At 34.1% G+C, this 72,089-nt stretch overlaps 1 non-coding gene across 1 annotated transcript; it reads left to right on the top strand.

Moving 5' to 3' along the window:
• The first annotated feature begins 28,089 nt into the window (after nt 1–28,089).
• On the top strand, nt 28,090–28,196 carry LOC139869484 (small nucleolar RNA R71). The gene has a single exon (XR_011766091.1). It is a non-coding gene; the product is annotated as a small nucleolar RNA R71 (small nucleolar RNA).
• Nucleotides 28,197–72,089: the final 43,893 nt, after the last annotated feature.

Genomic DNA, 72,089 nt, shown 5'->3' with positions numbered 1-72,089 from the left:
TTCGAACTTCTACATTTTTGGTCCAAAGCTTAAATTTGTTACTTTGATACGTCGGGTAATCTCTCCAACTTCTATCAATCCTTAAATTGGGATGCAACTGTTCTTCATGAATTGTTGGGTGTTCTATTATATGGTGAACAGGAAATACTATGTAGGCAATAAAAAATTGTGGGTCTGGTTCATATTATGGTACGTGTTGATCATAATGTTGTTGTTGTTCAGGTTGGTGTTCCGGTTCGTGATATTGCATCTCCGGCTGTGGTTTCGGAGCAGGTTGCCTAGATGATGATGATGCACCATCAGTATCGGTATTTCTCTGCAAAACACATTAAACACAAAATTTGTGCATTCAAATATGCATTAGTGTTAGCAAAATACAAATTAAAACAATTACAATAACATGTTTAATCCATATTAAACTTATACTCATTTTCATATTTTTATCAATTCTACACTTTTTCAAATAAGCATATATGAAAATGTTTACAAAGTTCATAAGCATTCAACTCAAATAACATGTTAAAATAACCATTACTAGCAATTAAACAAGTTTCAAATGGCATTTACATCAATTTAATCAATTTCATGAATTTTAGACTTAAAAAGTCCACTTTAATTCTCAAAAATCATGTTTAGGATCAATGTTTGGATCATTTAGCTACCTAAACATGTTACACTACTTAATTTAGCAATAATTCATGACAAAAATTGGCCATAACCTGTTTATATCAAAAAGTCCCAAATTGCTCAAGAACACAAACCCTAGATTTCTAAATTTTTTGAAGTTTTTGGCTTTAAATCATGACAAATAGCATCAATCTAGGTTGTACATGCATAATATACTAACAATTTAACTCTAATTACACTAGAAATTTACAAAATCAAATTAGGTAAAATTTAGCTCAAGAACACTAAAATTCAATTTTAAAGAGTTTTAGGGCTGTAATTGTTACCTTCTTGCTTCCCCATCTGAGAAAAGACATGATTATAGCGGATTATTGTGAGAAAATTGGTGAATTTTGGTGAAAAATGTTAATTTTAGGGGTGTTTTTGTGAGTTTGTTCGTGTATGTTTGTGTTGAAAGTGGAGACAGAGAACAGCTCGCTGGGACTTTGTAATCTGACCAGTTTTTCCTCCCATGCGATCGCATGGCCATACAGCATAAACCCCATGCGATCGCATGAGGTCTGATCCCTTTTTTTTTTTATATAAAAACCTTTGACTAATAAAACAAAAATTAAATTAATTAAAATTTTGTTTCTTTTAAGAATGAGGGCGTTTCGGTACGTCGACCTAGTTCGTCTCTCGACAAAATTTTAAAATTTGTCATTTTAAAGCGCTGTTTTAAAGGCAATGATTTTTGGGCTTTTTAATGTTTTTGCATACTTTAGATCAATGAGATTAAAAATAATGATAATAAAATTTCCCGTCCCTCCCTTGGGTAAAGCAATTTCGGTTCAACGACCTAGTCTTCAACTCACGATGAATTTTTAGAAATCACATTTTTAACTTAATGAAATAAAGTACATTTTTGTTTTTAAATTCACACTAAACTTAAATTTAAAATGCATAAAATTAAAAATTCATATTAATATAATTAATATTTTATACATTAATTTTACAAACTTATATTGAAAATATTAATTTTTTTTTAAAATATTTAAAAACTTAAATATATTGGTTTTTAAAAATTTACAATAATAATTTAATATTTAATATTAATTTAAAAACAAGGTAAAAATTAAAATTAAAAATCTTTTTGGTCTTTTATCCCACTTTAATCAATCAAATATTATCAAAAATATACGCCCCTCTTTTGGGTAAAGTAATTTCGGCTATTTTACCTATTTTTACTCCTGACGAATTTCTGAAATATTTTAGGTTGATTGATTAAAGATATTTATACATTAAGAATAAACGGTAAATTTTGCAGTGATGTAATAAATTTTTGTATGATACCAATAATTTCGGTTTCGCATACCTATTTTTATTGAATATCAATTTAATACTTTATAGCGAACGATTCAGCGTTTATTATCAAAAGGTTAAAAGCAATAAATAAAATAAAAACTGTACATACTTACCTGTGAGAAAGAATTCTCAGAGACCCGCTTTAGCCGACTCATAGGAGATTCGTGTGATTTGGTTTTCCATAGCTACATAAGTGTAACCTCGATTCTTCAATAACTTTTCTTCTAAACATATGAACGGTCCTTCTCTGCATAGAGTAACAAATTCGGTATTTGAATATGTTTGATTGTTCGAACATTTACCTTCATGTGACCATTTTTCACATTTATGACATCTTTCAAGATGTCGTGCTCTTCTTTTTGTTGCGGATTTTGATTTTCCTTTACCAAAATGTGTCTTATGATGATCTTTCCAGAGTTCTTTCCTTACTTCGTCCATTTTTCCTCTTATAAATGATACCAGTTCACTCGGGAAGATGTTATTATTAAGTTTAGTAATCATAGCGTGTAGTAGTAGACCATGGTTCAGATCAAAGGAATTCTTCATCTCGTAAAACCTAAAAAAAATAAAAATTCAGAATCGAGGGAGAAGACTAGTTCTTTAGGGTCTGCTAGGAAAAGACCATTAGGATTCCATTCTCGGAAACTACACGAGAACAGAATATCTAACTCTAAAAGAAATACATATTAACCTAAAAAGATTCGAATCTTCCCACACTTAGTTAGTTGTGGTGTCGAAATTGTGATTAACTTCATCTTCAACTTCCATTGGATTATCTATGTAATTTTTAACTCTGTGACCATTAACCTTAAATTCAATCCCATTTGAATTTATCAACTCTATTGCTCCATATGGGAAAAATCTTTTGACTATGAATGGTCCAGACCATCTTGATTTCAATTTTTCAGGAAATAGCTTGAATCGTGAATTGAAAAGAAGGACTCTGTCTCCTTCTTTAAATTCTTTTGAACTTCTGATTCTTTTATCTTGCCATTTCTTTGTTCTTTCCTTATAGATCAACGAATTTTCGTATGCTTCATGTCTCAATTCTTCTAATTCGTTTAATTGAATTAATCGTAGACGTCCAGCTTCATGTAAATCAAGATTACATGTCTTCAAAGCCCAAAATGCTTTGTGCTCAATTTCTACTGGAAGGTGACATGCTTTTTGTGACGATCGCTCCAAATCCATATGGACGAACACGTCATTCATCAATTTCATTGCGAGGTATTTGACCTCTATATGATATGTTTTGTAAACATTGCATTCTTTTGAAAAGGCACACCATAAATGAATATTTAAATCAAAGGTTTTCGACATTTGATGATTTCTACATATAGACAATCACCGTAAATAATAGTTTAAAATAGTACTTCCATTGACAATGCAGTCAAAATAAGATACACGGTGATGATTTGGTGAATGCAACGTTTCCTTGATAAACATGTCATGTAAGACTCCATGCACATAGCTTGTCTAACATATAAGCAAACAGCGGAAGACTCCTAGGGAACCTGAGAATAAACATGCTAACAAGTGTCAACACAAAGGTTGGTGAGTTCATAGTTTTAATGTTTTGCATAATCTGTACATAAAGATGGATCACAAGATTTCAGTTATTTCATCCAGAAACGTTTATCAGAATATTCTACAAGATTGAGCACCCTGGTAACTAAACTTTAACGTTATAATAAGTACCCCTGTTTTAACATACATGCAACCAACATGTACAATACACGCAAACTAACGTGTACTAAACTCAAATAGCATACGTCTGTTTTATAGTTCAGGCTAGGGTTTCTATACCTGGAACAGACGGGGATGTCAAGCCCTATGGATCCATATATAACTACTCGCGCCCACCAGTTCTTATAACCGGCAGTTACTAGTTACCAAAGCTAAGGGATTTTCGGTTCAAACTCGGTGTAGAATTTAGTATGTACTTGTATCCATTGCATTTAAAATAAATTGCATGTATTCTCAGCCCAAAAATATTTAAAGTATTTAAAAAGGGAGCAAATGAAACTCACCTTAGCAGTACATAAGGTCATTCACCAAAATGAAACTCGAATTACCAAATAACCGTAGATCTCAACCTAGAGAACATATGTTGGTCAATAAATGTTTATCAAGCTAGGTCAGGTCATAGTGTATCACAATCCTAATGCTCGAGATCGACATACAAAAGTTATCCAAAGTCGTTTCAAAAAGTCAATTTTGACAATAGTTCAACAAAACGAGACATACCTTATATAAGGATTCATTTACTCGGTTGGTAATATTCAAAAATACAATTTATCAATCTTGCAAACAAGTTGTTTTAAATATTAATTGTAGATTCAAAAGCAATTCCAATTAACGTCAATCATAATTCAGTTGATCGTATCTTTTAATCCGTTCATCGAAACTATTCGATATCTAAATGAAAAGTTATTGATTTTTCGCCAGCTTTCCAAAAACATGTATATCATATACCTTTTACCAGTAATATATGTATTTAATTCGTGAATCATTATAAACTGTTTAGCGACAAAATTTAGCATACAAGCATGTATAAATATATATACTCGAGCACTAGATATGGATACACAATTAATATATAAAAGATAAAATATGAGTGCTTACGTACCAATATTGAGATTTAATGTTGTAGGAAATTACGTAGATGCAACAGAAATGATAAACACTAGGTTTGATTCACAAATATACCCCCGAATATTACCCATAACCTCTTTGACAATAACCCATAATTTCCTTAGCTCTAGCTTGCTCGAAAACCCGTTTCGAAATCATTTGGACATCCCTCCATCGTGATATTATATATATATTATTATTTTTGTATCGTAAAAATAATAATACTAATACTATTAATAATAAGATTAATAATAATAATCTTAATATTAATAATAATAATAATAATAATAATAATTATTATTATTATTATTATTATTATTATAATTATAATAATTATAAATAATAAATTAAATAAATAACATAAGTAATACGTAGTAATATAAAGTGTGAGAAAACTGAACCAGAATCGTGCAATTTATAGAACTTTTTCTGAAAAAGCACCCCATGCGATCGCATGGGATTTGTGCTTCAAGGCCATGCGATCCAGCTCACAAACTTTTGTTTTCTTGTTTGTCGACATATTATTTAAATATATATAATATATTTAATTTATATAATTAATTATATATTATATTAAATTCATGTGCATAGTTGACCTGTAATTTTCGTTCCGATGACTCGTACGTTGTTACTCAACTTATGTCCCGGTTTCGGTTTCTCAAATGCATTTTCGTACACTTAGAAAACTTGAATTTTACGTTTCGTGACACGTACCTTTGTCAAAATATAGCCTTAAATTATCCATAAACTATATCACTCAAAGTATATCTTAATCTTTCGAGTGTTTTGGTCATTTACTTCTATAAATCATTGTCTCGTTATTTATTAATATAATAGTATTTATCAAACGTTTCATAACCAAGTTAATATCTATTCTCAATATTTTTAAACACGTTTTAAAATATACGTCGCTAGTTATTCATACAATTAATATTCCAACTTATCATATATATTCAAATAAATATTTAAACCAATAAGTTTAATGTACGGTATTAAACAATTAATACATTGTTACGTTTTCGAGTTATAGTATATATATATATGTATCTATATACATATAATTGTTCGCGAATTGTCAAGAACAACCGAAAGGTATTTGAATATATGAAAGTAGTTCAAAAATTTTGAGATTCAGTTTACAGACTTTGCTTATCGTGTCGGAAATGTTAATCATACAAAGATTAAGTTTAAATTTGGTCAGAAATTTCCGGGTCATCACAGTACCTACCCGTTAAAGAAATTTCGTCCCGAAATTTGAGTGAGGTCATCATGACTAACAATAAAAATGTTTTCATGCCGTATATGAGTCGATAAATAGAGTTTTATCACTGTTTGAATAATATGGATAAAACAATCTAATTACTCGAAGCGTATGAGAGAAGTTATCATAATAGAGTGAAATAGAGATTCGTCTTATCTTTTGACGTAGTAACGATTGGTTTCCGAAATTTAAGGAATAGAAAATCTTCATAATAAGATTTGATTCTTCGAAATTTAAGGAAATTATGATTTCCTTTGATTAAATGCGTAATCTGCCTCGATTGTTATGTCTGATATTTTGCTATAAATTAACTACTTCCGTTTCATTATTTTCACCACTCCTACATCTTCTTCCTCATTTCATACTTCAAAAGATTGTGAAATGCTTCATCCAGTTCTGATTCTTGATATACTTTTAACTTTCATATATGTCATTCTTCTTTTTCATCTACCACCAAAGGAAGTTATTTTCTTCTACTATTACCTTGGGGTTATAGTGTTTTTCATTCTCTCGTGTCTTTATATTGCTATACGCATTGATATACACGGTTTGTAATTTCGGGTTGTTATCGGGCTTTATATTCTCCATTATATTTTGGAGCTTCATGCTTTCGTTTTCTCTTCCCGACCTTAAGTCAAGCGGATAATGGTCCAGAATTCGTAGGTATGAAGTTTCAGATGAACATAACTAATGTTCTAAGAAAGAAATGGTAATAGCACAATCTGACTTGTCAAATTACCAGAATACCTCAAAAAAAAAAACCGAATCATTAAGAAAATATTTTCTTGATATTTTTAGAGATTATATAGAATGAAAGAGTTATGTAACATGGTTCATGATGAGGGTATGATATGTGAACCTTTATCACATTCCATTAGAAACTCAGCATGACTTACTGTAATATAATCACGTTGATCAAGTGTCATTATATTATATTAACTCATGCTTCAATTCCCAACATTACTTCAAAACATTTATATTTTAAACGTGAAAGTTTCAGAATTTAGAAACTATAATAGTTTCTTTTATGGTGTAACACAGATATCGTAAAGAGAAAATTGATTTTCGATAAGAATGATTATGAAATTATCTCCAGAAATATGGAGGATATTTATAATGAAAGATACGATGATATCTTAGAATTTCTAATATCAGAGGATGATGAAGAATATTGTCCGCAAGGGTTTAGATTCGAAAGCAAGGTATTCGTTAATGGCTTCAACAGATACTGAATCATTTGGATTCTTTGAAGACAGGTTTCGTCCTTGTGATTTATCCACAGCCTCTTTCATACTTTGATCAATCCGTTTTCCAGTTCCAAACTTTCTCTTTTTCTCAGCTTTACCACCATACTATTCTTTATCATCAAACTTTTGACTGTTAAGGTCGTTTACAGTTTTTGCTGCTTCATCAACATTTTTCCAAAATTCGGAGAACTAGTTTCGTAGTTTGGGGTGTTTTTCGAAAACTTCACATTCGAAGTATGTAAGTCCAAGAGGTAGACGTTATATGTACACATATAACTGTTGGCGTAGACGTGCTACAAGATTTCAAAATACTGATTGCTAATTCCTGATAGTTGGTATGGCAATTGCCGTTACAAGATGTGGATGAGTACATGATACGATTTCAATGAGTATAAGGATTTTTCGGAAGGTCAAAGATCAATGAATTTGTTGGTAAATTTACTGCTAATGTGGTGGAACATGAAAGGTTCCCCAGTAACAAAAACGTATATGCCAAAGTTACAAGTCTGAAAGGTCGTCGTTGACTGGTTGAACGGTTGATAATACTGGATACTTTTGGAAAGGAATTGCAAGGTTATTTTCAGTAATGACAATGCTAAAGGATCTTTCACATTTTTGAAGTCAAAGTATAGCTTTGAAAGATGTAGAGATCTAAGAATGATGTCACCCGTTAAATCTTTACTTGGATTCTGATCCTTCAATATCAGAATATGTAATTGAATTTGTATGGAAACGATTGTATATCGCTGTGAGTATAGTTAATAATTTTTGAATCAAAGTTGAAGAATGTACAGTGTAACATATTAATTGTGAACTTAAATATTTTCCGGGAATTACCTACCCGTTAAAGATTTCACAAGTAATATTTTGTACAAAAGAATTTTTATTACCGTCTTTATGAAAATATATGTATGTATATTTCTTCAGATGTAATACAGATTTGATGAGTTAATATCATATTAAGCTCATTTGATTTTTGACTTGAATTAGAAATGAATAAAACATTAAAGATTTAATAATCTTTACGGAGTATTTCACTAATGTAATCAATACTCAGTTTTATTGATATTTTCTCAGTGAATCATGTTGGTGCTCATGGAACTCTTGCTAACTTCGCAATGTACGAATGATGTTTTCTAGAAAGTTTCGAATACATCGAAGATGAAAGTATAAAATCAACCATATAATTGAATAATATACTTAGTTTATTATGAAATGGAATTCATTGAGTTGGAAACAGAGATTGTAGTTAACGATGGTTAAGTCATTAACGAAGTATGTACATCATAGCATATTAGTAATATGAATTAACCTAGTAGTACCTACCAGTTAAGATTCACACGTAATAACTTGGTATGAAAAGATTTATTTTGATTTCAAAATTCATATATATTAAATATACATAAAATTTCTTCAGGGGAAATGAGTTAATACTTCATCGGTTATTGTTGCTGGTATTTCTTGGTAACTACGGTGCGTATGACGTTGATGCTCGTGGAACAGATTGTGAAGTTGAGGTTTGCGATGCGGATGTTGTTAGTGGTGGTAATGGTACTGTTGGTGTTGTTGTCGGTGGTACTGTTGATGCCGGTGATGCTGCTGGTGCTTGTAACCTTTGCACCATATTCTCCAAAGCCACTACCCGAGCGCGAAGCTCGTTGACTTCTTCTACTACACCGGGATGATTGGCGGTTCAGACGAGCGGATGAATAAGATCCAGAATTTGAGAGAGTATATGATCATGACGAGATATTCTGGAGATGAGAGAGAAAATGGTATTACGAACAGGTTCGCCGGTAAGTGCTTCAGGTTCTTCGCCAAGAGGGCAATGTGGTGGATGGAAGGGATCGCCTTCTTCTTGTCTCCAATAATTAAGTAGGCTACGAACCCATCCCCAATTCATCCAGAATAGATGATGGCTAATTGGTTGATCCATTCCAGTTACACTTTCTTCAGAGTTCAGGAGAATATCCATATCGGAATAGCTGTCGGAATTTAAGGAATTTGAACTAGATACGGGATCCATCTTGTATAATTAGATAGATGATTTTTGATATGAAATATATTATAGAATTTAGTTTGGTATTCTTCAATACATAATTTACATATGTATATATAATACCAAATTCCATAAATCACGGAGAAATTTTCGAAAGATGTCAGGAAAAGTTTACAGTAACAGATACGCTAAGATATGAATTTTTGTCTATACACTATTTATGCAATCAATGCAGTAAAACGTGTCTAGACTTAAGAATGATAAGCATGTAATTTTCGACAAGAAATGATAAGCAAAACTTTTAACATGCAGACACGGTCGAAGTCCAGACTTACTAATGCATCTTAACAACTATCAGTTAGACACATTCATGCAAGACCTGGTTCGCCAGGACCAACGTTCTGATACCAACTGTGACGATCGCTCCAAATCCATATGGACGAACACGTCATTCATCGATTTCATTGCGAGGTATTTGACCTCTATATGATATGTTTTGTAAACATTGCATTCTTTTGAAAAGGCACACCATAAATGAATATTTAAATCAAAGGTTTTCGACATTTGATGATTTCTACATATAGACAATCACCGTAAATAATAGTTTACAATAGTACTTCCATTGACAATGCAGTCAAAATAAGATACACGGTGATGATTTGGTGAATGCAACGTTTCCTTGATAAACATGTCATGTAAGACTCCATGCACATAGCTTGTCTAACATATAAGCAAACAGCGGAAGACTCCTAGGGAACCTGAGAATAAACATGCTAACAAGTGTCAACACAAAGGTTGGAGAGTTCATAGTTTTAATGTTTTGCATAATCTGTACATAAATATGGATCACAAGATTTCAGTTGTTTCATCCAGAAACGTTTATCAAAATATTCTACAAGATTGAGCACCCTGGTAACTAAACTTTAACGTTATAATAAGTACCCCTGTTTTAACATACATGCAACCAACATGTACAATACACGCAAACCAACGTGTACTAAACTCAAATAGCATACGTCTGTTTTATAGTTCAGGCTAGGGTTTCTATACCTGGAACAGACGGGGATGTCAAGCCCTATGGATCCATATATAACTACTCGCGCCCACCAGTTCTTATAACCGGCAGTTACTAGTTACCAAAGCTAAGGGATTTTCGGTTCAAACTCGGTGTAGAATTTAGTATGTACTTGTATCCATTGCGTTTAAAATAAATTGCATGTATTCTCAGCCCAAAAATATTTAAAGTATTTAAAAAGGGAGCAAATGAAACTCACCTTAGCAGTACATAAGGTCATTCACCAAAATGAAACTCGGATTACCAAATAACCGTAGATCTCAACCTAGAGAACATATGTTGGTCAATAAATGTTTATCAAGCTAGGTCAGGTCATAGTGTATCACAATCCTAATGCTCGAGATCGACATACAAAAGTTATCCAAAGTCGTTTCAAAAAGTCAATTTTGACAATAGTTCAACAAAACGAGACATACCTTATATAAGGATTCATTTACTCGGTTGGTAATATTCAAAAATCCAATTTATCAATCTTGCAAACAAGTTGTTTTAAATATTAATTGCAGATTCAAAAGCAATTCCAATTAAAGTCAATCATAATTCAGTTGATCGTATCTTTTAATCCGTTCATCGAAACTATTCGATATCTAAATGAAAAGTTATTGATTTTTCGCCAGCTTTCCAAAAACATGTATATCATATACCTTTTACCAGTAATATATGTATTTAATTCATGAATCATTATAAACTGTTTAGCGACGAAATTTAGCATACAAGCATGTATAAATATATATACTCGAGCACTAGATATGGATACACAATTAATATATAAAAGATAAAATATGAGTGTTTACGTTCCAATATTGAGATTTAATATTGTAGGAAATTACGTAGATGCAACAGAGATGATAAACACTAGGTTTGATTTACAAATATACCCCGAATATTACCCATAACCTCTTTGACAATAACCCATAATTTCCTTAGCTCTAGCTTGCTCGAAAACCCATTTCGAAATCATTTGGACATCCCTCCATCATGATATTATATATATATTATTATTTTTGTATCATAAAAATAATAATACTAATACTATTAATAATAAGATTAATAATAATAATCTTAATATTAATAATAATAATAATTATTATTATTATTATTATTATTATAATTATAATAATTATAAATAATAAATTAAATAAATAACATAAGTAATACGGAGTAATATAAAATGTGAGAAAACTGAACCAGAATCGTGCAATTTATAGAACTTTTTCTGAAAAAGCACCCCATGCGATCGCATGGGATTTGTGCTTCAAGGCCATGCGATCGCATGGCCCTCTGATCAAGCTCACAAACTTTTGTTTTCTTGTTTGTCGACATATTATTTAAATATATATAATATATTTAATTTATATAATTAATTATATATTATATTAAATTCATGTGCATAGTTGACCTGTAATTTTCATTCCGATGACTCGTACGTTGTTACTCAACTTATGTCCCGGTTTCGGTTTCTCAAATGCATTTTCGTACACTTAGAAAACTTGCATTTTACGTTTCGTGACACGTACCTTTGTCAAAATATAGCCTTAAATTATCCATAAACTATATCACTCAAAGTATATCTTAATCTTTCGAGTGTTTTGGTCATTTACTTCTATAAATCATTGTCTCGTTATTTATTAATATAATAGTATTTATCAAACGTTTCATAACCAAGTTAATATCTATTCTCAATATTTTTAAACACGTTTTAAAATATACGTCGCAAGTTATTCATACAATTAATATTTCAATTTATCATATATATTCAAATAAATATTTAAACCAATAAGTTTAATGTACGGTATTAAACAATTAATAAATTGTTACGTTTTCGAGTTATAGTATATATATATATATATGTATCTATATACATATAATTGTTCGCGAATTGTCAAGAACAACCGAAAGGTATTTGAATATATGAAAGTAGTTCAAAAATTTTGAGATTCAGTTTACAGACTTTGCTTATCGTGTCCGAAATGTTAATCATACAAAGATTAAGTTTAAATTTGGTCAGAAATTTCAGGGTCATCACATTTTTCCATAAACGAGTTTAAAAGGTGTGGTTCCAATTGGAGTTTTGTAGGCTGTTCTAAAAGCTCAAAGTGCATCCTCCAATTTCATGGACCATTCCTTTGGATTTGATCCTATGGTTTTCTCTAGAATACGTTTTAAAGCTCGGTTGGTATTTTCAACTTGTCCACTTGTTTGTGGATGATAAGCGGTTGAGATTTTATGAGTTACTCCATATCTTTTGAGAACTTTCTCAAGTTGATTATTACAAAAATGAGTACCCCGATCACTTATTAAAGCTTTCGGTGTTCCGAACCTAGCAAAAAGACGTTTTAAGAAATTGACTACAACTCGTACATCGTTAGTTGGGAGAGCTTGTGCTTCCGCCCATTTAGATACATAATCAATGGCAACGAGAATGTAGAGATTATTATGAGATTTTGGAAATGGACCCATAAAGTCAATACCCCAAACGTCAAATACTTCACATACTTGAATGACATTTTGTGGCAGTTCATCACGTTGACTTATTTTTCCGGCCCTTTGACAAGCATCACAGGATTTACAGAGAAGGTGTATGTAACGACCCTACTTTTTCCGTTATCTTTTGCCGTTAATTATTTAACGACCGTTAATTATTTTTCGTGCCACGTCATTTCTATGACCTATATTATTATTTTTGTAATAATATATTAATTATTATGTGTTATATGAATATTTGTATTCATATTTTAAATTATACGTTCCTACGAGTCGCGGATTTCTATCCGGCGAATCTTTTCGGTTTTCAAACCAACGGTCGAACTTTTGGAATTTTTAAGTCCTAATTATTTTAAATATGATATTTTGATGTCATATGATTATATATAGTGTTTATATATTTTATTCGTCGCGTACTTATTATCTCTTCGAAAAATCAATCGCGTAGCGGCGTTTTCGCGTTTCGGGTTTCGTTCGGGCGTTTGGGCCACTAGGATTTTGTCATTTATCAAATTGGGCCACTATGGGGCCCACCCCATTCAGTTTTTGGCCGAAAATCCCTTAAGGAGGGGAGTATTTTGTCAAACTTGCAAACTAGTGACCATTACTCTAAACTTCACTACTTACTCTCATCTCTAACCTAATCATCTTATTTTTTTTCACCTCCTTCCTCCCTCTCCTCCCATGAACGTCCCCTTTCATCATCATCATCACCATTTCATCATCAAATCAAGGTTAAGAATTAGGGCTTTCAACATAAACGGATTCCTCTCATCGTTCTCTACGCGTCTATATCACTTGATTATTGATTAGGGTATAAACCCTAACCCTAGATTTTTAATTTTTCTTTATTTATCTGTATTTTGATTATATTTTATTAGTATGATGACTATTAGTTGTTGTAATGTTGATTGTATTCGTAGAATTACTCGATTGCATAATTTTCGGTTTGATAAAATTGGAACAGCAGCTTTTTCGTGTGTTTCTGATATTGTAACTGATGTTGATCATAAAATAAAGTATATAAATGAGTTCCTCTCATCAAGACATTAATTTTAGACTCCGGATTCATGTCGTTTCAATTCCCGGAGCCCTAGATACGAGCAAAGTGGTATTTTGTTAAGATTGAAATGTGATTTTGGTATGAACCAGGTTTGGTCCGACTTTGTGACCATATTTGGTGACTTTAGGGTGTGTTAGTGTGTTAGGACTGATGGTGGGGCGAACTTTCATGTTCGGGTCATCTCAATCCGAGCCACGAATCACCCGTTACGTCTAAAACACGTTTTTGATTGAATTGAAGTTCCAAGTAGTGTATTGGCTGTATATCATGACTTGTGGGCTGTTCATGGTGTGTTCTTGAGTGTACCAAAGTGTCGGGTGGTTTGCTTAGGCGGAGATATATGTGAGGCTCGCCGAAAACCGACACCCGGGGCTCAGGATACGACCCGATGAACTTTTGATTTAAAACTTGGGATTTATTATTAAACTTATGATATAAATAATGGATTTCATTATCATTTAATTACTTATGATATAAAAAGTAATTATTATTATTATTTAAGACTTATGATATATATTTATCATTTAATTAATACTTATTATTTAATTAACATTTTAATTAAACTTGTGATTAATAATACTTTCATTATTAATGGAAAATACTTATGATAAGTATTAAACTTATATTATGAGATTATTATAATAAGACTTATAATAAGGATTAATTAATTATTTAATTATTATAAGGCTTAGTTATTATTTAATTATAATTTAATTATTAAATACTTATGATTTAATGATTATAATTAGAAACTTATGATATGATTAATAATTCATTATTAATTAATAATACTTATGATATAATTTAAAATTTATTATTAATGAATAATACTTATATTATGACTAATATTTAATTAATTAATTAAATACTTATGTTATATTAATTATATCATTTAAACTTATATTAACTTTAATAATTCATTTTAATTTAATTAAACTTATGTTATGACATAATTAGACATATTTAACTTTAATAAACGTTATAACTTACATTATTATTATAACTTACACTTTTAAAATTAATGTTGACTATGTTTGACCAAGGTTGACTTTTGAGTTGACTTTCGGTTGACTTTGACTTTCAGTTGACTTCTGTTGACTTTCTAAATAAGGAAACTTTCCTAACTTAAAACTTTCTAAAAATAGAAACTTTCCAAAAATAGAAACTTTCCAAAAATAGAAACTTTCCAAAAATAGAAACTTTCCAAAAATAGAAACTTTCCTAAAATAGAAACTTTCCAAAAATGGAAACCTGCTAAAAATAGAAACTTTCTAAAAATAGAAAGTGTGTGTCCGTACGCTGTTCCGATCAAACCGATGCATGTTGAGTATTGTTCTATGTCTACTTGCAACATGTACAATAGCTATCATACTAAGACTTGACCTAAGTTAGTTATTTATATCGACCTGCTTTATTTATAGGTCGGCGTTGTGATCATTCATGATCACTTTACTTCATTTGCTGTTCGCATAATTGTGTGGTTACTTCGTTTGCTAATAAGGTGAGTTATAGTCCCATTTTCTATTTTAAATCTTTTGGGATGAGAATACATGCAATTTATTTTATATTTTGGACACAAGTGGAAGTTGGTTTAAATTATTCATTGTGAGTTGAACAAAAATATTCCCTAGTCTGGTAACTGTAATCACTGGTTTCTACTAGTGAACGCGAATCCTACGGATAGATCTATCGGGTTTGACAACCCCATTTCGAGCTAGTCGCGCTAGCAATTTATAATCGGAATGTTTAGTACTTCGTATTTTGTTGTAGATACACTTGTTCGGTGTATATTTTTTATTGTGTTTGGCAAGGGTAAATAAATGGTTAAGTGGTTACCAGGTGGCTCACGGAAAATGGAATAATGTTTTATTATATGTTTTCTAGCATATAATTTGGTGGTTCAAAAAGGAGTTTTTATGTTTTCAAACTTAAATTTTTATTGTTTAAATTAAATATTGTTTGCAATATTAAACCTATAATTCACTCAACATTTTTGTTGACAGTTACTCGCATGTTTTATTCTCAGGTTCATGATTGATTGCTTCCGCTGTGCTTAGAGAGTCTGCATATTTATGATGGCAGCTTTTGTTAAACATTAACTTGCATTCTATTTTGTTACATTAAAAAGTGGTTGTTTGTTGACTTTATTTGGGTCAACTTTTGGTTAAAGTATTATTGTATAGTTTTTCTAAACTTATACATTTTAGTAGATTTCCTTTATAGGAAATCATTTTTAAATAAAGAATGCAAGGTTGTTTTATTAAATTCATATAGAGTTTCGATCAAGCTGTGGGACCAAGTGACGGAGCCGTTAAGTGTTTTGGCGGAGTCGTCACAGTTGGTATCAGAGCTCTGGTTGTAGGGAATTAGGCTGCATTGATGTCGTTACCCGAGTCAATAGGGTGCATTAGTGAGTCTAGTCTACAGCCCGGCCTATTATATATTACTATATGTGATTATTTGTATCGTATTGGTATGTATATTGTTGTCATACATACATTTCTATTATGTTCTGAATCCGGGAGGAACTCCCATTCCGATTTAAACGTATTCTACGACTCATGCGAGTTCATCTTTTAAAGAAACACCTCGGTTAGTGAAACCGAGGGGGTGTCATTCTTGACTTCTGGAATTCTCGACATTTCTATGTCATAATTAGTGTTTATTGATATAACGTTTAAGTTACATTACGTGTTCTAGAATTCTCGGCATTTCTATGTCATCTATTATGGTTATGTATATAACGTTTGAGTTATATTACGCGAGATGTCATTCTTGACTTCTAAATGCTCGGCATTTCAATGTCAGCTATTATGTTTAGGTATATAACATTTTTGTTATATTACGTGCATTTGTGCCGTTGTGCCTATGTGCTTTGGTTGTTGAAACGGAAAACGTCATTCTTACTTTTAGAGATTCTTGGTACTTTGAAGACATTTTTATGTCATCGTTACTCCTATTCATTACTTTCGATGTCTTTGTCTCTTGTGCTATCTTTAGCACATTGTTAAGAAATTGTTTTAGGGAAATTGTGTTGAAATTCAAGGTTGACCACGTGTCCTGACCTTATGTAGTGATATTGGAATGGAACTATGAGTTAGTGAAATATAATGGCGTCAGGCCAACGTGATTATATTACTTTAATTCATAAAAAGTCCCAATATTGTGACATGAGGAATAGAAAGCGAGTCAAAGAAAATTTGTACACCACTCATTCGGAAATTCTAACGTTATTACATGAGTAAGGAAGATACTCATTATCTTATTTGTTGATATGCGAGAGACTCATCTTAACCGAACTACCTACCCCATGTTTTATCATTTATAACTCGCTTGTTAGTGACAGCTTCGCACGTGAATAGTTTTGACCCAAGGACTTGTGTTCTGATAAAAGTCAAGACATTATTTAACTCATTGGTTTTCATGACCTCGTAGCATTTATTGAAGAGATGTCGCAAGACAATTCAAGTCCATCACCCGAGCTTTAACGATCTTACTTCAACTCGTAACCTCTGTAATGCGGATACCCTGCTTTTCATTAAAATTTTTACACATTTGTGCAATTGGGCGGTTCTCACGAGATTTATGGGCGAATAGAAGTAATGAAATATTTTGTCATGTATACTATTTATAAAATCATATATGTACGTATGAATTCAAATGGACTAATTTACCCTTACCTATTTTGGCTATTATACACTAAATTATACCTTCAAAATTATTTTAAAAACCACTCTTGTTGAGTTGTTTAGTTAACTCAAATTGATTTACGTAAAATGGTACACGTTGTACATACTTCTAAATTTACTAAGAGCTTCGTTCCATTTATGGGGTTACATTAGACGTTTAAAGCTTTTTCAAAACTTCTTTGATTGATTACATTAGAATTTTCGCATTACTCTACAGAGTGTTTGGATCACATTTCTTCTCATCCTCCGTTTAAGGATGAAAATTTACCATTAAGTCCATTGATAGAAATTCTTACACCAGTTTGGATGCCGGTTTTATAAAATTTGTTGGAAAGTCTTTGCGCTCATAGAATTTTCCCTCTTATGGTTGGACATGGCCGAAACGCAGACCGATAAATCAAGTTTCTGGGGTACACTGGATGGTCACCTTATTGTAGAAAAGGCGCTAGGTGGGTTTCTACCCCAACTGTTGTTATAATGGGTATCATGGATATATATTACTCTAGACCGTTTGAGGAGTTTCTACTCTCAATTTTCGCTGTCAACCGCAACACCCTCGTAAACATCAATCCTAGGATTCGATACTTTAGGGTGCACGAAATTATTTTTGGAGATTCATCTCACCTGGAGTCGGCCATTCTTTATAACCCATGATTCGCGTTCTTTTCATCCGCACATAAATTTAAGAATATGGATGAATCCTAGACTTCCTCGCTCATTGTACAAGGAAGTTCACTCTCGTTGAATTATCACACCTTTCATACGTCTTCCTTTCGGAAATATAATGAAAATTTACTTTGGAGTCCATGATCCTCGTTAACTCCTTTGAGAGAATTGCCTTAAATATCTATGCCACCGATGTGACTACTCCATATTTATTTCTTCCTTCATTATTGCAACTTTATTTCATCCGTCCCAGTTCGTCCCCTTGGGGAGCTCCCGTTTTGTTCGTTGAGAAGAAAGATGGTTCATTTTGTTTGTGTATTGATTATCGTGAATTGAACGAGCTTACTGTTAAAAACCGTTACCCTCTTCCGAGAATTGATGATCTGTTCGATCAACTTCAAGGTTCGTCCGTTTATTATAAGATTGATCTTCGTTCCGGTTATCACCAATTACGCGCTAAAGAAACTGATATTCTGAAAACCGCTTTCTGTACCCGTTATAGTCACTTTGAATTTCTTGTTATGCCGTTCAGATTGACAAATGCACCTGTTGTGTTCATGGACCTCATGAACCGTGTGTGTAGACCCTATCTGGACAAATTCGTTACTGTTTTCATCGACCACATCCTTATTTATTCTAAGAGTGATGAAGGGCGAAGAACATTTGAAGTTAGTGCTTGATCTGTTGAGGAAAGAAGAGTTGTACGCTAAGTTCTCTAAGTGTGCTTTCTGGTTAAGAGAAGTTCAATTTCCTCGGACATATTGTTAGTAAATAGGGAATACAAGTTGATTCTGCTAAGATTGAGGCGATTGAAAAGTGGGAAGTTTCGAAAACTCCTACTCAGATTCGCCAGTTTCTAGGATTAGCAGGCTATTATAGAAGGTTCATTCAAGATTTTTCACGAGTAGCGAAACCTCTGACTGCTTTAACGCATAAGGGGAAGAAGTACGAGTGGAAGAGTGAACAAGAGTCTGCTTTCCAAACTCTGAAGAAGAAGTTAACTTCTGCACTGATATTATCACTACCTGAGGGTAATGATGATTTTGTTATCTATTGAGATGCTTCGTGTCAAGACTTTGGTTGTGTTTTGATGCAACGAAAGAAAGTTATTGCGTACGCGTCACGTCAGTTGAAGATTCACGAGCAGAATTACGTAACCCATGATTTAGAGTTGAGAGCTGTTGTGTTTGCGCTTAAGATTTGCAGACATTATCTATATGGGGTCAAAGGTACATTGTACACTGATCACAAAAGTCTTCAACATATTCTTGATCAGAAACAGTTAAATATGAGGCAACGAAGATGGGTTGAGACGTTAAATGATTATGATTGCGAACTTTTATATCATCCGGGAAAGGCCAATGATGTGGCTGATGCATTAAGTCGTAAAGAAAGGGCTGAACCTCGCAGGTTTAGGGCCTTGAATATGACAATTCAAACAAACCTCGCTAGGTAGATCCTTGAGGCACAATAAGAAGCCTTGAAGGAGGAAAACTTTGTAACGGGAAGGTCCGAGGCTTGAGTAAACAGTTAGAGGTACAAACCTATGGTACTCGGTATTTTGCGGGATGCCTTTGGGTTCCGAAGTTTGGTGATCTACGAAAACTTGTTTTAGATGAGGCTCATAAGTCTAGGTACTCTATTCATCCTGGTTCAGGAAAGATGTATCATGATCTTAAGGAGCTGTATTGGTGGCCTAATTTGAAAGCTGATGTGGCTACGTATGTGGCTAAGTGTTTGACCTGCGCTAAGGTTAAAGCTGAACATCAAAAACCGTCTGGACTTCTGGTGCAACCTGAAATTCCCGAGTGGAAGTGGGAAGGTATTAAGATGGACTTTATTACGAAGTTACCGGGAGTTGTGGGTGGTTATGATACCATTTGGGTGATTGTTACCGACTCGCTAAGTCAACTCTTTTCTTGCCAATTAAGGAAACATATTCAATGAAGAAGTTTACTCATTTGTATTTGAAGGAGATTATTTCGAGACATGGTGTTCCCGTATCGATTATGTTGGACTGAGGCAGTCCTAACAAGGTGCTCTAGGAACTAAATTGGATATGAGCACCGCTTATCATCCACAGACGGATGGTCAGAGTGAAAGGACCATTCAAACGTAGAAAACATGTTAAGAGCGTGTGTTATTGATTTTGGAAATGGGTGGGATAAATATTTGCCGCTGGATGAGTTTCTTATAACAGCAGTTATCATGCAAGTATTAAAGCCGCACCATTTGAAGCTCTGTATGGTAGAAAGTGTAGGTCTCCTGTCTGTTGGAATGAGGTTGGGGATGCTCAACTCACATGACCAGAGATCATTCACGAGACTACCGAGAAGATTGCACAGATTAAGGAAAGATTGAGAACTGCCAGGAGTAGGCAAAAGAGTTATGCTGATAAGAGAAGGAACGATATCGACTTTCAGGTCGGTGATCGTGTTATGTTGAAAGTTTCACCTTGGAAGGGTGTGGTACGTTTTGGTAAAAGGGGAAAGTTGAATCCTCGATTTATTGGACCTTTTGGGATTATTGAGAGAGTTGGACCAGTGGCTTATCGTTTGAAATTGCCACAAGAACTCAGTGCTATTCGTGGCGTTTTTCATGTATCGAATTTAAAGAAGTGTTTGGCCGAGGCCAATGAAACTATTCTTTTTGATGAACTTCATGTTGATAAGCAACTTTATTTTATTGAAGAACCTGTTGAAATTATGGACCGAGAGGTAAAGACTCTTAAGCAGAGTAAAATTCCTATTGTTCGAGTTAGATGGAACACCGGACGCGGTCCCGAGTTCACTTGGGAGCGTGAAGGTCAGATGAAGCAGAAGTAACCGCATTTGTTCCCAGATGCCGAGGAAACCCCTGCACCTGCTTAAATTTCGGGACGAAATTTCCGTAACGGGAAGGTACTGTAACGACCCTACTTTTTCCGTTATCTTTTGCCGTTAATTATTTAACGACCGTTAATTATTTTTCGTGCCACGTCATTTCTATGACCTATATTATTATTTTTGTAATAATATATTAATTATTATGTGTTATATGAATATTTGTATTCATATTTTAAATTATACGTTCCTACGAGTCGCGGATTTCTATCCGGCGAATCTTTTCGGTTTTCAAACCAACGGTCGAACTTTTGGAATTTTTAAGTCCTAATTATTTTAAATATGATATTTTGATGTCATATGATTATATATAGTGTTTATATATTTTATTCGTCGCGTACTTATTATCTCTTCGAAAAATCAATCGCGTAGCGGCGTTTTCGCGTTTCGGGTTTCGTTCGGGCGTTTGGGCCACTAGGATTTTGTCATTTATCAAATTGGGCCACTATGGGGCCCACCCCATTCATTTTTTGGCCGAAAATCCCTTAAGGAGGGGAGTATTTTGTCAAACTTGCAAACTAGTGACCATTACTCTAAACTTCACTACTTACTCTCATCTCTAACCTAATCATCTTATTTTTTTTCACCTCCTTCCTCCCTCTCCTCCCATGAACGTCCCCTTTCATCATCATCATCACCATTTCATCATCAAATCAAGGTTAAGAATTAGGGCTTTCAACATAAACGGATTCCTCTCATCGTTCTCTACGCGTCTATATCACTTGATTATTGATTAGGGTATAAACCCTAACCCTAGATTTTTAATTTTTCTTTATTTATCTGTATTTTGATTATATTTTATTAGTATGATGACTATTAGTTGTTGTAATGTTGATTGTATTCGTAGAATTACTCGATTGCATAATTTTCGGTTTGATAAAATTGGAACAGCAGCTTTTTCGTGTGTTTCTGATATTGTAACTGATGTTGATCATAAAATAAAGTATATAAATGAGTTCCTCTCATCAAGACATTAATTTTAGACTCCGGATTCATGTCGTTTCAATTCCCGGAGCCCTAGATACGAGCAAAGTGGTATTTTGTTAAGATTGAAATGTGATTTTGGTATGAACCAGGTTTGGTCCGACTTTGTGACCATATTTGGTGACTTTAGGGTGTGTTAGTGTGTTAGGACTGATGGTGGGGCGAACTTTCATGTTCGGGTCATCTCAATCCGAGCCACGAATCACCCGTTACGTCTAAAACACGTTTTTGATTGAATTGAAGTTCCAAGTAGTGTATTGGCTGTATATCACGACTTGTGGGCTGTTCATGGTGTGTTCTTGAGTGTACCAAAGTGTCGGGTGGTTTGCTTAGGCGGAGATATATGTGAGGCTCGCCGAAAACCGACACCCGGGGCTCAGGATACGACCCGATGAACTTTTGATTTAAAACTTGGGATTTATTATTAAACTTATGATATAAATAATGGATTTCATTATCATTTAATTACTTATGATATAAAAAGTAATTATTATTATTATTTAAGACTTATGATATATATTTATCATTTAATTAATACTTATGATTTAATTAACATTTTAATTAAACTTGTGATTAATAATACTTTCATTATTAATGGAAAATACTTATGATAAGTATTAAACTTATATTATGAGATTATTATAATAAGACTTATAATAAGGATTAATTAATTATTTAATTATTATAAGGCTTAGTTATTATTTAATTATAATTTAATTATTAAATACTTATGATTTAATGATTATAATTAGAAACTTATGATATGATTAATAATTCATTATTAATTAATAATACTTATGATATAATTTAAAATTTATTATTAATGAATAATACTTATATTATGACTAATATTTAATTAATTAATTAAATACTTATGTTATATTAATTATATCATTTAAACTTATATTAACTTTAATAATTCATTTTAATTTAATTAAACTTATGTTATGACATAATTAGACATATTTAACTTTAATAAACGTTATAACTTACATTATTATTATAACTTACACTTTTAAAATTAATGTTGACTATGTTTGACCAAGGTTGACTTTTGAGTTGACTTTCGGTTGACTTTGACTTTCAGTTGACTTCTGTTGACTTTCTAAATAAGGAAACTTTCCTAACTTAAAACTTTCTAAAAATAGAAACTTTCCAAAAATAGAAACTTTCCAAAAATAGAAACTTTCCAAAAATAGAAACTTTCCAAAAATAGAAACTTTCCTAAAATAGAAACTTTCCAAAAATGGAAACCTGCTAAAAATAGAAACTTTCTAAAAATAGAAAGTGTGTGTCCGTACGCTGTTCCGATCAAACCGATGCATGTTGAGTATTGTTCTATGTCTACTTGCAACATGTACAATAGCTATCATACTAAGACTTGACCTAAGTTAGTTATTTATATCGACCTGCTTTATTTATAGGTCGGCGTTGTGATCATTCATGATCACTTTACTTCATTTGCTGTTCGCATAATTGTGTGGTTACTTCGTTTGCTAATAAGGTGAGTTATAGTCCCATTTTCTATTTTAAATCTTTTGGGATGAGAATACATGCAATTTATTTTATATTTTGGACACAAGTGGAAGTTGGTTTAAATTATTCATTGTGAGTTGAACAAAAATATTCCCTAGTCTGGTAACTGTAATCACTGGTTTCTACTAGTGAACGCGAATCCTACGGATAGATCTATCGGGTTTGACAACCCCATTTCGAGCTAGTCGCGCTAGCAATTTATAATCGGAATGTTTAGTACTTCGTATTTTGTTGTAGATACACTTGTTCGGTGTATATTTTTTATTGTGTTTGGCAAGGGTAAATAAATGGTTAAGTGGTTACCAGGTGGCTCACGGAAAATGGAATAATGTTTTATTATATGTTTTCTAGCATATAATTTGGTGGTTCAAAAAGGAGTTTTTATGTTTTCAAACTTAAATTTTTATTGTTTAAATTAAATATTGTTTGCAATATTAAACCTATAATTCACTCAACATTTTTGTTGACAGTTACTCGCATGTTTTATTCTCAGGTTCATGATTGATTGCTTCCGCTGTGCTTAGAGAGTCTGCATATTTATGATGGCAGCTTTTGTTAAACATTAACTTGCATTCTATTTTGTTACATTAAAAAGTGGTTGTTTGTTGACTTTATTTGGGTCAACTTTTGGTTAAAGTATTATTGTATAGTTTTTCTAAACTTATACATTTTAGTAGATTTCCTTTATAGGAAATCATTTTTAAATAAAGAATGCAAGGTTGTTTTATTAAATTCATATAGAGTTTCGATCAAGCTGTGGGACCAAGTGACGGAGCCGTTAAGTGTTTTGGCGGAGTCGTCACAGTGTACATCTTTGAAAATTGTAGGCCAATAGAATCCAGCGTCGTAGACTTTTCTTGCTGTGAGTTTAGGCCCATTATGCCCTTCTGTTGGTCCTGTGTGACAATGGTTTAAGATTTGACTAGCTTCATCCCCGAATACGCATCGGCGTATTATTCCATCGGGACAACTTTTGAATAAATGTGGATCTTTCCAGAAATTGTGTTTTATATCACTAAAGAATTTCTTTCATTTTTGGTACGACAACCCTTTTTCAAGGAATCCACATACTAAATAGTTTGCATAGTCTGCAAACCATGGAATTTCATTATAATCGATCTTCAATATATATTCATCAATAAAGTTATCTTGTATGGCCGATTCATTTAGAACTTCTAATTCGGGATTTTCAAGACGAGAAAGATGATCAGCGGCGAGATTTTCTGCTCCCTTTTTGTCTCGGATTTCAATATCGAACTCTTGTAAGAGTAAGGTCCAATGGATTAATCGTGGTTTAGCATCTTGTTTTGAAAATAGGTATCTAAGAGCAGAATGGTCAGTATAGACCACCATTTTAGCTAAAACGAGATGTGAACGAAATTTGTCACAAGCAAAGACAATAGCAAGGAGTTTTTTTTCCAGTAGTTGTGTAACTCATTTGTGCTCCTTGTAATGTCTTACTAGCGTAATAAATATGTTGAAATCGTTTTTCAATCCTTTGTCCTAAAACGGCTCCCATTGCAAAATTATTTGCATCACACATGAGTTCAAATGGTAGATTCCAATTTGGAGTTATCATGATCGGCGCATTAGTGAGTTTTTCTTTAAGAATATTAAAAGATTTGATGCATTCATCTGAAAAGATAAATGGAGCATCCTTTTCTAGGAGTTTATTCATAGGAGTAGCAATTTTAGAAAAATCTTTTATGAAACATCGGTAAAAATCGGCATGCCCTAGAAAACTCCTAACTCCTCTAACATTGGTGGGATGTGGAAGTTTAGCAATTACATCTACTTTAGCTCTATCCACTTCAATTCCTTCCTTTGAAATTTTATGACCAAGAACGATGCCTTCTTTAACCATGAAATGGCATTTCTCCCAATTAAGTACTAGATTTGATTGTTCGCATCTAATAAGCATTTGTTCAAGATTAACTAGACATAATTCAAAAGTATCACCGAAGACTGAAAAGTCATCCATGAAAACTTCCATGCATTCTTCTATCATGTCGTGAAAAATCGCCATCATACACCTTTGAAAGGTTGCAGGGGCGTTGCAAAGTCCAAATGGCATGCGTTTATAAGCAAAAGTACCATAAGGTCACGTGATCGTGGTTATCTCTTGGTCCTCGGGTGCTATTGAAATTTGAAAGTATTCTGAGAAACCGTCAAGAAAATAATAGTAACTGTTTCCAGCTAACCTTTCCAACATTTGATCAATGAAAGGTAAGGGAAAGTGATCTTTTTTGGTGGCGTCATTTAATTTTCTATAATCAATACAAACACGCCATCCTGTTACAGTCCTAGTAGGAATAAGCTCATTTTTTTCATTTGTGATGACAGTCATGCCACCCTTCTTAGGTACGCATTGAACTGGGCTTACCCATGGTATCAGAGATTGGATAAATTAAACCCGCATCTAGCTGTTTAATAATTTCTTTCTTAACAACATCTTGCATATTTGGATTTAGTCTTCGTTGGCGTTGCACATACGTTTTATGACCTTCTTCTATAAGGATTTTATTTGTGCAATACGAAGGACTTATGCCTTTAATGTCATGAATCTTCCATGCAATAGCTGGTTTATGAGCTTTTAGCACAGAAATGAGTTGAGATTTTTCATTTTCCGTAAGAGGAGACAATATTATTACAGGTAATTCAGATTCACCATGTAAATAAGCGTATTCCAAATGGTTTGAAAGTGGCTTTAACTCTAAAATTGGTGGTTCTTCTATCGATGATTTGTATCGATATCTGTCTTCCTCTTTTAGCATTTGAAGTTCTTCTGTTGTTGGTTCATATTCATTAGCTATGAGTGCGGCTAACATTTCAGCTTCATCAATTAGTTCAGTTCCTTCTCCTAAAGAACATTCTCCTGTTCCTTGTAATTCTGGAAATTCTTCTAACAATTCTGCATGTGATTCTATAGTTTGAATATAATAACATGTATCATCTGCAGATTGCGGTTGTTGCATGGCTCTATCAACAGAAAAGGTAACACTCTCGTCCTCTATACTTAGGGTCAATTTCTTACCAAACACATCTATTATTGCTTTAGCTGTGTTTAAGAATGGTCTTCCTAATATGAGAGGAACTCGAGAATCTTCTTCCATGTCCAGAATAACAATGTCTACTGGAAATACTAAAGTACCAACTTTAACTAGCATGTTTTTTATTATCTCTCTAGGATATTTTACTGATCGATCGGCTAGTTGTATACTTATTCGTGTTGGTTTCAATTCTCCAAGGTCTAGTTTAGCGTATAGTGAATACGGCATTAAATTTATACTAGCACCTAAGTCTACCAATGCTTCTATTGAACTAAGACTACCCAGAAAATATGGAATTGTGAAACTTCCTGGATCTGATAGTTTTTCTGGTATCTTATTCAACAGCACTGCAGAACAATTACCATTCATAGTAACAACCGAAAGTTCTTCCATTTTCTTTCTATTTGTGATTAGATCTTTCAGAAATTTAGCATATCTTGGCATTCCTGATATCACATCAATGAAAGGAAGATTGACATTTATTTGTTTAAACATATCCAAGAATTTGGATTGCTCGGCTTCAAGTCTTTCTTTTCTCATTTTACTTGGGTAAGGAAGCGGTGGTTGGTATGGTTTAACATAAGATTTAGCCTTAACTGTGTTATCTTCATTAACCTTTTCAACTACTGGTTCTGTTTCCTTATCTTGCTCAGATTGTGGTTCTTGTGGAGTAGGAATAGAGTCATCAGAAATTACCGGTATTTCAGGTGGTTTAAGTGTAATACCACTTCTTTTGGTAATGGCTTTAGCTGTTTCATTCCGGGGGTTAGCTTTGTATCGCTAGGTAGACTCCCCAGTTTTCTTTCACCTATTAACCTTGCTAGGTTACTTACTTCTTGTTCCAAATTTTGAATAGAAGCTTGTTTATTTCTAAATGCTTGAGCATTTTATTCATTGGTTTGTTTCTGAGATGTGAAAAACTGCGTTTGAGATTCAACTAGCTTTGACATCATGTCTTCTAAATATGGCTTTTTATCATCGGTTTGTGATGGTTTAATTAGAAAAATAGGTCTTTGCTGATTGTAAGTATTGTTGGATACTTGCTGATTGCTAGGACCTTGTTGGTTATTGTATGAAACATTTCGGTTATAATTCTGATTTTGATTGTAGTTTGGTCTTAGCGGTTGATAATTACCTTGGTAATTATTTCCAGGCCTTTGGTTTATGTATGAAACATTCTCTCTTTGTTCCATTGTTTGTTCAATACTGAGACAATCTTTTGTCAAATGTGGTCCTCCACACTGCTCACAACTAATTCATATTGAGTGTATATCCTTAGTCATCTTTTCCATTCGTTTCTCGAAAGCGTTTATCTTTGCAGACATGGAATCAAAGTCATGGCTAGAATCGGCTCTAGCCGCTTTAGATGATCTAACCATATCTTTTTCTTGGTGCCACTCATGTGAGTGGGAAGCAGTGTTATCAATAATTTTGTAAGCTTCAGTTACGGTTTTCTTCATAATGGAACCATCAGCTGCTATATCGATGTCTTTTCTTGTAGTGATGTCGCATCCTTGATAGAATATTTGTACTATTTGATAAGTGTCTAAACCATGTTGAGGACATCCTCTTAACAACTTTTCAAATCTTGTCCACGCCTCATATAGAGTTTCATTTGGCTTTTGTGTGAATGTAACTATTTCTCCTTGAAGTCTCACGGCTTTAGATGCCGGAAAGAATTGTTTAAGAAATTTTTCAACTAAAACATCCCATGTATCAGTCGCCCCTTCAGGTAACGATTCTAACCAATCTTTGGCTTCCCCCTTTAATATCCAGGAAAATAATATGAGATATATTTGTTCATCCTCAACTTCTCAGATCTTAAATAGAGTACAAATCCTATTAAAGGTGTGAAGATGTTCGTTTGGATCCTCCTTCGGTGCACCACTAAATTGGCATTGATTTGTTACCATGTGTAGGATTTGTCCTTTGATTTCATAATCTGGCGCATTAATGTCTGGTTGAGTAATTGCATGACCTTGGCCAGTGCGTTTAGCTCTCATTCGGTCTTCCATACTTAGAGGTTCCAGATTTTCCATGATTAAATTTGTTGAATCTGAATCACTAGAGGATTCTGACTTAATGGTTTCTTCCTCGACAATCTCTGGATGAGTAATTTGTTGTTCAGGAGGAATGATTAGTGGTTCAGGATCTCTGAATTGTCCCTGAATATCCTTCGAATTCTCAATTGTGAGGTTGGGTTCAATAAATGGATTATCGGAAATTTGAATTGGAGTAATTTGTCGACTAAATGACGATTCTAAAGAAAAATCAACGGCGACAATGTTGGCTAAAGTCTTGACCGAGTTATAGGTGGTGAACATATGAAAGGTGGTGAACGTTTTGCTCGGTGCATTCATTGAATATCCTATTAGTTATAAAAGATAAAAATTATATAAGCTATCAAATTAATAGACTTTTCTGATTTTGCCCACATTTCGAATAGCCAATAGATGCAGCAGGTAGCCAGGACCCTTTAAATTAGAAGTCCACAACTGTCATAACCCGACCTTAACCATAAGGACGAATACAATAACATATGATTTCATCGCGAGGTATTGAACTCTATATGCGACATTTTTCAAAAACTGCATTCGTTTTTACAATACAAACCATAGCTTTTATTACAAATACAAGGTTTAAACAACTTAATAATGATTATCGTTTAGCGATAATCTTAGACTTACAAACTTTTCATGTGATAATAACAATACGAACTCCAACATATTTTACATTACAAATCCTCCGATATGCAGTTTTATTTTTGACACAAATATGCATACTCAAGATCTTGCTTAAATTCAACATGTTGCAGCGGAAGCTTTTAGTTATCACCTGAGAATAAACATGCTTAAAACGTCAACATAAAGTTGGTGAGATATAGGTTTAATGCTGGCAGCGTTATAAATATAGACCACAAGATTTCATATATAAACATTTTAATAAAAATATTCTAAGTTGTTGAGCACTTGATAACCATACTTAACATTTAATCAACGTCGCCTATTCCCTTTATTATGAAATCTTACTACACCGTACCAAGTGTAGTTACCGAAACGAAGTACTGTACAACCGTTGAATACTGGTCGTCCAGTCCGGTTGGGGTTGTCAGGCCCGATAGATCTATCAACAGGATTCGCGTTTACAATACCTCATGTAAATAATAGTTACCAAGTTACAGGGAAGTATGCCAGTGGTACAACTCAACGTAGAATATATATTTTTAATCACTTGTGTCCATAACGTAAATCATAAAATGCATGTATTCTCATCCCGAAATATTTAGAGTTTAAAAGTGGGACTATATACTCACCTTTTCCTTGAAGGTATTTAACTCGACTTGGTCTCCGATAGATATCACGAACCTAACCATATATATAATATATCAACATATTTTCTTTTCAAGTAATCGTTACATATATATATATATATATATATATATATATACACTTATAATACTTTTAATATTTTCTTAGTCCGTAGTTAGCAGTCTGTTGTTAATGGTCCACAATTAGTTGCTCAATAAAATAAATAAAGACCCCATCGTATTCGTATTGATCAGAATTAATCTCAACCCATGGTACCATGTTGTCAAATGACGTGTTGCGTACATAAAGTACCGTGTTGTCAGATGACGTGTTGCGTACAATCATGAGGTCTTATGATTAATCTTCTCGTGTTGTTTACGGGTGGTCCTGGAATATATAAAATCAAATCATAAGTAAATATATATTAAATATTATGTTAATTAGCCAATATATGATTAATCCAATTTTGTCATAATATGATATATTACAGGTTTTGAAGTGTTTTAAAAATCAAATTGGAAGGATCTATTTAGTTTGCGAACAGGTTTGAAATCATTCAAACTATGTTCTTGTTGTTAAAAATTTTATAACACAAAATAAGATAGCTATATATATATGAATCGAATAAGATTATGAATAAGGTTACTACCTCAAGTTACTTGGATAAAGCTACTGGAAAAGATAGAAAATAATCTTGATCAAACTTTCTTATGATGATTATAGGTTGTTCATGAAGCTAGTTCTTCATGAGTATTTGCTGAGATTGTGAAGAACACTTAGAGTTCCTAAGAGTGTGTTTTTTTTTTGGTTAGAGAAAGATGGTTGTAAGAATGAAATGAAAAACCAAGGTGATGGTGATACTTATAGGACAGTCTGGTTGTTGAGGGAACAAGGACAAATTATTGTGTTGAATTTTTGAGTAATAATGTATGCTAGCTTACAAATAAGATTCCCTCTTATCTAGGGCAGATCTAAAGCTGATAAGGATATTGATTTGATGTGTATTTACCAATAGTAAATATGTATGGATGATGAGTATGATATTGATATTGATTGGACCCCGCCAGGGGTTTCCACCCCTTGGACCCCGCTTATCGGGGGCGCTGCCCCCGAACCCCCGTCATAATCAAGATAAGTTCAAACAAGTGTGCACTCCACACTTCCCCAAACTTGTTCGATATTTATCAAGATTATTTTGGTTACAAATTAATCCTATTAAACTTAAATCATATTAGTGACATAAATCACAACACATTATAGATTGTAAGTATATATGTCAAAGAACGTTACATATAGTTATCGTTTTGAAAACTTAAGTTAGTGGTCTCAAAGTATACTTATAACTCATTATTGTTAGTTCACAATGAAATGTTAAACCATCCTTAAATCATGTTAAATATGTATAGATATGTACATATACATAATCGTATAATTATCGTGTGTTATATAGTTCGTGATATCATCGGTCAAATTGGACGGTCAAACGTTGTGTAAAACTCTTTTCAAAAATATAAGTCTCAACAGTTTGGATTGCTTATCATGTTGGTAAGGTTTAATTTATGTAAATATTAATCTCATAAGTATAGAACGATCGAAAAATTCCGGGTCGTTACAACAACTCGCCACTAACAAATCCAACTATTACTACGAACCAGAAAATTTTGGATGTCTATCAATATAACCGCTTAAAATAATTTTTTCGTCGAAATTTTGAAGAAAAAAAATCTATGTCCTAAAAACTAAAGCATAGAAATGAGAAAGAAAAAGAATGCGTCGAAAAACGTCAAAAAATAAAAGGTCGAAAAATAAGCGTCGAAACTTAAAAGGAACTCTAAACGAAAAAACGACAATTACTTAAAAAGTACTAAAATCTTAAAACGGCGTCGCAAAATTCTAAAGCACCTAAATCTTAGTATAAAGAAAATGCACTTAAGGGATTTTACATCAAAGCCTAAAAATCTAGAAATAAAATACTACGGTAAAAACTAATCTTAAAACTAATTACGAACGAAAAATATACAATATACGAATAAACGATTAAAAAGATATAAATATAAAAAGAAACTTAAATTGATAAAAAAAATACAATTTTATAAAAATGTTAATTTTATCTTATTATTTTATAAAAGTATTAATTTATGTAGTTAATAAAACTAATTAAAACTTAAAATACAAAATTAATTAAAACTTAAAACTAATCATTATTTAAACTAACCCTAATTAACTAATTAATTTATAATAATAATATTTAAACGTAACCCTAATCCGTATGTACTAGGTTCTGGGCATGTCAGACATAACCATGCGGTCGCATGGATTTTCTACACTGCAGCCATGCGATCGCATGGCTTGCAGATTCAGATAAGATGCAGGCTAAAAATCGCAGGTTTAGTTTTGTATTATTTTTTTTATTTTTTTTACTTTTTTATTTTTACTTTATATTCTTTACTAAATTTATATAAGTAATATTTATAACAAGAATTTTTTTTTAAAAAACTAAAGAAAAATACTTTTATGCTTTATAAAATATATTTTCTTTTTACACACTTGAATAGATATATAAATATATATATATATATATATATATATATATATATATATATATATATATATATATATATATATATATATATATATATATATATATATATATATATATATATATATAAGTAATATTATTATTATTATTATAAAAGAGGGATTTTACCGTTTAATAACCGGTTTGTCGATTTTATGTCTTAAGTCACAATTAAAACCTAATGTAAAATATTAAATATAAATACAACTTAATTTAAAACGTAAAGTAAACAACGATAATTAAAGTGCGATAAATTAAAAAGTGCGATAATTAAAATGACGATAAATAAAATTGCGATAATTAAAAAGTGCGATAATTAAAAATGCGATAAGATATAAAATAAAGGAATTATGCTTATTTAAACTTCCGTAATCATGATGTTCGACGTGTTGATTTTAGTTTATTACCATGGGTTAATTGTCCTTTGTCCTGGATTATTCAATATGTCCATACGCTTTTTGTCCATAACAGTCCATCAGTCATAAATATAAAGTGCGAGTGTCCTTGTCAAATTATCCTTATACCCGAAGTCAAATATTACAACTAATTGGGGACTTAAACTGTAACAAGGTCTTAATACTTTGTTAATGATTACACCAGGTTATCGACTGCATGCAATTCAAGGTTTTAATACTTTATTATCAATTACACCAAGTGTCCTTGTCTGTAATCCACCCCTATTTTAATGAGTCCATTGACTATTAATCCATCTCCGTGTCCGGTTAAATGAACGATTATTAATATTTATAAATATCCCGCCCATCGTGTCCGATCGAGTGTATATGGTTATTTTAGATACGTCAAATTGTAAATCTCTTTATTAAATTAACGAACTATCATTCAGTTAAACAAATATAAAGCCCATTAATAGTCCATAGTCTTATTTCTACAAGTGTCGGTCTTTTTTCCAAACTCCAATTATGGTACAAAGCCCAATAACCCCGTCTTTAATATTTAGCCCAACATCACGATTACTTCGATTTAAATAAGCATAATAATAACTTAGCTACGAGACATTAATTTAAAAAGGTTGAACATAACTTACAATGAGTATTAATCGCGTAGTGTTACACGGACAGAATTTTGACTTACAAACTTAAAACATTCGCCACTATAACCTTATTATTATTAACTTAAAATTAAAATTATAATTAAAATATAAATATAAATATAAATATAAATATATATATATATATATATATATATATATATATATATATATATATATTGAGAGATAGAGAGTAGATAGAAAAAGATGTGTAAAATTTGTCGACCAAACGTTGCAATTTATAGGACCTGACCTGCTACAATTTGCCATGCGATCGCATGGGATTAAGCCTTCCTGGCCATGCGATCGCATGGCCACCTTTTCTTGGTCACAAATGATTCCAAAACGTGGGCTGCTCGTATTATTTAATATATATTATATAATATATATAATTTTATATAATTATATATATATTATATTATATTCTTGTGCATTGTTGACTTGTAATTTTAGCTCCGTTGTGTTGCGCGTTGATAGTTGGTTCATGTCCCGGTTCCGAATTTTCGAACATCCTTTCGTACTATTTAATATCTTGTACTTTGCGTTTTGCGGCTCGTACTCTTGTAACTTTTAGACGTTTTTCATCAATAATTTGAACCACTTTGATTGTACTTTGTACTTTTTAGCATTTTGGTCGTTTGCGTCTTCAAGTCGTCGAATCTGTCTTTTGTCTTCACCTTTTAATATTTAAACGAATATCACTTGTAAATAGAACAATTGCAACTAAAAGCTTGTCTTTCTTGAAGGATAATGGTATGAAATATATGTTCGTTTTTAGCATTATTAACGGCGAAAAATCCGGTGCGGGTAATCGGAATCATAAGGATACTAGGGTTGAAGAGGAAGAGTCTGGTTGCTGGTATCTAGGTAATCTTTTCCATGTCAGTAATGATGATGTCCACTCAAAGAAAGCAGATTGTTCGGTTCTCGAGATAGTATTTAATGCAAAAGACAACTCTCAAGGTACAGATGCATGTTTGGTTGATTCCCAAGTAGATGGGAGATTTGAAGGCGACTGTACAGTTAACAAAAAAGAAGCAAATAAAAACTATAGTGGTATCGATCCGGCAATGTTTAGCCCAATACGTCAAGTGGACCAATCGGGTATTGAAGTTGGGTCAAAGACACAAGATTCAAGCAAACATGATGGGTATGCAAATAATGGGCCAAATAGCCCATTAAGCAATAGTTGTCTCAAAGAAGACTCAAAGCTCAATGGCCCAATAGGAAAAACAAACTCGAGCAAATATGTTAGTGGACTCAATAACATTAAGTCCAATAACATTAACAAGGTTGGACAAAGCAGTAGGCAAAATAGACTTGATCAAAGTAGGTCAAGTTTCGATGGCAATAAGAAAAAACATGGTGAAACAAAATCGTCGAAGAATTTAGAGACGAAGAAGGATTGTTACTGGGCAAGTATTCGACAATGGAAAACCTCCTCAAGGATGATTAATATCAAGAATTTGGCAAGGAAAACTAGACCTGACAACAAACCCATTCGTTCAAGATGTTCGAATTGTGCAAATCAGGTAAATCAGAAAAGGAATTCGGAGGTGCAAGAAGTTCAGAGTAAACAGACTTGTTCAAGAAAGAAGAGTGGTGAGGCAGTTTCAAACTCTTTTAACTCAATCAATTCAGAAGGGGTTTACGAATTTGGATGGCGGTTGGGACTAAAGTGGCAAAAAAAGCTATCTGTCCAGTGAGTGTGTTTATTTCTTTTCGTAATTCAATTTTTTTAAATGAAGATTATATCTTACAATATTAGAGGGTTCGGGTGTGGTAAGGATAGTAAGTTCGGTCCTGTAAAAAGATTGATAGCTAGTGAGAAACCTATTTTCATTGCACTTCAAGAAACAAAATTGAATATTGTTGATGATATATGGGTTCACTCTCTTTGGGGTTCAATTGAGTGTAATTTTTTCCAGCAAGAGAAGATTGGAAATTCTGGAGGTCAACTACTGGTTTGGGATACAAATTATTTTGAGGCAGTGGATGTAGTTCGGTGTGATCGTGTTATTGGGGTCAAGGGGAAATGGAAGAGTGATGGGTCTATTATCAATATTCTTAACATTTATGGACCTCGCGACGACTCAGGGAAAAATGATTGTGGGATAATCTGTCTAGTATAATATCGGATAGTGACGAGGTGTGGGTACTTTGTGGCGACTTTAATGAGGTTAAGAGGCAAGAGAAACGGTTCAATTGTGAGTTCATTGAAAGTAGGGCAAATATGTTCGACAACTTCATTCAATCCAGCAATCTAGCTGACTTACCACTCGGTGGAAGGTTATACACTCTTGTCAGCGACGATGGCCTAAAGTTTAGTAAAATTGATCGCTTTCTAGTGTCGGAAAAGTTTTTATTTTTGTGGAACAATTTTTCGCTGGTGGCACTGGAAAGAAAAGAGTCGGACCACTGTCCACTAGTGTTAAAAGATGAAGAAAAAAACTATGGTCCGAAGCCGTTTAAAATCTTTGATGCGTGGTTTGATGATGAAGGGACTGAGCAAATTATCAATGATGCATGGTCAAAAGCTGAGGTGAGTTCTTATTCGCATAAGGACCGTAACTTTATGGCTAAACTTAAAAGCGTTAAAGGTGCACTTAAAACATGGAGTGCTTCTAAGTATGGACAGTTGGACAGTGATATATAATGCATAAAACTATTGCCCATACCTTAGAATTGAAGGCAGAAAAAGGTCCATTAAATTTGGATGAGCTAGAATCGTGGAGAGAAGCAAGAAAATGTTGGTTGGATAAGGAAAAAACCAAGGCGAAAATGTTGAAACAAAAGGCACGTGTGAGGTGGATTCTGGAAGGCGATGAAAACACTAAATATTTTCATTCGATTATTCGGAATAACTATAATAAGCGCAACATTCGGGGCTTGTCTATTAATGGTTGTTGGATAGATAATCCAGAAGAAGTAAAAGCAGGAACTTTTAGACATTTTAACAGTGTGTTTCGGGAAACAAACATATCGAGGCCTTCTCTTGAAGATTTAGTATACCCGTCGATCACAGGTGATGAGGCTACAACGCTAGAGGGAAGTTTTTCTGAATCTGAGATTTTCGAAGCTATTAATGATTGTGGAAGCACAAAGGCACCCAGACCCGATAGGTTTAACTTAAGATTTTTTAAAAAATTCCGGGATACGATAAAGGTTGATCTCATGATGCAATTTCTTGGTTTTTGGAGAAGGGAGAAATCTCTAGAGGTTGTAACACCTCTTTCTTCACTCTTATTCCCAAAAAAAAAACTAATTCGGTGTGCGTAGGTGATTATAAACCTATTAGTCTTATTAATAGCTACTATAAAATTGTTGCTAAATTATTATCAAATCTTTTAAGGAAAGTTATGCCTTCACTTGTGGGTATGGAACAAAGTGCTTTCTTAAAGGGGCGATGTATTCTTGATGGGGCTTTGATTGCTAATGAAACAGTGGAGTATCTCAGAAGTAATCGAAAAAGGGGCATTATCTTCAAAGCAGATTTCAAAAAGGCATTTGATAGCCTTAATTGGAAGTTTCTAATGGACGTTATGAAATCCATGAGTTTTGGTGATAAGTGGAGGAAGTGGATCCGATCATGTCTTGAATCGGCTTCTATCTCGATACTTGTAAATGGTGCTCCGACTAATGAATTTTCACTAGAGAGGGGTGTTAGGCAGGGAGACCCTTTATCACCGTTTCTTTTCATTTTAGCGGTGGAAGGGCTAAAGATACTCACTAAAGCGGCTTTGGAAAAAGAGTTATTCAAAGGAGTGGAGGTGGGTAGGGATAAGGTGTTAAACTCACATCTTCAATATGCGGATGACATCATTTTTTTCGGGGAATGGAGCCGCTTGAACGCTTTTAAGGAACATTGTATCACGGGCTTCATATGTTTCGCTCCCCTACGATTAACTTGGTCTCTTACACAGATGCCAATTGCGCTGGTTGTCCGGACACTCGGAGATCTACATCCGGTTACTGTGTTTAACTTGGTGATAACCTAATTTCATGGTCTTCTAAACGTCAACCAACTCTCTCTCGTTCAAGTGCCGAAGCCGAGTATCGCGGGGTTGCAAATGTAGTATCTGAGTCATGTTGGTTACGCAATCTTCTTATTGAGTTACATCGACCGATACATAAAGCTACTATTGTATATTGTGACAACGTAAGTGCCATCTTTTTATTGAACAATCCAATTCAACATCAACGCACGAAACACATTGAGTTAGATATTCATTTTGTTCGAGAGAAAGTTGCACGTGGTCAGATTCGGGTTCTACATGTACCCTCGCGTCGTCAAATTGCAGATATATTCACAAAAGACCTACCTTTAATTTTGTTTGATGAATTTCGGAACAGTCTTAACGTTCGCCTACCTCCCGTTTCGACTGCGGGGGACTATTAGCTGTACATTAGCATTAGCGATATATTAGCCATAAATAGAAGATTACGATAGATATGATTGAATTGGTAAACAATTGTAATCCCTGAATATCAGGATGTTAGTTAGGCCAAAAGTTGTATATATACACTTGATTATGATCAATGACGGACACACAAATTCATAATCTTATAGATATGCGCTTATTCGATATGGAAAAAACGTAACTCTTTGGTGTTTAAAGGCAAACGTAGTATTTCTCCGGTGATTCTTAATGACATTCAAGTTAAAGCATTCAAATGGATCTCGGCTAGACTCAAAGGTGTCTCCATCGATTGGCTTAGTTGGCTACTTAATCCTTATAAGTATGTAGTTTAGTAGAAAGTTAGGTGGCAACCTTTGCTCCCTAGATTGTATATAGGTTCGTGTTTTGCATCGTGCGGGTTCATCCGGAACTTATGGATGTACCTTTGATGTATCCTTGGATTTTTATATAATATAATTACCTTGCCTTTCAAGAAAAAAAAATATAAAATCGTTGAGCTTCAAATCAAAAATATTCATTATATATCATACTATAAAATTTTCATTTTATTTTTTTTTTATGTAATCTGAAATTTACTAAGGAGACATCTCCTCCTTTAGATGTTTCTCTAGCTCCGTCCCAAGTAAATATTAAATGTTAGTTGACAATGGAATGAGAGATGATGTAAGTTTTTAAATAGAGTACCCTTTTTTTCAAGGTAATCCATTAATTCATATAAGTTAAACAAAATAAATGTATCTAATTTACTTCAAGGAAAAACAACTCTACTAAAATGCATGTTCCCTAATATTAAATAAAGGACAACCATTTACGAACCATCAATATAATTGGGAGAGCACTAAAGGAGTATATGATGTTGTTGAAAAAGTGTGGCATTAATTAATTTATACATAATTTTGGATCGAACATAATTGTAGTTTGATATAGTTATTTGGTCCAAACATACATAAATTGTGCTTTGTTTGATTTAAAAGGATGATATGATAGGGACACAATGTCTCTTAACCGACTTAAGTGTACCTACAAATCGTCCCCTAATTAGTTCATGCACCTACTACTTACTCATTTATGATAGCTTGTCATTAAATACGGCCGTATTGTTATTAAAGTTATCATGGACCGAATTGTACGTGGAAGTAAGATATCAAATTTGATGAATGTAAGTTAAAGGTCATTGTCTATTGGTGCACCCAACAATTCCTAATGAACGTAGATAACAATAAAATATTCAATCTCACGAAATCTAATTTACGTAAAGTTAGATACAAATTAATGAGAATATGTGTATTCATGAGAACCTTGAGGTTATAATAGTACATGATCGATAAGGAAGATATCACATAACGTAAGTGTTGTTAACGGTACCGCTGATCACGTGCCCTTATTCGATGTATTAAATCGAACAATAGTTAATAAATCCCTGATTCTAAAGATATTGGTGTGGCCTGTGTGGGCTATTTCTCCTTGGTTATTCCATTCGTTTGTATCTTAATAATCTAGTTTGAATGGTAAAAACATGTATCCTTGAAAAGATATGTGCATGTTCAAATTCTAGGGGAAGTTTTATTCAAGTTTGTGCCTCTGGCATCCTTCACTTTGTGCGGGTCAAGCAGTTAACCTAAAGCACTCCGGGTACGCTTTGCGCGACGGATGCGGAGAGTTTCTTCTTAACGGGTGTGTGGATGACAAATGAGAGGATTCGATGCCGAAATTGCCGTTCTAAAAAAATAATAATGTAGTGTTGTACATATCTCCCGTTATCGAGTTGTTGGTCATGCTCTAGCTGTATATATTTCTCTATATCATGTAATCTCTCCAACTTTTTAATAAAAAATCATATTGCCATTAAAAAAATTAAATTAAATCAAACAATTTGATTTGAGAAACCATTTATATACAACCGTAAAATACATATTACGGGTGTGTTTGACGAAACTAGCTGAAGTAAACTTATATTGTTAGAAAATAGTATGAAATAATGGTGAATTTATCAAAAGTGAGTTTGGAAATATCACCTCCCTTATATTTATAAGTGTTTTTCAAAATAGCTAAAACTGAAAGCTTGTAAAAGTAATTTCTCATTTCACATGCTATGAGCTTATTTTATAACGAGTTCAACTATGTTATTTCAACTAGCTTATTTTTTTCATTTGATATTACTCCTTAAAAGTTTGTCACTTAATCAATGATACATACTAACTTACGCTTATGAAAAAAAAAATTAAACTCTCATAAATTACCATATTCTTGTCATTCAAACACACTCATAAATGTGAAGTGTATAATTATATCCAAAGTGATCCATAAACAAACCAAACTTCTCCGCAACTAAGCTAGCTGTCTTACACTTAGATACCGGTATGATAAGTTTTCCCTTCACTTAATCAAAACGAAAAGATTTGCCCAATCTTGAATAGAATGAAAATTCCTTAACAACCCTCGAATGTGATGAAAACTTCTTTTTACACTTACCCTCAGCACACCCACCATCAATGACCATAACCACAACATCATCAAAAGAGTCGACATCGGAAGACACCAATGTTTTAGCCTTCCTTTTACCCGATTTTGAGACTACCTCCTACACCAAATTAAAATTCGAAGAAGAAGGAACCTTTGACAAAGACACAACAGTATCCACATCCACAACATAGTTATCATCAATTAAATGGGCAAAAGATGTACTCGCTTCAGCTTCCACTGTGCCCTTTGACAAAGCTGGCTTACGAACACGAACATTCTTTCTATGCTCGTCGCAACACAAACAATTTTTGCCTAAACGGCTAAACCAGAGCTAGAATCGAGAACCTCACAACAGTCAGGTTGAAAACTACTAGTAGCTAAACCAAGATCCTTCGAAAATCATGACACGCAATCATTGGCACAAACATCACCTAGACCGCAAGAAGGCAATACTCTCACTACACCAACACCATCTAAAGCACTTTAACCGATAAAAAATGATGCAGAAAAGAAAATAATCTCTGTTAGGTATTGACAGCGGAAGCGATACGAACTAACTATACTCTTGTTAGCAAAAATCCAATCCACACAAGACTCCTGTAATTGGTTACACCCAATTCACAACAAACGAATAATAACGAGTATAATAAACAAGATATGTAAAATGATATAGGTATTTAACGTGGTTATATTTCATTTTCAATCTCATGGAAGTTTTAGTCTACAGGCGAAAACTAGAGATTTTCTTTCATTATTTTGTGCACACAAATACAATACGATAGGGTTACAATATGTAGGAAGAAAGGAAATCGTTTCCTAATCTAAATCTGCTACCTGCGTAGGGCAGGCTCGCGATCCGTGAGGTCAACCTCGCGTTGCGCGAGCTTCCTGCAGGATTAGATTTTCGTGTCTAATCTTCACACTCAACAAACACCCACTAGAAGATTTAGAACAAACCTGAACACCGATCTCCATTTCAACATTGGCAAAAACAACTCCGTCTATATTGCTAAGCAAACATGGGACATGCACACTCAACCGCATCAACTCTCTAAATAAGGTTAATAACCCACATCAAATCTCGAGCACGTACCTAAAACTCCTTTTAATACCGCTAGACAAAACATCCAAATCACACCACTTCTACACCCAGTTTTTCCTGCGGGGTAAGGAAGTCTTTCGACATTAAAACACACTGTTGACTCATAATCCAATCTTCAGTTACTAGCTTGGGTCATTTCGATTTTTTCACCACCATCTTCTTACACCCAAAGATCATCATCTTACACTATAAGATACATTGAAACATGTGATAATTCAACTACAAAATTCTATCATGAGACTAAATGGCCTCACTCATCGCTCTAGCCACATCCGATCTTACCACATACATGTCAATGATCACCCTTACAGAGTTTCTGTTTATCTCTCATTTCCTTCCCATCAATCAGAAAATCCCGAAAGACATAGACCATTCATCAAGGCTTAAAGTTAGAACGAACTCGCAACCTTGAAATCTACACCTTTCAACCGTTAACCAAAAACTCGAAGTGAGAGAAGCTCAAAGCCGCCAACAAATTCCACATACCCTGGAATATCTGACCAACATTTTGGTCGACCCATTCCAAACCTGAGAAACTTGAGAAAATTACACTCCCGAGCTCCCAAAACAAACCTACATCTATGAAAATCCAGCTCGTATCACTTGAAGTTTCCCAAGACATAATAGTCTATTCACTCGCAAAATCAAACCCGAAAATTATTCCAAAAACTATTCAAAATCAAAAAATCGTATATGAAATCATCACCAAACTCTTACCATTCTTAGACCTGTGTGTCTGGTATTTTCAGTCCAAAATTCAAGATGATGCAACGGTATACGAACTAGCAACGATTTTTCTCTCACAACTAGTCAACTACACGAGTCAAACCCTATAAGTTTTCCATAACATCGACTAACTTCAAAAGGTCATATCTCAAAATTTAACGATCCGATCATTAGCAAATTATTGCCTAATATTAGACTTCCGTGTCTAGCACCTCAAGTTCGAAATCAGGGCGATCCAATAGTTAATGAACCCGTTACAAATATTCTTCTGCAACCGCACTAGAACCTCCGAAATTGATAGCCCAACTATTCTGTTGGAAGCTTCGACGAGCCCAACACACCCACTATAGAGGACCTAGGTTATACTCACTCACTACACCAACACTTTGACGTTGGTTAGCCTTTAATTTTATAAATCTTTAGTGCACAATAATACTTAGGCGACAATGTCGACCATATATCATTCAGGCGGTATAACCGACCATATATCACTTAGGCGGCAGAGCCGACCATGTAATAGATACAGCACAAGTGCACTAAGAACTTAAACACAAACTGAGGCTTAAATGGGAAACTTAACGAAGAACACTTTTATTAATACAAAGAAACAATTACAATATTACTTACTTATAAGTTTTCTTTTCTCTACTTATAAGCTCTCTCTAACTCACACTCTTCTTACTTCACACCTTACTTCACACACTTCTCAACTCACTCTTTTCACAACTTGATTACAAATGAAACTCCTCACCCATATTTATACTTGTCCATGGAAGTTTCTACACACTAGATATTTCCATGGATAAATATCTAGATATTTCTCACCTACAAATATCTATATTATCTAGATTTTTCTACATATAAATATCTAGATATTTCTTTTATATATTAATATCTAGATATTTTCTTATACATATTAATATCTAGATATTTTTCCATACATATTTACAAATTCCATATTATTCTAAATTTACATTGTATTTTAACACTCCCCCTCAATGCAAATTTTCTTCTAACGATGACTTGCAGACCATTCCAAGTGCTTCTCTGAATTTTATAAACTTTGGTTTACTTAGGCTCTTGGTGAATATATCTGCAACTTGTTCATCTGTCTTTATTGGCACAATATTGATCTCCCCTTTAAGGACCTTCTCGCGAACATAGTGATAGTGTACTTCTATATGTTTTGTTCTTGTGTGAAAGACTGGATTCTCTGCTAGACGTAGCTGATAGGTTATCACAGAAAAGCTCTACTTGATAGTCTGTTGATTGATGAAGATCCTCCATTAGTTGTTTCAACCATGTAATTTCTTGTGTTGCTGATGATGCCGATCGATATTCTGCTTCAGTGCTTGACAAGGATACTGTTGGTTGTCTCTTGCTGCACCATGATATTACTCCTGATCCAAGACTAAACATGTATCCAGTTGTTGACCGTCGTGTATCACAGTCTCCAGCATAATCAGCGTCACAATATCCAGTCACCCGATATTCTTTTGTTCTCTTATATAAAATGCCAAAGTTAATAGTGCCTTTAACATACCTTAAGATGCGTGATGTGTAAAATCAGATATATTATTTATCAATGGAAAATACTAGTTATTAAAAGATTACACACTAACGGGCAGTGTACCCGATCGTGTAGCAGTATAGATATTGGTAAAATCCAAGATCGTTCCAAGGACAGTTCAACTCAATTCAAGATTATAAACTAAGTGTAATTAACAAACAAGAAATAAAAGAAATAACGAGATATCGGGTTTTGGCTATTTAACGATTAACCAATCAAGATAGATTTAAATATAAAGACAATATTTTTGTGTTTTTAAGTTTATAGAAATTAAATGCAGACTAACAAACAAATTAAAGATAGTTTTGAATTCAATAGACAAAGAAATGCTCGCCTAGATCTTTTACCCTCTATGTCAGATGATATAATATTAAGCACAAGTTATAGTGATAAAATGCATGTAATTACTAAATCGGTTCGTTTAGAGTTCTCTTTTACGAACACTAAAGCTAGGATTTATCGGCTTAGGGTTCCCTCTCACCAAAGACCTCGTTGCTTGTGACTAAGTAATTAACTAATTCAGAGATTTAGATTAAATTGGTTACGCGTTCGCTCCACACAATTCACCCCTGTTTTGTTCAACATATGTTACCCAATTTACCCCTTGGTCCAGTAAGCACCCAATTAATTAAGACAAATCAATTGAAAATTAATGTACTAAATTGAAACAGGGTTCCCTTTGTCCAAACAAGTACACTAATCAATCTCATAACATACATCAACACCCACAAGTGTGGTTCTTTATCCAAACTCTAATTTATCATGCAAAAAATCATATAACTATAAAAGAAATCATCCAACACTAAGGTTATTAATCTAGATGAACATAAAGTATTTAGCCTAGAACCATAGTATGAATTGAACACAAACAATTATAACACAAATAATTCATCATTCAACACAAATAGTCTAATAAAAGATCCAATAACATATATTGTGAACAATAATTAAAGTATCAATTATCAATCAAAATAATAAAAGTGAAAATAATGGACCAAAATTAAGCCAAGATGCTTGTCTGATGTTCGGCTTTGGAGGAGTCCACCAAATTAATGCTTCTCAAAATAGTGACTCTTCACCTCCCTTTGCAATTAATATCAACTAGTAAAAATCACAAATCCTTTTTCCTTCTTACTGTTTGACGTTAAGAACAAAACAAGAGGGATCCACAAGCTAAAATTCACCAACTCTCTTTTCTTCTTTTGCGTATGTCGTGCAACACCCCAAAACAAAGACTCCAAAGTGTGATTTTCTTCCTGCCTTTTCTTTAAACTCGTGACAAATCCCAAAGTGGGGTCAATCGGCTGTACAGCCGCTGCATGCTTACGCTGCCCAGCCTCAATAAAAAACCTTCTGTCTTTCTTTTATCAACTGTATTTATAGGGCTACTTGGGGCTCAAAGTGGATATTAGGTTATCCATTTAATTTAATAAAATGGCCCATAGGACATGAGTAGATGGATTAAAAAAAAAGTATGATAGCCCATATATATTTATTCAGCTCCAAACGTTACTCAAATGGACTTTAACTCTACGACCCATCTTTAATTTATTTTTGTGTCCGGTCATCAAAACAACGCTTCCTCTCTGCATCTAAAATTCAACTTATAGTTTCTTCATACTCGACTTCTACCATCCATTAATTCTGACTTTATAACCTGATTTTCCATTTAAGCTTCAAAACACATAGAAATCACCAAAAACACCTCAAGTAATCTTCTTGACTCTAAACTCATATCTTCCATAATAACCGCAAATTATCTCCAAACCGTATCCAAAAGGACCAAAATATGAACGTTATTGCTAAGATAAACGTGTGTTAAATGTGCGATATCAATGCGTCGTACAACATCAAGGTGAGGCTTCTTCGGATTGCTCGTGTATCGACTAACCACTCCAACTGCATAAGATATGTCTGGCCGGCTTAGTGTGAGATAAATAAGACTTCCGACCATCTTTCGATACATGGTAATATCTTGAAGACTTTTTCCTTCATCTGCTCGTAGTTTTGTATTCGGATCCATCGGAGTTGAGATAGGTTTGCAATTAAGCATTCCGTACTTTTTTAAAAGTTCTCGCGCATATTTTTGTTGTCCCAGAAATAATCCTTCTCTTTTCTGCTCTATTTCGAGTCCAAGAAAATGTTTGAGTTCTCCAAGCTCCTTCATATGAAATCTGATAGACAGATTCTCTCTTGTTCTTTGGATCTCCTCACAGTGATCTCCCGTGATGATTAAGTCATCCACATATACTAGCACTATGGCTAGTTTTCCTTGATCTTGTTTCATAAATAAACTAGAATCTGAAGGAGCAACTGTAAAATCACTTTGTACCAAGAACTCACCAATTTTCCCGTACCAAGCTCTTGGAGCCTGCTTCAAGCCATATAGTGCCTTCTTTAATTTACAGACATGGTCAGGATGGAACTTGTTCTCAAAGCCTCTTGGTTGCTCCATATAAATGTCTTTGTCAAGTTCTCCATGTAAGAAAGCGTTCTTGACATCCATCTACCACAACTTTCAAGATTTGCTAGCGGCTAAAGCTAGTAGAGCTCGAATCGTTGAGATCTTTGCCACTGAACTAAACGTTTCTTCATAATCCAACCCATATTGTTGAGAAAACCCTCTAGCAACAAGTCGAGCTTTATACCTTTCAATGGAGCCATCTGATCGAGTCTTCACCTTGTAAACCCATTTACAAGATATTGGTTTTACATCTTTTGGCTTTGTAACTAAACTCCATGTCTGATTTTCTTTTAGTGCATTAATTTCTTCTTCCATCGCTTTCTGCCATTCTTGACTTTGCGCTGCTTCTTCATAAGTAGAAGGCTCAATAGGTACTGATTCATCCACATGAGCAGCATTGGCATACCTTCGATTAGGTTGTCTCTGCTTTGTTGATCTCCCTAATTCTTGTGCATGCTCCTCGACTTCCTTTTGGCTTGGACGAACCTCCTCGGATATAGATTGATGTACACCAGTTTTCCATGGACTATTTTCCTTAGAGTACGACCTTTTTCCTTCTTTTATTGGATTCAATATCTGCTCTTTAGGTTCTTCTTTTTCTTCTGGACCTTCTTCTAATCCATGAGATTCTGAAAGCTCTATCTTTTGAGGTGACCACCATGAAGAAGCTTCATCAAATACCATATTTCTTGAAGTATGGCACTTTCCAGTATTTGGATCACAACATCTCCATCCTTTTCTTGATTCATCATAACCGACAAAAATGCACCGAATTGCCTTCTTATCAAATTTGCTTCGTAAATGATCTGGCACGAAGACGTAGCATACACATCCAAAAACTTTGATATGGTTGACGATTGGCTTGATCTTCCATAATCTTTCATATGGTGAAATATATCCCAAATTTATTTGTGGGAGTCTGTTAATTACGTACGATGTCGTCCTCATACATTCGGCCCAAAATCTGACTGGTACATTCTTACCATGAAGCATACTTCGACAAGTTTCAGCAAGGTGGCGATTCTTGCGTTCCGCCACTCCATTCTGCTGTGGAGTATTGGGGCAAGTTAATTGCCTTCTGATCTTGTGCTTCTCAAGATACATATTGAACTCAATCGATAAATATTCTCTTCCATTATCTGTGCGTAAGCACCGGATCTTAGTATTGAGCTCACTTTCTACCTTGTTCTTGAACTCTTTAAACTTCAGAAAAGTCTCCAACTTCTCCTTCATGAAGTAAACCCACACATATCTTGAGAAGTCATCAATGAATGTCACCATATATTTCATACCTCCAAGTGATGTTTGTTTCACTAGGCCAAAGACATCTGAGTGTATGAGCTCTAGTGGTATCTTGGACTGATGCGCTGACTCCTTGAATGGAAATTGGTGAGCTTTCTCAAATTGACATCCAGTACATATTGTATCTATTCGGATATCAATTTGAGGAAGCCCATTTACTATGCATTTCACCATCATCTCCTTTAACTTATTGTATCCCACATGCCCAAGACGTTCATGCCACAGATCAGCCGTCTCATTCTTTCGAGTCTTATCCACATAAGCTATTTCAGCAGATAATACATAGACCGATTATATTCTTCTTCCATGCATAACTGGATTGCCAACCACCTTTACTCTCTTGAATACGGATACATCTTCTGGTCTAAAGAGCACATAGTTCCCTTCTGCTGTTAATTGTGGTACTGACAGTAAATTCTTCTTTAGGCCAGGGACAAGATACACCTTCTCGAGTTGGAGCTTTTGAGAGTCGCCTTCATTTGGAATTATTGTCTTTCCAATGTGAGAAATAGACAACCTTGAATTGTTGGCTGTCAACACGACTCTCTTTCCTTTGTAATCCTCCATTTCTTGCAGCTTTGTCCCATCGTTGGTCATATGATTTGAGCACCCAGAATCGATGATTCAATCATCTTTGTAGTTTATTTTTGACTTTGAAGTTGTTGTAAGAGCTTGATCATCTATGTCAGCTTCAACAGAGAGTTCAGCTTCTGCATCCCATGTTTCCTCATTAATGGTTGCTTCGAATGTGACCTCTTTCTTCTCATCTCTTGCGGCGGACATATTTCCATCGAAAGTTCGCCTTCTGGGGAATCTACAATCTCGAGCAAAATGACCCTTCTTGCCACAATTGAAGCATTCACCATTCTTTCTCTTATCATTTTCCCCGTATTGTTGGCGATGATCTCTTCTTCCTTGTTGAGCTCCCCCTGAAGCGTTGCCTTTTGATTTTGGGTGACCCTTCCACCCATATATCTTACTTTCTTTCATCGCCTCTTGTCTTCGAGATGTTGCTTTCTTCTTATTGGTGAAAAGTGCATCTTCTCCGTCTTTTATGGTTACTTCATTCATCTGCTTGGCTAAGCCTCTTGATTAGCCAATAGATTCTCCAGCTCTATTAATGATGGTTGAGTAGGCCATCCTCTCACAGCGGCTATAAATCCATTATACTCGGATCTTAAGCCATGGATGATAATTCTCTTCATCCTTACATCACTCACTTTCTCTTCAGGAGCAAGTTGAGATATCTCACGACAAATAGATTTCACCTTGGTGAAATACTGAGAAATGGATAGACTTCCTTGTGAGATACCTGCGAGCTCATTTTCCAAGAGCTGGAGGCGTGCTTCATTCTTCTTTGAAAACAATTTTTCAAAAGTTTTCCAAGCTGCCTTTGGTGTTTTCTCGTCATGGATGTACTCCAATAGATCCTCCTCGATTGTAGTCTTCAATATAAATAATGCCTTCCCGGCCTTGATGTTCCATTTTCTCAAGGCTTCGGCATTTTCTTTCGGTGGAGGCGTTGTGTCACTGCCAGCAACTATTTCCCATAAATCCTGTCCTTGTAGGTAGGATTCTATACAAGTTCTCCAATAACCATAGTTGTGGTTATTGAGACTCTTGATTCCACTGCTCGTACTTACAAGATCTGTCATCATGACGTCCAACGTCCAATAAGCTTGGTCCCTGACCGATGAGCTTTCACAGTTCCTAACTGTGCTCCGACAGAATCTCCCTTAGAGCCTTAGTGAAAACAAGTCGATGTAAACGTCCAATGTTTACCGATGAGTACCTCCACTAGCAATGGTCTCGAACGACCCACTCTGATACCAATTGTTGGAAGCTTCGACGAGCTCAACATACCCACTATAGAGGACCTAGGTTATACTCACTCACTACACCAACACTTTGACGTTGGTTAGCCTTTAATTTTATAAATCTTTAGTGCACAATAATACTTAGGCGACAATGTCGACCATATATCATTCAAGCGGTATAACCGACCATATATCACTTAGGCGGCAGAGCCGACCATATAATAGATACAACACAAGTGCACTAAGAACTTAAACACAAACTGAGGCTTAAATGGGAAACTTAACGAAGAACACTTTTATTAATACAAAGAAACAATTACAATATTACTTACTTATAAGTTTTCTTTTCTCTACTTATAAGCTCTCTCTAACTCACACTCTTCTTACTTCACACCTTACTTCACACACTTCTCAACTCACTCTTTTCATAACTTGATTACAAATGAAACTCCTCACCCATATTTATACTTGTCCATGGAAGTTTCTACACACTAGATATTTCCATGGATAAATATCTAGATATTTCTCACCTACAAATATCTATATTATCTAGATTTTTCTACATATAAATATCTAGATATTTCTTTTACATATTAATATCTAGATATTTTCTTATACATATTAATATCTAGATATTTTTCCATACATATTTACAAATTCCATATTATTCCAAATTTGCATTGTATTTTAACACTCCCCCTCAATGCAAATTTTCTTCTAACGATGACTTGCAGACCATTCCAAGTGCTTCTCTGAATTTCATAAACTTTGGTTTACTTAGGCTCTTGGTGAATATATCTGCAACTTGTTCATCTGTCTTTATTGGCACCATCTTGATCTCCCCTTCAAGGACCTTCTTGCGAACATAGTGATAGTGTACTTCTATATGTTTTGTTCTTGCGTGAACAACTGGATTCTATGTTAGACGTATAGCTGATAGGTTATCACAGAAAAGCTCTACTTGATAGTCTGTTGATTGATGAAGATCCTCCATTAGTTGTTTCAACCATGTAATTTCTTGTGTTGCTGATGATGCCGATCGATATTCTGCTTCAGTGCTTGACAAGGATACTGTTGGTTGTCTCTTGCTGCACCATGATATTACTCCTGATCCAAGACTAAACATGTATCCAGTTGTTAACCGTCGTGTATCACAGTCTCCAGCATAATCAGCGTCACAATATCCAGTCACCCGATATTCTTTTGTTCTCTTATATAAAATGCCAAAGTTAATAGTGCCTTTAACATACCTTAAGATGCGTGATGTGTAAAATCAGATATATTATTTATCAATGAAAAATATCAGTTATTAAAAGATTACACACTAACGGGCAGTGTACCCGATCGTGTAGCAGTATAGATATTGGTAAAATCCAAGATCGTTCCAAGGACAGTTCAACTCAATTCAAGATTATAAACTAAGTGTAATTAACAAACAAAAAATAAAAGAAATAACGAGATATTAGGTTTTGGTTATTTAACGATTAACCAATCAAGATAGATTTAAATATAAAGACAATATTTTTGTGTTTTTAAGTTTATAGAAATTAAATGCAGACTCAACAAACAAATTAAAGATAGTTTTGAATTCAATAGACAAAGAAATGCTCGCCTAGATCTTTTACCCTCTATGTCAGATGATATAATATTAAGCACAAGTTATAGTGATAAAATGCATGTAATTACTAAGTCGGTTCGTTTAGAGTTCTCTTTTACGAACACTAAAGCTAGGATTTATCGGCTTAGGGTTCCCTCTCACCAAAGACCTCGTTGCTTGTGACTAAGTAATTAACTAATTCAGAGATTTAGATTAAATTGGTTACGCGTTCGCTCCACACAATTAACCCCTGTTTTGTTCAATATATGTTACCCAATTTACCCCCTTGGTCCAGTAAGCACCCAATTAATTAAGACAAATCAATTGAAAATTAATGTACTAAATTGAAACAGGGTTCCATTTGTCCAAACAAGTACACTAATCAATCTCATAACATACATCAACACCCACAAGTGTGGTTCTTTATCCAAACTCTAATTTATCATGCAAAAAATCATATAACTATAAAAGAAATCATCCAACACTAAGGTTATTAATCTAGATGAACATAAAGTATTTAGCCTACAACCATAGTATGAATTGAACACAAACAATTATAACACAAATAATTCATCATTCAACACAAATAGTCTAATAAAAGATCCAATAACATATATTGTGAACAATAATTAAAGTATCAATTATCAATCAAAATAATAAAAGTGAAAATAATGGACCAAAATTAAGCCAAGATGCTTGTCTGATGTTCGGCTTTGGAGGAGTCCACCAAATTAATGCTTCTCAAAATAGTGACTCTTCACCTCCCCTTGCAATTAATATCAACTAGCAATGGTCTCGAACGACCCGCTCTGATACCAATTGTTGGAAGCTTCGACGAGCCCAACACACCCACTATAGAGGACCTAGGTTATACTCACTCACTACACCAACACTTTGACGTTGGTTAGCCTTTAATTTTATAAATCTTTAGTGCACAATAATACTTAGGCGACAATGTCGACCATATATCATTCAAGCGGTATAACCGACCATATATCACTTAGGCGGCAGAGCCGATCATATAATAGATACAACACAAGTGCACTAAGAACTTAAACACAAACCGAGGCTTAAATGGGAAACTTAACGAAGAACACTTTTATTAATACAAAGAAACAATTACAATATTACTTACTTATAAGTTTTCTTTTCTCTACTTATAAGCTCTCTCTAACTCACACTCTTCTTACTTCACACCTTACTTCACACACTTCTCAACTTACTCTTTTCACAACTTGATTACAAATGAAACTCTTCACCCATATTTATACTTGTCCATGAAAGTTTCTACACACTAGATATTTTCATGAATAAATATCTAGATATTTCTCACATACAAATATCTATATTATCTAGATTTTTCTACATATAAATATCTAGATATTTCTTTTACATATTAATATCTAGATATTTTCTTATACATATTAATATCTAGATATTTTCCCATACATATTTACAAATTTCATATTATTCCAAATTTGCATTGTATTTTAACATATTCACTTGCATGAGATCGCAAAGTATCGGAACTTAGATCCAAAACTCGGATCTCCCGAAGATCTCCTCCAACAAAACTCATTACTTTCGACTTTGTTATCACCGCAATCACTATCGTCATGACGCAACTGGCCCTTGCTACGTCATAACCTACAGACGTAAACTAACCAACTATGTCCATTGATTTCAATACATGTTGCACAAATCAAAGAACGTCATTTGTTCCAACCTATCTAAACCAATGCTTAAATTTACCATTGTTCCCGATCTTCAAAACCTTGAAGCTTTGATATCACTTATTCGGGATTGACAGCGAAAACGGCTCGAACTAACAATACTCTTGTTAGCAAAAATTCAATCCACACAAGATTCGTATAATTGATTACACCCACAACACAACAAACGGATAATAACGAGCATAGTAAACAAGATATATAAAACTACAAAGATAGGTAGCGTGATTATATCTCATATCCAATCGTATGGAGAAGGGTTTAGGCCACAATAGCGAACCAAAGATTATTTCCATTATTTTCGTGCACACATGTACATGAACCTAATGTTACAATGTATAGGAAGAAAATAAATCATTTTGAGAAAGAAAAAGACTCCATTTTTTACTTTAAGTGATTTATAAAAAAAGACATCTCCCGCAACACAGGCAACATTGTTTGACAACACCCGAGAAGCAAAAGATGATAGAGTCCAGGCTGAAAATACATGCATAGATAGTTGTCTAATAACAAGGCCATGAATCTGCTTCTTGCGATCTGTGAGGCCCACTCGCGATCCCCAAAGCCGTTTGATCAACACTTTACTATCCGAACACATCTCTTGCGACTCACAAGCTTCTTGCAGCATCATATGCTTATTCTTTTGTTCTAATCTTCACACTCCACCATCTAGACCAGTGCATTCATTAGTTTATATAGTTTTTCTCTTTTAATCTTATTTGTCGTAATTTACACATGTTAATCTCATTCTCATACAGTCATGCTGTATTATTTAGCATGCTTACTATAAAACATTCATACTTATCTATAGTTTCTATTAAAATGCTATAATGATGATGTCATTATTGGGCTAATTCTTTTGTTAAAAATAAATCAAAAAATAAAAGAAAAAAAATTAAGCATGGTAGGTGATGTCATTCATTTAAAACTATATTAAAATGCTATAATGATGATGCCATTATTGGGCTAATTCTTTTGTTAAAAGAAAATTAAAAAACAAAAGAAATAAATCTAAACATGGTGGTGATGTCATTAATCTAAGTAATTTTGAATTAAAATTAAATCTTATTAATTAATTATTATTATTAATTATTATTAATAATTATTTAAATTATTTAAATTAAATCATTTTGAATTATTTTAATTAATTATTTTGAATTGAGTACGAGAAGGTATAAAAGCTAGGCAGAAGAAAACTAATTCTAAATTTATATTTTAATTTACACTTTTAAAATAAAATGACAACCATAGTCGGACTCTGTGGTTCCACGGGTCATTAAACTAAATGACATTAGCATTTACGTTCACCTATTACCTAATACATATCATTAAACTGTTTCGTTTAAACAAACTCGTGATTCCACGAGTCATTTCACTAGTATATACGACTTACGTATCATATTAAATCTCATATTAAATCTACTATCTTGTAACTTGAAGTCCATTTAATATTGTGTAACAGAAATGAACCATATTCTTGAAAATTAATTATAATTAACAATTTGTTTCAGAAAAAAAGAAAAAAAATAAACTTATCAAACTTCTGAAACCCAAAATTTTGGCAACCAAAAACAATAACACTTCACCTAGTATAATTATTTTAATGAAATCTTGTGCAAGTAATGTACTTAAAATTGAATAAAAGAATTTTTAATTGTATGCACAAGTAACATACTTAAACGGATAGACTGATTACTTAATAAATTATTATTACATCTTCTTCAGTGAAATTTTACCCTTCTTTTCAACTACAAATATATTTAAAAAACAACTAAATAACAAAAGCAAGATAATTAGTCAATTGCTCAATTTTATGAATATAAATAAATTCTTAAAATGATGATGTACAATCGCATATAGTAATTAGTAATATTATAGTATATGTTATATGTTATTCTTTTTCTTTTTTAAAAAAGTCAACAATTTTATCAACTCAATTAAAGTATTTACAACAGAAGCAAAACTGTATACTTGTTCATGCAAAACCGGTCAAACAAACGACATGAAAGAGGAAAATCTTGTTACATGAGACTAAAATTAAACCACGACTTTCATCTTATGATGTATGTATTCTAACCACTAAGCTATGGTCAGGTGACCAGATGTACATAATGGTATTGTATCTAAATCATTTCTAATTGAGGCGTGAAATAATCATGTTAATGTGATCATGAAGTTACGTGTTTACGTGGTATAGTGAGACACATTAAATATAGAATTAATTATACCGTTGGTCCTTTTACTTTACTCAAAATTATATTGGTAGTCTTTTTTTTTATAAATAATACCGATAGACTCTATGATTTTTAAAATGCACAGTGTTGGAGGAGAATGTAGGTTAACATGAGATTATGCTTAATAATTACATTAATCTTAACCCATAATAGTAAGTGTTTTGATGATGACATATGCACATAGCTAAAGGTGATTGTAGACATCTTGACATAAATAAACAAGTTCACTAATCCTCACTTGCTCTAGCAAAAGATCAAAACCAAATAAAGCTTAAAACAGAAAATATAAACTACGCGGTTAGGACTACGGTCGACCGCAGGTCAGACCGTGGAGACTTGCACCCAGATTTATGAAATCTGGGTTGCACGGTCGACTCCACGGCCGATCGTGGATCGACCGTAAAAGCTTCTGTCCCAAAATCCATTGATTTTGGTTCGACGATTTCGGGGCATCTATAATTCATGAAACATGTTCAAACATTCTTAGAATAGTTGTCTTCATCATTCCCATAGGAGTTTTGGTCACTAGATGTAACGACCCATTCTTCGTTTTACAAAAAATACGCCTTAAATATTTTTTTTAATAGTCCAGTTCATTTGGACGGCGTCCAGTTTCAAAGGCCAGGACGGCGTCCTAAATATTGGACGGCGTCCAGTTGTTCTAAAAAGCTCTGTGACAAAAACTCACCCAGCCCAGTTATACTGGACGGCGTCCAGCCTATCTGGACGGCGTCCAGATGTCAGATCAATCTCAAAATCTTCACATTTTATATCAATACTTCCAAAACAACACCAAAATGATTTATAACCATTAACCCAAGTTTAATTACATCCGAAACATAAAAATAGAAGTGTTTGGACATCAAAACGGGCCCAATGACCCTTGAGACCCCAACGACCCGCTATATACAATAATGTAGCGATTTCGACCCCTTTATATCTTTAGACGGATTAGGACTCTACAACCCAACCCGATACCAAGAGCATAATCTCGGGGACTACCAAAACCTCAATCCGCGTCCATATAACCAAAAGCTACCCCTTCGAGCCCAAGCACTCCTAAGCATCTAGTCTAAAAGCTAGCTAGCTTCATAACACAATACATGTAAAAAGGTAAACAACGAGAGGGTAAGCTAAAACTTAGTGAGTAAAATAAATATGTACATGCATATACAATTTACCTACTCGCATCCATGAACTCATACAAGGCATAAAATAATCACATACCCTTTCGTATCAATAGCTAGTATCATCAAATCGTACAACTAGCAACCTCATAAGCAATCAATAGCTAGTATCGTCAAATCATACAACTAGCAACATCATTAGCATAATAATCATAATAATAATGAAATGCTAAACATCAACAAGTATAAACCATGGTTAACCAATATCGCAAGGGAATGACCTCGCGAACAAGTCATCGGTGTTCATAACAACCGTTAGCTCCCAAAAATGGCTATGGTATGCTAACCCCCGAGGTGTTCCAAAATGGCTATGGCATCACCCCCCAAGTGTTCCAAAACGGCTATGGCATCACTTGATCATCGTATGAGTAAGAACCGGCTATTCGGTTAGTGTGACGATCGCTCTAAATCCATATGGACGAACACGTCATTCATCGATTTCATTGCGAGGTATTTGACCTCTATATGATACGTTTTGTAAACATTGCATTCTTTTGAAAAGGCACACCATAAATGAATATTTAAATCAAAGGTTTTCGACATCTGATGATTTCTACATATAGACAATTACCGTAAATAATAGTTTACAATAGTACTTCTATTGACAATGCAGTCAAAATAAGATACATGGTGATGATTTGGTGAATGCAACGTTTCCTTGAAAAATATGTCATGTAAGACTTCATGCACATAGCTTGTCTAACATATAAGCAAACAGCGAAAGACTTCTAGGGAACTTGAGAATAAACATGCTAACAAGTGTCAGCACAAAGGTTGGTGAGTTCATAGTTTTAATGTATCGCATAATCTGTATATAAAGGTGGATCACAAGATTTCAGTTATTTCATACAGAAACGTTTATCAAAATATTCTACAAGATTGAGCACCCTGGTAACTAAACTTTAACGTCTATATAATAAGTACCCCTGTTTTAACATACATGCAACCAACATGTACAATACACGCAAACCAACGAGTACTAAACTCAAATAGTATACATCTGTTTTATAGTTCAGGCTAGGGTTTCTATACCTAGAACAGACGGGGATGTCAAGCCCTATGGATCCATAATCAACTACTCGCGCCCACAAGTTCTTATAACCGGCAGTTACTAGTTACCAAAGCTAAGGGATTTTCGGTTCAAACTCAGTGTAGAATTTAGTATGTACTTGTGTCCATTGCGTTTAAAATAAAGTGCATGTATTCTCAGCCCAAAAATGTATTACAAAAGCAATTAAAAAGGGATCATATGAAACTCACCTTAGCAGCACATAAAGTCGTTCACCGAAATGTGACCGAAACTCGGAATACCAAATAACATTAGATCTTAACCTAGAGAACATATGTTGGTCAATAAATGTCTATCAAGCTAGGTCAGGTCATAGTGTATCACAATCCTAATGCTCGAGATCGACATACAAAAGTTATCAAAAGTCATTTCAAAAAGTCAATTTGACTCAATACTATAGTTGAATGATCATGTCAATCGAAATATTTTAACATTTCACATAGTTTCCCAATTCTTGTAAAATTAAACTATAGTTTTTATAAGGCTTTAAAATATGATAAAACAACCAGTTTTGACAATTGCTCAACAAGACGAGATGTGCCTTATATAAGGATTCATTTACTCGGCTAGTAGTATTCAAATTCCAATTTATCAATTTCATAAACAGGTTGTTTAAATCATAATTGCAGATTCAAAAGCAATTTCAATTAACGTCAATCATAATTCAGTTGATCATATCTTTTAATTCGTTTATCGAAATTATACGATTTCTAAATAAAAAGTTATTGATTTTTCGCCAGGTTTCCAAAAACATGCATATCATATACCTTTTATTAGTAATATATGTATTTAATTTGTGATTCATCATAAACTGTTTAACGACGAAATTTAGCATACTAGCATGCATAAACATATATACTCGAGCACTAGACATGTATACACTATTAATATATAAAAGATAAGATATGAATGCTCACGTATCAATATTGTGATTCAATATTGCAGGAAAGTACGTAGACGCAATGGAGATGATAAACACTAGGTTAGACTTGCGAATAATACACATGAACATTGCAGACTTTGCTTATCGTGTCAAAAACATTAAATCATTTAAAGATAAAGTTTAAATTTGGTCAGAAATTTCCGGGTCGTCATAGTACCTACCCGTTAAAGAAATTTCGTCCTGAAATTTGAGTGAAGTCGTCATGGCTAACAATAAAAATGTTTTCATGAAGAATATGAGTTGATAATTAGAGTTTTATCACCATTGAATAATATGAATAAAACAATCCAATTACTCGAAGCGTATGAGAGAAATTATCGTAAAAGAGTGAAATGAAGGAATAGAGATTCGTCTTAATTTTTGACGTAGTAACGATTGATTTCTGGAATTTAAGGAATAGAAAATCTTCATATTCTAAATAAGATTTGATTCTTCGGGAATTAAGGAGATTAAGATCTTCTTTAATTAAATGCGTAATCTGCCTCGATTGCTATGTCTGATATTTCACTATAAATTGACCTCTTCCGTTTCATTTGTTTTCACCACTCCTATAAGCTTCTTCCTTATTTCATACTTCCTAATAGATTGTGAAAATGCTTAATCCAGTTCTGATTCTTGATATTTTCTTGGCTATCGTATCCTTCATTCTTCTTTTTTATCTGCCACCAGAGGAGGTTATTTTCTTCTACTATTACCTTGGGGTTATAGTGTTTTTCATTCTCCTGTGTCTTTATATTGCTATATGTATTGATATACATGGTTTGTAATTTCGGGGTTTTTATCGGGCTTTTTATTCTCCATTATATTTCAGAGCTTCATGCTTTTGTTTTATCTTCCCGACTTTAAATCAAGCGAATAATGGTCCAGAATTCGTAGGTATGAATTTTGGAATGAACATAATTAATGTTCTAAGAAAGAAACGGTAATAGCACAATTTGACTTGTCAAATTACCAGAATTTAAGGTAAAAGATAGCACTATCAAGAAATTATGTTCTTGATATGTTTATATATTAGATAGAATGTAAGAGTCGTGTAACATGGCACATGATGACGTTATAATCTATGAATCATCACGTTCCATTATAAACTCAGCATGACTTACTGTAATATAATCACGTTGATCAAGTGTTATTATATTATACTAACTCATGCTTCAATTCCCAACATTACTTCAAAACATTCATATTTTAAATTCGAATTTTTTTCCAGAATTTCATAAACTAAAACAGTTTCTTTTATGATGTAACACAGATAGCGCAAAGAGATAAATGATTTCAGACAAGAATTGTTGTGAAAATATCTTCAGGAATATCGAAGATATTTATAATGAAAGATATGATGATGTCTTAGAATTTCTAATATTGAAGGATGATGAAGAAGATTTGTTCATAAAGGTTTAGAGTCAGGAGCAAGGTATTCGTTAATGACTTCAGCAGATACTGAATCATTTGTATTCTTTGAAGGCAGGTTTAGTCTTTGTGATTTATCCACAGCCTCCTTCATGATTTGCTCAATCTGTTTTTCAGTACCAAACTTTCTCTTTTTCTGTGCTTTTCCAACACACTACTCTTTATCATCAAACTTTCGACTGTTAAAGTCGTTTACAGTTTTTGCTGCTTCATCAGCATTTTTCCAAAATTCGGAGAACTAGTTTCGCAGTTTGGGTGTTTTTTAGAAACTTCACATTCGAAGTAAATAAGTCTAGGAGATAGACATTATATGTGTATATATAACTGTTGGCGTAGAATTGCTGCGAAATTCGAAATACTGATTGCTAATTCCCGGTAGTTGGTATGGCAATTACCGTTACAAGATGTGGATGAGTACATGATAGGGTTTCAATGAACAATTATAATGGTTTTTCGGAGAGACTTTAAGTCACAGATTAATGAATTTGCTGGTACATTTACTGTTAATGTGGTGGAACATGAAAGGTTCCTCAGTAACAAAAACGTATATGCCAAAGTTACAAGTCTGAAAGGTCGTCGTTGACTGGTTGACCGGTTGATAATACTGGATATTTTGAAAAGGAATTGCAAGATTATTTTCGGTAATAACAACATTAAAGGATCTTGTACAGTTTTGAAGTCAAAGTATAGCTTTGAAAGATGTAGAGATCTAAGAATGATGTCACCGATTCAGAGTTATGACTTGGATTCTGATCCATCAATATCAGAATATGTAATTGAATTTGTATGAAATGATTGTACATTGATGTGAAGATAGTGAGTATAGTTAATGATTTTTGAATCAAAATTGAAGAATGTACAGTGTAACATATTAATTGTGAACCTATATATTTCCCGGGTATTACCTATCCGTTAAAGATTTCACAATTAATACTTTGTACAAAAGAATTTTTATTACCGTCTTTATGAAAATATATGTATGTATATTTTCTTCAGATGTAACACAGATTTAATGAGTTAATATCATATTAAGCTCATTTGATTTTCGGCTTGACTTAGAAATGATTAATCTCTAAAACATTAAAAATTTCATAATCTTTGCGGAGTATTTCGCTAACGTAATCGATACTTCATTATTTATTCTTATTCCTCGGTGAAGGATGTTGATGCTCGTGGAACAGATTGTGAAGTTGAGGTTTGCGATGCGGTTGTTGTTGGTGGTGGTAATGGTACTGTTGATGTTGTTGTCGGTGGTACTGTTGATGCCGGTGATGCTACTGGTGCTTGTAACCTTTGCACCATATTCTCCAAAGCCACTATCCGAGAGCGAATCTCGTTGACTTCTTCTATTACACCGGGATGATTGTTGGTTCGGACGAGCGGATGAATAAGATTCAGAATTTGAGATAGTATATTATCGTGACGAGATACTCTGGAAATGAGAGAGAAAATGGTGCCTCGAACAGGTTCGCCGGTAAGTGCTTCAGGTTCTTCGCCAAGAGGGGAATGTGGTGGATGGAAGGGATCACCTTCTTCTTGTCTCCAATGATTAAGTAGGCTACAAACCCATCCCAATTAATCCAGAATAGGTGATGGCTGATTGGTTGATCCATTCCGGTTACACTGTCTTCGGAATTCAGGTGAATATCCATATCGGAATAGCTGTCAGAGTTTAAGGAATTTGAACTAGATACGGGATCCATCTTGTATAATTAGGGAGATGATTTTTGATATGAATTAGATTATAGAATTTAGTTTGGTATTTTTCAATACATAATTTACATATGTATATATAATACCAAATTCCATAAATCACGGAGAAATTTTCAGAAGATATCAGGAAAAGTTTACAGTAACAGATACGCTAAGATATGAATTTTTGTCTATACACAATTTATGCAATAAATGCAGGAAAACGTGTCTAGACTTAAGAATGATAAGCATGTAATTTCCGACAAGAAATGATAAGCAAAACTTTTAACATGCAGACACGGTCGAAGTCCAGACTTACTAATGCATCTTAACAACTATCAGTTAGACACACTCATGCAAAACCTGGTTCGCTAGGACCAACACTCTGATACCAACTGTGATGATTGCTCCAAATCTATATGGACGAACACGTCATTCATCGATTTTATTGCGAGGTATTTGACCTCTATATGATACGTTTTGTAAACATTGCATTCTTTTGAAAAGGCACACCATAAATGAATATTTAAATCAAAGGTTTTCGACATCTGATGATTTCTACATATAGACAATCACCGTAAATAATAGTTTATAATAGTACTTCCGTTGACAATGCAGTCAAAATAAGATACATGGCGATGATTTGGTGAATGCAACGTTTCCTTGAAAAATATGCCATGTAAGACTCCATGCACATAGCTTGTCTAACATATAAGCAAACAGCAGAAGACTTCTAGGTAACCTGAGAATAAACATGCTAACAAGTGTCAACACAAAGGTTGGTGAGTTCATAGTTTTAATGTATCGCATAATCTGTATATAAAGGTGGATCACAAGATTTCAGTTGTTTCATCCAGAAATGTTTATCAAAATATTCTACAAGATTGAGCACCCTGGTAACTAAACTTTAACGTCTATATAATAAGTACCCATGTTTTAACATACATGCAACCAACATGTACAATACACGCAAACCAACGTGTACTAAACTCAAATAGTATACTTCTGTTTTATAGTTCAGGCTAGGGTTTCTATACCTAGAACAGACGGGGATGTCAAGCCCTATGGATCCATATACAACTACTCGCACCCACCAGTTCTTATAACCGGCAGTTACTAGTTACCAAAGCTAAGGGATTTTCGGTTCAAACTCAGTGTAGAATTTAGTATGTACTTGTGTCCATTGCGTTTAAAATAAAGTGCATGTATTCTCTGCCCAAAAATGTATTGCAAAAGCAATTAAAAAGGGATCATATGAAACTCACCTTAGCAGCACATAAAGTCGTTCACCGAAATGTGATCGAAACTCAGAATACCAAATAACCGTAGATCTTAACCTAGAGAACATATGTTGGTCAATAAATGTCTATCAAGCTAGGTCAGGTCATAGTGTATCACAATCCTAATGCTCGAGATCGACATACAAAAGTTATCAAAAGTCATTTCAAAAAGTCAATTTGACTCAATACTATAGTTGAATGATCATGTCAATCGAAACATTTTAACATTTCACAGTTTCTCAATTCTTGTAAAATTAAACTATAGTTTTTATAAGGCTTTAAAATATGATAAAACAATCAGTTTTGACAATTGCTCAACAAGACGAGACGTGCCTTATATAAGGATTCATTTACTCGGCTAGTAGTATTCAAATTCCAATTTATCAATTTCATAAACAGGTTGTTTAAATCATAATTGCATATTCAAAAACAATTTCAATTAACGTCAATCATAATTCAGTTGATCATATCTTTTAATTCGTTTGTCAAAATCATACGATATCTAAATGAAAAGTTATTGATTTTTCGCCAGGTTTCCAAAAACATGCATATCATATACCTTTTATTAGTAATATATGTATTTAATTCGTGATTCATCATAAACTGTTTAACGAAGAAATTTAGCATACTAGCATGCATAAACATATATACTCGAGCACTAGACATGTATACACTATTAATATATAAAAGATAAGATATGAATGCTCACTTATCAATATTGTGATTCAATATTGCAGGAAAGTACGTAGACGCAACGGAGATGATAAACACTAGGTTAGACTTGCGAATAATACCCACGAACATTACAGACTTTGCTTATCATGTCGAAAACATTAAATCATTTAAAGATAAAGTTTAAATTTGGTCAGAAATTTCCAGGTCGTCACAGTTAGCGCCCAAAAATGGCTATGGTATGCTAACCCTGAGGTATCCCAAAACGGTAATGGTATTCCCCCAAAGTGTTCCAAAACGGCTATGGCATCACTTAATAGCGGCTATTACTCACACCATGTGCACAAAACGGCTATGTGCACAATTAATACGGGTAAATAAATCATATACATACATACATAAATATTCCACTTACCTCGAAATGCCCGCACAAGTCAAAAGTGTAAATCGCCTCAAACTCAACCGAGCAAGCTTTTACCTATAATACGCATATAGATATACACAAAATCAACATACATTCTCTACAAGAGAATTCGACTCCAACACCCTTAACCAAGGGTTTATACCTACTTCCACAAACCGCCCATTTAGACACCTAAAGTGGACTTCACCAATTACCACTACGGATGGTAATTTCGACCCATTCAAACAAGTACAATTTAACCAAAATTACACTTGACACCATTTAACCCAAAATTACTATCCACAATTACTTCCATTCAAAAACGTCATTTAACACTTAACAAAAGCGTTAACATCGATTTAAACCAATTTAGGTTTAACTCGCTTGACTTGTCAAATTACACCCAAAGTACCTACAATCACTAACAACTAGTAATTGTATCTCAAAATCAACATTTGACACAAAAATTCAATAACACTTGACCCATTTCAACACAAAACCCATTTGGACTCAAATTGGGGTTTACACCCAAAAATCAAGTCAACACAACACCAAAATCACTAGTACACAAGTGTTCTAAGGTTTAACCAACATATGCAAGACCCAAACTTACAATTTCATCAATCAAAACCCTAAGTCACCAATTTGGGTTTACTTACATGAATCTTAAACAATGAAATTTGGATTTAGAATTTACCAACACTATCAAAACGTAACCGTGGACGAGGTGAACAACATTAACTCCTGCACCTCAACCCGAAATCAACATCCTTCTTCTCCAGTGAAGCTTTCTCTCTCTAAACCTTACTTCTCTCTCTAGGGTTTGGAGTGTAAGTGAGAATGGATGTGAAAATGATCCAAAAGTGGATCTAGAACTGATATTAAAGCCACAAATCCGTCCACAAGTGAAAAGACCAAAGTACCCCTTTTAATTTAAGTAAATTGCAGCTGCTGGCCCGTCAGGCCTTTTGGACGGCATCTAAAATGGCTGGACGGCGTCCATGTAGTGACCCGAAATTTTCCATGTTTATATATATTAATTAAGATTGATATTTACATGACTAAATGTTTCCAACGTGTTAAGCAATCAAACTTGTTAAGACTTGATTAATTGAAATAGGTTTCATATAGACAATTGACCACCCAAGTTGACCGGTGATTCATGAACGTTAAAACTTGTAAAAACTATATGATGACATATATATGGTTATATATATAGTTAACTGTGGCGACCCGACCAAAATCGTCATTGACGGCGTCGCTAACTGAGGTCCCGAAACGTGGTCGTAGTCCCTATATGAGACTCGTTTGACCAAAATTATGTCGCATTCATTTGAAACGTACAAGACTTGCAAAGTTTAGTTTACAAACAATTCAACAACAAGTTTAAGATTACAAAAATTGTAAAGTATAAATGACATAACTTGCGACATAATATAAGTTGAAAATCACAGTTGCTATAAATAGCGTAAGTATGTAAACAATATGTTTGAATCTAAAGGTGCTATCACTAGCGTATGTATGTATGTATGCTTGACCCCAAGCAAGAAATCAGAGTGTATGCATGTATGCTCGACTCCAAGCAAGTATGAGTGTACGCGGAAGCATGTATCAAATAGCCAAGTATGAACCTGAGAAACATATAGAAAACTGTCAACGAAAAACGTTGGTGAAATCATAGGTGTTTGTAATAAACGTTGTTTTTGAACCACAAGATTTAGTATTCCCATAACGTTGATTATCATAATCGTTTGCATTCCAAAAGTATTGTTCGCGAGAACCCAATTATCAAGACTTAACGTTTCCTTCCATAGAACCCCATCACAATAGTGTTAGAACATACACTGTTTCTCGAAAATATATTTCATCCGTAGACGGTAGCGAACCGTCCGTAATGAGGGTTTGTCAAACCCGTATGGCCACATAATATAAGTTCTCGCTTACACCCTGCAAGTGTAACTAATGATAATCGAATTGAAGATTTTTGTTCTAACTCGCTGTGGAATGTTTGTTTTCCTTGTACTTGTGTTCAAAGTATAAAAGTAAGTAGTACAAAATGTAACAAAGTATATGTTTCTCAGCCCACAATTTAAAAGTATAAAAAGTTGTTAAAAAGGTGGGACTATGATCTCACCTCGAGTGCACGAGTATAAAAGTACTTCACAAGTAAACGTGTGCATGATAGTTGCTTAGCCTTGACCTAAACAAGTAAGTTGTATCAATTAACCGGTTACGACACAAGGTCGGGCGAAATGTGTTCAATTAGTCCTATGGCTCGTTACGACTCGAAAATTATAGCATGTGAATCACGTTGTCAAGTTTCATGCAAGAATCAAGTATAAAAGAAAGACTAGAACGATTGCATAAGTGTTTAGTTAAGTTTGACAAAAAGTCAAACTTGGTCAAAGTCAAAGTCAACGGGGTCGGGTCGGGTATCCGACAATTTTTCTAAGTTATATAATCATATATGAGCATGTTGGCCAAGTTTCATGTTAATCGGAGGTCCGTAGCATATCAAACATTTTACGTCAAATGACCAAGCAAAACAGCCCATTTTAGTGTATCAGGACGGTGTCCCAAAATCAGGACGGTGTCCCAATATGAAGAGTGGGACGGCGTCCCAAAATCAGGACGGCGTCCCAATATGAAGAGTGGGACGGCGTCCCAAAAGTCAGGACGGCGTCCCAATTGGCATCCAGGGTCTGTTTGCTGAATTCCTCAAATGGACGAACCAAAACACAAACAATCACATTTTATGATCCGCAAACAATTAGAACATGTATTTTATATCATCGGAAAGCTATTTCGACAAGGAATACAACTAACCACATATCATTAATCAAAATCATCATTTAAGACAACAGAAACCTCATTGAATGGTCGTTAAGCGTTCAAAATCAAAGTTTAGGTTCATCAAATGCATTTCAAGTTTCGGGAATCCAATTTATACATATGATATGCCGTTTTGAAGGTAATCAAACATGTAATACAACTAAACACTTATTAATAACATTAACGAGCATTCAACGCATCAAAAGTTCGTTTTAAAGCTATCAAACCCTAACCAAAAGTTCACAAAATCAATAATCACGTTTATGAAGTTTCTTTAATCAATCTATACATCAACATGAAGCTAATGATGCTAGTAATACTTTTAAAACATGAACTTTAACAATCTAACACATTTGATCATCCAAAATCAAAGATTAAGCATACACTTTTCATTTTCAAGCTAGTTACACCAAAACATCAAGATCGAGCATACAAATCATATATTCATGTTATACACGAGCCATAGACACTAACTAACAACATTTCAAGTGAAAAACACGAATTTAAAGAAATCTAGAGTTTTAGAAATGTTACCCAAAATCAATGAAGTTAGTATCAAATCGTAGAGGATGATGAGAGGATCAAGAATATGTAGTTTGTTTTGATGTTTGCTTGCTAAATCGAAATTAGATGATGAATCTTTTGTTTGAAGGTTGAGAGAAAAGATGGAAGTAATGAAGATGGTGGAGATGAAAATGAATGGAGGAGGATGGAGTTGACTAGTTGACCTAGTCAACTAGTTTGGCTCTTTGGCGAGTTTAGTCCCTCAAGTTTGTAGTCGGGTGCGGGAATTAACCGATCGAATATTTTTAAAACGCAAGTTAACGAGAGATGTTGTAATCGAGTAACGGGATTATCAAGAACATTAGTTAACGAAGTGTACGAATATAGGTGACGAAAGATGTTATTAAAAAAAAAAAGACGGCGTTAAAATAAATTTAACGGAAAAACGCGGAATGTTACATTACCTACACCTTAAAAGAAATTTCGTCCCGAAATTTAGTTGGAAGTAGTAGTCGTTGTTTCTTCCTCGAGATCTTGCGTTGTCGGTTCTACGAATAAGTGAAGGTACTCCCTCGGGTATTTCAACGAACTTCGACAGTCGTGATTTTACGTTGGTTTAAAGTTTGGTTCCACGATTTATAGTCTCAACCGGTCCTCCTTGGTAGTGAGGTTTATTGTTGATAGTAAGTTCATCGAAGAGGATAACAAGTTCTTGTCTCGCAAGACACGCCTTTAAGTTTGATACACAGAATGTAGGATGAACGGAATTTGTTTGAGTCGGAAGTTCGAAGCGGTAAGCAACGGGCACAACACACCCCAAAATTTCAAAAGGACTAAAAACATCGCGGATATAGCTTTCTACGTTTCCGAAATGGACTACACCTTTTCAAGGTGCGACTTTTAACGTCACGCGGTTTTCCACATGGAATTTAAAAAGTTTACGTCTAACAGTGGCATAGCTCCTATGGCGACTACGGTCGTCTCGAGCCTTTCTGAGGTTAAAGAAGTTTCTTGGTTGTTCCATGAATTAGCTCGGGTTCGGTGGTTTGATTATCATTAACTTGGTTCTACAAAAGGAGAATGACATTTCCGGTCACATAAGATTTCAAAAGGTCTGACGTTAAGACTTGAATAATAACCATCGGCGTAAGAGAATTTAGTAAAGGCAATGACTTTTCTCAAGAAATTTTGAAGTCGATAACACGAATTCGTTTTATGATTTCCAAGGTTTGAATCGTATGTTTGTTTGGCCCTTCGAGATGCGTTGATGTGTTGTACTCATGTTTAAACGTGGTCCCGAGGCTTTTCGAAAAGCACTCCGAAATCTAGAAGTGAAACAAGAATCTCGATCTGAAATGAGGTACATTTCTGTAAGGTATGTTTGAACGGGTACATCAGGACTCGAAAACGTTAGTTAGAACAAATTTCTCAAGAAATTTGCGTCGCGAAAGATTTATCTGTTTCCAAAAATGTTTGTCGGAGCAAGTTCTCATCGGTCTCTGAAAACGTTCGTCGGGGCTATTCACCCTCGAGGCGAGTACTAGTATAACGTGAAGAGTCTATCTCTTCATTGAAAATTTAGAATCAAAGATTCCTTATACGGAAGTACGAGTGTAATACGAGAGAAGTTTCCACCTCGGTGTGAGCATAACAGGTATATTGTAGTTCGTTGATAAAACTGTGCGAGGACGAGATAGTATTCATGTATAACGTATGTTTGAAGTTGAAAGAATTCGTCATTCATTCGGAAGCATAAATATGGTTCGACAATATTCGAAGGTGTGTCCCCGGTATGGTTGTTGTCAGTACTTTCGGAGTTTTCAGATGTCCAAACATGAATAGATGAAGTCATGTACATGGCACATGGTGGTGTTTAGGTTGATCGAGTCTAACCACCATCACGTTTCACTAGAACTTTGGTATGTCTTACCGTAATATAACCACGTTGATCGAGTGTCGTTATATTACGCTAACTCATACCTCCATTCCCACATCACTCCATAACATCAAGTTCGTGTAACTGTGAAGATCTAGAATGAACAAAGTGTAACGATGTCTCAAACGTGACTCGTATTAAATCGAAAGAATTTCTGCAATTCTAAAGAAGCGTTTCCCGAGGGAAGTGTATAAATGTTTGTTCACGTCAATGCGGTTCGAGTCAGATAATAACGTATTCAGGTATGAAAAGAGTAACGAGTCATAATAATGAGTAGTACGCAACCGTAGTGATAAATAGTGATGGCGATACTCATCTAGAGTGGTGGTGGTAACTTTACAACACTCGTGGATAGTACGCTGAGACGGGGTGGATAACAACCAAGGAGTCAGAATTCCCGAACTAGAGTGACTAACGAAGTCGTGGTCATCCGTACGCGTATAAACCTTGAATTCACGTGTGTTACCAAAAAGTGGCGGAATACGAGTTCGTATGATGAAGGTTGGGTACCATTAAAAAGTTTGCCTAAGAATGATTCAAGTATAATGCACAAGTAGTCAAGTAAGTGCTATCTATAGCAATGTATGTCAGAATGCAATGGCTAACTATCCGGTTGTAGTCTAGATTCACTAATGCGTCCCAACGACTCTGTCAGACACACTAATGCACATCCTAGTTCCCTACAACCAACGCTCTGATACCATCTGTGGTGACCCGACCAAAATTGTCATTGACGGCGTCGCTAACTGAGGTCCCGAAACGTGGTCGTAGTCCCTATATGAGACTCGTTTGACCAAAATTATGTCGCATTCATTTGAAACGTACAAGACTTGCAAAGTTTAGTTTACAAACAATTCGACAACAAGTTTAAGATTACAAAAATTGTAAAGTATAAATGACATAACTTGCGACATAATATAAGTTGAAAATCACAGTTGCTATAAATAGCGTAAGTATGTAAACAATATGTTTGAATCTAAAGGTGCTATCACTAGCGTATGTATGTATGTATGCTTGACCCCAAGCAAGAAATCAGAGTGTATGCATGTATGCTCGACACCAAGCAAGTATGAGTGTACGCGGAAGCATGTATCAAATAGCCAAGTATGAACCTGAGAAACATATAGAAAACTGTCAACGAAAAACGTTGGTGAAATCATAGGTGTTTGTAATAAACGTTGTTTTTGAACCACAAGATTTAGTATTCCCATAACGTTGATTATCATAATCGTTTGCATTCCAAAAGTATTGTTCGCGAGCACCCAATTATCAAGACTTAACGTTTCCTTCCATAGAACCCCATCACAATAGTGTTAGAACATACACTGTTTCTCGAAAATATATTTCATCCGTAGACGGTAGCGAACCGTCCGTAATGAGGGTTTGTCAAACCCATATGGCCACACAATATAAGTTCTCGCTTACACCCTGCAAGTGTAACTAATGATAATCGAATTGAGGATTTTTGTTCTAACTCGCTGTGGAATGTTTGTTTTCCTTGTACTTGTGTTCAAAGTATAAAAGTAAGTAGTACAAAATGTAACAAAGTATATGTTTCTCAGCCCACAATTTAAAAGTATAAAAAGTTGTTGAAAAGGTGGGACTATGATCTCACCTCGAGTGCACGAGTATAAAAGTACTTCACAAGTAAACGTGTGCATGATAGTTGCTTAGCCTTGACCTAAACAAGTAAGTTGTATCAATTAACCAGTTACGACACAAGGTCGGGCGAAATATGTTCAATTAGTCCTATGGCTCGTTACGACTCGAAAAGTATAGCATGTGAATCACGTTGTCAAGTTTCATGCAAGAATCAAGTATAAAAGAAAGACTAGAACGATTGCATAAGTGTTTAGTTAAGTTTGACTAAAAGTCAAACTTGTTCAAAGTCAAAGTCAATGGGGTCGGGTCGGGTATCCGACAATTTTTCTAAGTTATATAATCATATATGAGCATGTTGGCCAAGTTTCATGTTAATCGGAGGTCCGTAGCATATCAAACATTTTACGTCAAATGACCAAGCAAAACAGCCCATTTTAGTGTATCAGGACGGTGTCCCAAAATCAGGACGGTGTCCCAATATGAAGAGTGGGACGGCGTCCCAAAATCAGGACGGCGTCCCAATATGAAGAGTGGGACGGCGTCCCAAAAGTCAGGACGGCGTCCCAATTGGCATCCAGGGTCTGTTTGCTGAATTCCTCAAATGGACGGACCAAAACACAAACAATCACATTTTATGATCCGCAAACAATTAGAACATGTATTTTATATCATCGGAAAGCTATTTCGACAAAGAATACAATTAACCACATATCATTAATCAAAATCATCATTTAAGACAACAGAAACCTCGTTGAATGGTCGTTAAGCGTTCAAAATCAAAGTTTAGGTTCATCAAATGCATTTCAAGTTCCGGGAATCCAATTTATACATATGATATGCCATTTTGAAGGTAATCAAACATGTAATACAACTAAACACTTATTAATAACATTAACGAGCATTCAACGCATCAAAAGTTCGTTTTAAAGCTATCAAACCCTAACCAAAAGTTCACAAAATCAATAATCACGTTTATGAAGTTTCTTTAATCAATCTATACATCAACATGAAGCTAATGATGCTAGTAACACTTTTAAAACATGAACTTTAACAATCTAACACATTTGATCATCCAAAATCAAAGATTAAGCATACACTTTTCATTTTAAAGCTAGTTACACCAAAACATCAAGATCGAGCATACAAATCATATATTCATGTTATACACGAGCCATAGACACTAACTAACAACATTTCAAGTCAAAAACACGAATTTAAAGAAATCTAGAGTTTTAGAAATGTTACCCAAAATCAATGAAGTTAGTATCAAATCGTAGAGGATGATGAGAGGATCAAGAATATGTAGTTTGTTTTGATGTTTGCTTGCTAAATCGAAATTAGATGATGAATCTTTTGTTTGAAGGTTGAGAGAAAAGATGGAAGTAATGAAGATGGTGGAGATGAAAATGAATGGAGGAGGATGGAGTTGACTAGTTGACCTAGTCAACTAGTTTGGCTCTTTGGCGAGTTTAGTCCCTCAAGTTTGTAGTCGGGTGCGGGAATTAACCGATCGAATATTTTTAAAACGCAAGTTAACGAGAGATGTTGTAATCGAGTAACGGGATTATCAAGAACATTAGTTAACGAAGTGTACGAATATAGGTGACGAAAGATGTTATTAAAAAAAAAGACGGCGTTAAAATAAATTTAACGGAAAA

The sequence above is a fragment of the Rutidosis leptorrhynchoides genome, chromosome 9, assembly GCF_046630445.1.
Source record: "Rutidosis leptorrhynchoides isolate AG116_Rl617_1_P2 chromosome 9, CSIRO_AGI_Rlap_v1, whole genome shotgun sequence".
Taxonomy (NCBI): Eukaryota; Viridiplantae; Streptophyta; class Magnoliopsida; order Asterales; family Asteraceae; genus Rutidosis; species Rutidosis leptorrhynchoides.
Note: the sequence above shows the minus strand (reverse complement) of the source record. Positions and strands in the feature narration are given on the sequence as shown.